The sequence below is a fragment of the Neodiprion virginianus genome, chromosome 4 (genome assembly GCF_021901495.1).
Source record: "Neodiprion virginianus isolate iyNeoVirg1 chromosome 4, iyNeoVirg1.1, whole genome shotgun sequence".
Classification (NCBI taxonomy): domain Eukaryota; kingdom Metazoa; phylum Arthropoda; class Insecta; order Hymenoptera; family Diprionidae; genus Neodiprion; species Neodiprion virginianus.
Window position 1 is genome coordinate 3,201,500 of NC_060880.1, and position 56,708 is coordinate 3,258,207.

At 43.3% G+C, this 56,708-nt stretch overlaps 1 protein-coding gene across 3 annotated transcripts; it reads left to right on the forward strand.

Moving 5' to 3' along the window:
• The first annotated feature begins 3,308 nt into the window (after positions 1–3,308).
• On the forward strand, positions 3,309–56,413 carry LOC124302545 (uncharacterized). 3 transcript variants are annotated; one of them, XM_046758818.1, is made up of 8 exons: positions 3,309–3,384; positions 20,559–20,719; positions 24,042–24,208; positions 52,535–53,475; positions 53,866–54,068; positions 54,812–55,089; positions 55,424–55,487; positions 55,576–56,413. In XM_046758818.1, exons 3-8 carry the CDS (start codon positions 24,206–24,208, stop codon positions 55,941–55,943), a joined length of 1,857 nt encoding a protein of 618 aa, XP_046614774.1. In that variant the 5' UTR covers positions 3,309–3,384; positions 20,559–20,719; positions 24,042–24,205; the 3' UTR covers positions 55,944–56,413. The 3 variants fall into 3 exon arrangements, with proteins under 3 accessions (XP_046614774.1, XP_046614775.1, XP_046614773.1); XM_046758819.1 differs by lacking the exon at positions 24,042–24,208; XM_046758817.1 differs by lacking the exons at positions 3,309–3,384; positions 20,559–20,719; positions 24,042–24,208 and adding an exon at positions 51,883–51,970.
• Positions 56,414–56,708: the final 295 nt, after the last annotated feature.

Genomic DNA, 56,708 nt, shown 5'->3' on the forward strand with positions numbered 1-56,708 from the left:
CCCTCCTTTCTTCGCCTCTCCCCGGATACTCACCTCTTCTATTTTATCCCCCGCTCTTCGTCCCCGTTCCCTTCTTCGCATATACAGTTCCCTCAACTTTTCCAAAACGGGTAAAACGGACTTTCGCCACTCGCCGTGCGCAGGAGAAGCTACTTCCATATCCCCCCTCTCAATTCTCGCGGCGCTTTCCTCCGACACCCGCCACCTGCATTCGCGCGTCTCGCGAAAAGGCGACAGTTCCACATACCTACCGATAGTTTTCCTTATTTTCCATATTGTCAGACACGCTCCATTTACCCCTGCAACTTACCGTCGACGTATATACACGTATGCTCTCGATCGCTTTCAACGTCAGGCGACTGCTTTTTACACGATCTGTATATTCTACAAAGTCTACAGACACGTATAATACTTTCTACGAAAGTTTCATCCAGCTTCACTTGCATATTTTTCACTACTACGGAATTATAACCGAGATAAGCTTTTTCTAGTTTTAAAATCCTTCAACTTTCATCGATTTAATTTGCGGTACGATAGATTTTTTTTTTTTATTTCAAATCAATCCATTTATTCTTTCACATCTGAAATTTTACAAGAACGGATTTTCAATATCGGTAGAATAAAGGGCAGAACCGATTGAATTACGAGAGTGTCTCGACAATGGGTGTGCAGGAGAGTAGCGATTAGCGCGAGGGGTGTGACAGAGAGATGGGAGGGGGAGGAGTGAAGAAAGGAAGACAGCAACTGTAAGGGGGGCGTCCGTTTCAGCCGTCATATTTCCTCCCTTACAATGGGATCCTAAAGCGTTCAATCAACGATTTTACAAGTGAAAATTATATTCAAAATCGAAGAAACGGGGATCCCGGGGGATGCATCAGGGGAGACGTCGTTTAAGGTCGGCTAATCCATCACACAGCTCTTTGGTTGTGGCTCTGGCGAATTTACACACCACCGGTGAAAGAGGAGCGTTTAGGACACATCCATTGTCGAGAAGGGAGTTTGTTCGCGAAGCGACGGGATGATATTTACAGGCGCGACAAAAATATCTCCTCTCCGAGGAGGTGAGGAGGAAGGAGAGAAAAGAGAAGAAAAAAAAAAAAAAAAATTGAGAAATTGTAAAGAAAAGAGTGGGAAAACGGTGTAAAGATAGAAAATTTGTAAAAATCTAATACACCGATATTATTTCGTTTCATTCAAGCTTACCGACACATATATACGTTTGACATGTTTGAAATTTTCTTCACGCCCGCGGGATTAACTGCGATTTATAAAGTACCGTACCGCCGACATAAAGGACCCATTGACGTACCTTCAATGCGATTACAGTCCCATCGTTCGCTTCGCTGCCGTTAAAACTCCTGCGGATTTGCGGAATTCGTATATTATTCTTGAAATTATTATTTTTTTTTTGGTTATCCTCTCTTTTTCTTTTTTTTTTTTTTTTATCGAGAATACCGAATATGCGTCTGTAAGGTTTAAACAGAAACTCTATTTATCTCTTCACATCTGTGAATATTTTATTTTTCCACGAAAGGAATGAGAACCACATTAATTTTTTTTCCTTATTCTATTTTTGGGTCGCGGCGTTTTTCGAGCTCGTCCATTTGCCTGTAAAATTTAAAAAAAATTTTTTTCACTTTCAGTTTCGCACCCTAGTGAAAAAGTAAATTTGACACATAGTTAACAAGTCCGAAAATACGAGATTGTTTGCGTTGGAAATAAACGAGCATAAATGGAGAACGCCCCGGGAATTGGTGAAATTTGTCAGCTGACTCGGCAGCTGTGTTTCAGGATTCTACGGCTCTGTATATATGTGTGTACGTACGCGCCTGTATAACGTATATAAAGCAGTAATTGTAATAATTTACCGATTGTGTCGAGGTATAATAGAATAAACCCCCGCCGAAGTGGGAGGGGCAGCTAAACCTACCTTACTCCGCATCCCTGGCTCATACAAACTCCACCTCACGTACGATTCTACCGGGTGATCACGCTCGGCAAACCAAAATTACCGATTCACCGTCTAGATTTTTATACGCCCGCACGAATCGCTCATCCTCGCGGTGTAAGAGAAAAAAAAAAAAAAGAAAAAAAGAAATACATTAAAAAAAAAAAAAAATTTCATTTCGCTTTCCGCGAAGCAAATCAATTCCGTTTGAATGTAAATTTTTTATATCTATAGGTATTAGAGAAATGTCGTTGATTTGCCACAGAAAGAAAGAAGTTTGATTTTATTAGATTTAAATTCGTAGGAATTATGCGCGGCGAATTGATAAATATGTAAACAAAAAATAAAAAGAAAACTACTGCCGAACACACTAAATCAAGGTATAGTTATTAATTCAACTGTTGGAAATCGGATTGTGAATTATAGATACATCGATGACTGGAATATTCTTTGAAATAATGAGGATTCAATCGAGATACCTATATAATATGATTGTAAATTATTGCGAATCGCAATCGAATTACGTATCAAGAATTAATTGTACGCGAAATTGTTGTAATTCGTTAACATTGTACATTGGCTTGTAGTTTGTCGTGTGCTTTCATTAATTTCGATTAAACCAAGTGAATTTTAATGATTTCTCATAGTTCTACGATCCTAAAATTGATACAAATTCCAAAGAACGGTTGAAAATCACCAAAAAACAGAGGAAAAATTGGTCACTGACCCAAAATCAACACGACAAGGTGAAAACGAATAAAAAGTACTCAATATCAATGCAGATGCATTGGAGCAATCATTTGTTTGATTTTCAAGCGAATCACTGTCTCTCCAGCAATGCATTAAGAATTATTAAATCGATAATCTTTTTCCGATTAATCGAGTATAATCGACTTTTTTTCAAAATCGTTTTTGTTTTTTTACTCCCATGAACGATGCAATACGAACGATGTCTTGCATACTGATACACCTATTCGATTTAATAAGTGAAAGGCGAATGAATATTGTCACCCGAAATTGAAAAATATTTTGAAAGAAACTCGAAATTATCAAAAATCTATTCCGCCATTAGGACTGTGTACTAAAATTTACGAAATTTTCGTTTCAAACACACCGTTTCAGAAAATACGAAATAATGGATTGATCGATTAATTTTTCACCGATTCAATCAAGTCATGTTCGATTATTTGCGTCAACTCAATTAATCGATGCATTTATTATTTTCAGCTCAATGGGCATCGCTGCAACGCGTAGAACTGAAATTTAAAAAATCGGTGCGGCCCGTGGCTGATTTATAGCGATCACCCGGTATGCGGAGGCATAAATTCGGGAGTCGAAGGGCGGGAGGGTGAAGGTGGGACATGTCACTGCTACAGGGGGTGCAGACTGCATCACATCGGCACGGGGGGTGCGCGTCTATATTCTTCCATTGTGCCGTGACTATCGATCTTTAATCTATAACACGGGGCGAGACTGTATAGAGAGTTGTGTTGTAGATTTTACTCGTGACAGAGCAACACTCCGGTACATACAGCCGATTCCATTCTACGACACTCTCACGCTCTCTCTCCCTCCCTCTCTCTCTTTAATTCACCATTCCCGCGGTTCTCCATTCGCTGAGCAAACTTTCGCGAAATCAATTCCCCAGACGCGACAAAAGTGCGAATTGATATCGTGCGATGAAAATTTGTCGAAATATTTGCCCAAACTATCAATAATTCACAGTGGAGTGAAAATTAATTTCATGCCGATTGCAGTGACTGATTTTTCCCACACTTTGAACACCGGTATTCGATGTTTACCCGCCAAGTAAACGATCGTTGCTTTATCAAATTTTCACACGTGCAATATTATAACGATCAGTGATCCGTCTACGCCGTTTGTACATCTGCATAGATGAACGATAATCAGGGATTAAATATAATTATTTCGGTATTAACGATTAGGCGGGTCAGTGCGAGGATCGATTATCGACGATAATTGGATTAATTACGCTATATTTTCCGCGCTGCAATCACCGGTCCAGATTACTGTTTACGAATATATAACAACAACAACAACAACAACAGTAACGACAGTTTTGCAATAAGGATGGTGCTTACTTATTTTTAAATACATATAATCTATCCTCGTTATAAAACTATATTTATTTTGATTGGGTCAGGTCTATTTTTTGTGTCACAGCTGCTACAAGTAAAATTGAATGCTTATCGTTTTGATTTACCTTTTTTGATTCAGGGTATTTTATTTACTGCAAATACCAGTTGATTGGTTACAATAAATGACAAAACACCCTGAATCAAGGAAGATAAGTCGAAACGGTAGACATTAAATTTTACCGTAACACAAAAATCTGTAACACAAAAACTAAACCTGATCGAATCAAAAAAAAATATACTTCTAGAATGAAGGTAGATTATAGATATTTAAAAATTAGTAAGCACCTTCCTTGTTAGAAAATTTAGTTGACCAGATAACTGTAACATTACGTATAACGTAATTGTTGTTAATAAAAACAGTATTTTTAAAGAAACTAAACAAATCAAATTAGAATAAAACTGCTCGTATGTAAAATATTCGAATATCAATTCCATCACACTGAACGTCGTTCCTACCATAATCGGTGAAAAGTTTTCACGTTTCACACAAAACGTGAATTTTTGTCAACCGATGTAATTTCGCCAATAATAATGCAGGGTGACCGGCAATATTGCTGAAAACCGAAACGAGTCGCTGACCAGCTTTTACGCAGGGTCTTCGGCTCATCGAAGATTGATTCCTGAGGTGGCCGCGGTTCGGAGGTAAGCCGAAACTCGAGGGCGATTTTGGGTCCAAGTGCACGGGGATGTGAGGCGTCTATCAATATTCAAATATGCTAAACCGAGGGCTGACCTACAGCCTTTACATTCATGCGAGGGTAAAACACCCTCTACTCACTTCGGGGGCTCTCGCGTGTTTCTTTATCTTCGTTCGTTCTTTATTTTTCCTTTTTTTTTTTTCCGAGCTTTCGCAAAAATTCCAACCTATGGAAGACTGTCCGCAGAAACGAAGAGGTAAAACTATAGTCAATTTCATCGGATGGATTTTTGGAATCCGGCCAATAGTAACGGCTCTGCGTATAACTCTGTTTTTTACTTTTTTAGTTCTCTCTCTCTCTCTATTCTCTGGGTTGTTTTCTTCGGCTGCGCAGGTTTCTCCCCGGTAAATAACGATCCGAAAAATATTTATGCCCGGTGTTTCACCCGGCCCACAGTTTTAGGTGGGTGTTAATTTAGATTTGTTCTTCGTCGCTACGAATTGCCTTTCCGTGTTAGGACAAGGGTCTCGTTGTTGCTCACGATCAGCCCCCCATGCAACAAACATACGTGTATACGTGTAAGGTTAATTAATTCGTACAGGGGGCCAATGTCCGGTCCAGTCGACCGCACGATCTATTACGATTAGCTAAATAGAACGGGTTAATGTTTGCCTTGGAATAACAAAACAAAGCCGGTCGGTATACCTGCAGGAACAACCTACAGGCCGGAGGCTCGATTCGGGATTATAATTTCGCCGGCTATCTCGACCTGCACTCGATACGTAAACCGAATTTCATTTCCGGTGTTATCTGCATCTGACGGCTCTTTGCGCCCCCGAGTAGTCAGGTTATATCGGGCCGAATTTAAACTCTGATTGACATACTCGAGTGGTCGACAAATTTATATGATATAAATAGCGTAAGACTGTGCATTAGGGTGGTTCATTTTTTAAACTGTTTTTTTCTTTTTTTTTTTCAACGTCACACTCGAAAATTTGTGTCGAATGCTGACAAAAATAAATTGCCTTAAAACCTGGAGGAGGTAGGAGAATATTTAGAGGTCGCTATCAATTATTTTTATATTTTTTATTCATTTTTATGTATACACTTTTCGAACTTGTATGTATATTAGTTTATATTTATTTTTTTGTATCGTGGTCCACTTAATCATTGCTCATAAACCTCTAGATATTTTACTACGTTTTCCAAGTTTCGCGATAAGTATTTTTTTTTTTCTAGTATTTGATACAAATTTTACGAGTGGCAGTTTAAAAAAAAAAAAAACAATTCAAAAACAACCCTTCCTCCTGTGCATATTTTCACCGCATTGTGTCTAGGAATTTGAGACTCCTCGCTGTGCTAACCTCGAGTATTTTCGAAAGCTTCCAAGTGTCGACGGAGCTCTTTTCCCAGGGGTGGACAATGACTGCTGGCCCTGATTATTCATGGGATGGGTTTGGCGTTGGCGATCCGAGGCGAAGGCACGGTGCCCGAGGACAATCGGCTGCGGGAGTCGTGACGGATCGACTACCTGGCGAGGTGTCGTAACTGGACGTTCGCCAAGCCAGCCATAATACCGGGACTGGATTGGACCTCCTGTGGAGAGTCTAGTCGCCCCGAGGTGGCTACCAGTGCATAGATGGTATCGTCGCCATCAGGTCTAAAGCCTACCGATTAGAGCCGCATCAACAACTCTGGGTCGTTTTAGGTGTGTATGTTTGAAAAATTTGCCCCGACATTCAGCGATTGTGAATGTATCTTCGGCATTCTCTTCACCGGATGCCAGTAAGCTTGTGACAATAGAAAGACAGGATTCATTATCGTCTGTTGATAGCGAATGATCGGGGTCGAATTCAGTTTGATGAAAAAATTTTACGTCCTCATCGAGATATTACAAGAAATCTACTTAAGGGGTAGTTTTCAACCCTGAAACGGCCGAGTTGGCAGATGATTAAAACACATGTATGATGTTTTATCATGTACTACAACGTATCAGAGAATGAGGAATATTGTTGAGGTACATTTGGGGCACTTTTCTTGGAAGTGGAAGTGCTTCGGACGCATGAGGAACATCAGAAACGGACAATGATGACTGAGATATTTCTTTCTCGGGTAACAGAAGCAAGGCCCCAAGGTTATTACCGGTTCCGAAGAAGCAATTCCTGACACGAATGATCGAACGCTCAAGTTCCAGGACGTGGTGCGGAAGAGTAAAGAAAGTAAGTCGAAGGACTCAACGAAGTGAAATGACGAGTGAGACCTCCCATAGCCAGTGTTGTGGTCCAGAAAGTAATCTGGTCGGAAGAAATTAGTATCGTAGATTAACACCGTCGGAAATTGAACTCGCACCGGGACATTATACGCTCAGTCATGAACTGGTGGGTACATTAAGTCTGTATTGAAGAGTCGGCGGAAGGTGTGGTCGTTGAAATTGGATTTAAAAAAACGTCGTGAGATACCGTCCAAGCCGGCGAGTTGGCTCGTAGACAAGCCGGGGAATCCGAGTCTCTGTCACTCTTGGTTCTGCGGAGACCGATCCCGAAGAAGGGGGATCAGCACGGACCGTGAAACCATTCCAGATCGCTGGGCCCGATATCGCCGGGATCGGTGAACAATGCGGGGTCCAGCTCAGTGTCCCAGTCATGCGGAGTTGCAGGCGCAGCGGTTAGATTTTCGCAAATCCCTGTTTGCGTTTTTCTCCTCTCTACTTTTTCCTTTTTTTTTCTTTTTGGCTTTCTTTTCTCTTCATCATTTTTTGTGTCCCTCTGCTTACTTTTTGTCCCTCTTGTCAACGGTTGCGTGTGCAACGTTTCGCATTCGCTGCGTCTGTGTATACCTCTAATGCTCGAGTCGCTAATCCCTGTTTACATAAACCGGCATATGTCACAACTGTTTACGCTCCTATTTTTCGATCCGATCTCGGCTTGCGGGACACACGGGGAACTCGGGAACTCGGGAACTCGGGAATGGGATCCCTCCGGCTAGCTGATGCTGCTGCCTCCCTCGACCTCCTTTGTACTCTTAAAGAGACGTCGCTTCGTGTCACTCCTGTCACGGTCGAGTGGATCCGATCCGCACACCGACCCCTGGCTCTTCTCCCCTTTACACGACACACTCGTTCCTGCTCCTGGGCTTCCTCCTCATCGCCGCGGGCTTTCCAACTCCTCTCAATCTTTACCGGTATATACCCATTCGAACGTCTTCCGTGATCGTAGACGAATACAAATGCCTCGCTACTTTATTTTCATTTATATATTTTTTTTCCCTTCTTCTATCATTTTGGCTCCTTTATTTTTCATTTCTCCCGTTTCTTAAATCTCTTCTTTGTACAATATATACATTTTACGAAACGTAATTCGTCGTTCAGCTCGAAAGTGTTTCCTACACGTAGTTTCTTCTATTTCTAACCACACCGTGAAAATTTCAGCGTTCCGAACAACATCCGCACGGTTGGAAACATGTTTTACTTGTCCCAAAATGTCTCCAAAAATATTTCTCCCAATTCAACCGTAATACCGGTTAATGTTGCGCGTTTACTGGAAAAATGTGTTCATTTTTTGACATGTTGCTAACAGGTTTTACAATTGATACAACAACAAAAATAATGTTGATTCAACGAACCTGAAATATTGAAATCCTAAACGTAATAACTGTTGCAACGTGAGACCTGACATTTATAAAATGTTAATTTTATATTATTATCTTGTTGATAATAACACGGAATTCTTACTCTTTGCCATTCCACTTGGATTACATTTTGATTCTGTATGAATCTTCTGCTGAAAGTAACTCCTTACAACCGTTGGATTTTATTATTTTAATCATGTTTCATGTAAAGTTAACATATTTTTGCTTTTCAATTTGCACGTTCATAAAATATCGTACGACACTGTTGAACGGGTTGAAATAAAATTGATAAACGCTGCAGTTTTGCACATTCTCTCGACGTATTTCTGCTCGTTAAAATCCGGCTAATTCAGTAAAGTATCCTATTCCATCGCAGCTCCGCGATTGATCTTACAGCAGGTAAGAGGGCGCAGGTAACTTGAGGGTTCCAGAATGTTTAGAAAGTGGTGAAAAAAGAGAAACGAGTCGGAGATTTCAGTCTCTAAGAAACGAGCGAAACTGGAGTAGCTATTTCATACATTGCGAGCGAAGTTCATTCGCTGCGAAGATGCCAAACTGTATATGTACATACATCGTATGCGTCCCTGTATATACGTGTCCGTGTGTTACGTATGTGTGTACATGTATATACTCATTCGCCCGCCTTTAATACTTGCGGTATTCCCACAGCGAGTGTAAATACCAATACAGGAAAGAGGAAAGATAACGCCGCCTCGACTACTACGCTTGCTAGCTACCCCGGCGGCCGCAAAGCACTAACTTATTATACGGAATATTATCTCTCCTTAATAAGACTCTTCCCTCCTTTGCCTCGGCCATAGACGTTGCCTTTGCCTTTGCCTTTGCATTTGCCTTCTGCCGAAACCAACGACAGTGTCTTTCCGCACTTTCGCATTTGCTTCGCCGGAACTCGAAAGTACTGCTTATTTTTCTTGATTAACTCGAGTTGCTGGAGATTGTCTCCTCGGCGAAGAAAAGCTGGCGGTAAGAAACAACGGTGAGGTGGCGGGGCGGGGAGGGGGGGAAGAAGAATAAGAAAAAGGGAAGAGGTAAACTAAATAAATAACCGAGTTCTTGGTCGTAGTCGTAGTAGCCACGCAGTGCTAGTTTTCTATTTTGTCATGCCAAAGCTCGCGGCTAGCTGTATAAGCTACTTGCACAGGCTTCACGCAACCCTGAATCACCCGGTTCTTTCAGAGTTTCTGCGGCTTCCCGTGGCGTGCTTTATTCTCTTCCTTTTCCCCTTCTCGGCTGCAATTTTTTTTTTTTTTTTCTTATCCTACTCCTCTCTATTCTTCGCCAGATTGATGTTACTAGATTTATGAATACTCTTTCCGCATCCGGTTTCTCGACACGTCGCGGATCCGGACAGCGGCGCGTGCTTGCGTCTCTATATCTATAAGCTGCGGATCCTTGGACCGAGGCAGGATCGATCTTTCTCTTCTCGTGCATTTTTTTTTTTTTTTTCTTCGTTTTTTTCTTTCTTCTCTACACCAGCGGAAAAATTTCACCCTGCGAAATTTATCCGCGAATCGGGGAATCGGGTGGGAATAATTCAGGGAAATTAAAAAAAGAGCACAACGGGTAATGTAATCAGCCGTTGCCCCTCCGTCAGCTTTGAATTCGGTACGAACACTGCGAGAACCCCTTAAAACCCGAAACCCTCTTCCTCCCATATTTATTGCTCCAAGGGCAAGGGGCGTAATTAAAAAACGAAAGGGATACCCTGGCACGTGCAGAACCGAGTTTGAATTCAAATTCAGCCCGAATCGAGCCTCCGTCGATTCTGGCCGACTCCCAACGAGTCGAACAACCGTTATCTCCGAACCTTTGTTGTCATCTAAAGGAGTTTTTTTTTCCCCCATTTCGAAACCGTGACTCAAAATTTAGCGCCAATAAAAATGAGCGCAGAGCTTGTGACTGATGGATAAATTTATTGAGGGGACAAGTATCGGTTTCTTTCTTTTCGAATACTGTAAATTCTCGCGGTCTTAAGTGATTCATCGTTAATGTTTACTGTTTAAACATGACAAAATTCACATTTCACGTAATTATGTAGTACATAGGTAACAACGCATAGGTTTATTTCACAAACGAATCAGTTCAGGGTGAGAGTTAAAATGCTTTTCATTTTCAACCGACATTAAGTTAGGTACAAAATAACGACATAGTTTCTTCAAATTTTTCCCAAAGTGCAGTAAAGAAACGATATTTTCCGTACTAATTTTATTATCTAGAAATTAACATACTTGAGTGGAAACGACGTGTTTTCTGAAAAGTACAGTGTTTTTTCTTTTTTTTTTTTTAGTCAGATTGGGTTGACGGTTCACGAATTAATAATGTAAAATGTTGTTTTTAACGTTCAAACAGTAGACATTGACGTATCAATATTTCAAAACATCAAGTATTTCTAAGTACTCGAGTAGTAAATCGAAGTTTGCGTCGCATAATGATTTGTTTGCGTAACATCCAGGTAAACTTGATTAAAAAATCGACCAGGCTTTCGTTCTTGGCCGGGTGTCGGCACCCTAAAGTTCGTCGAACCTGGAAGGATAAGATTTCCGACTGAAATTTGCTGGAGAGTTCGCTCATACCCGTCGCTGTAGGAATAAATCTTGGAGATGGAATTAGAGCCGTTTTCAGGATCGTATTAACTGAAGTTTAATGAATAGCCAAGGTTTCAGATTTACATAATCGAATACGCGCCCTCCTCCCCCCCTCCACGTTCGTTCATCTCTGGAGGTCGAAACCAAGGGTTCGAGTCTCTGATAGGTTCGAATGCCCGCGTACCTGATCCTCGTTTCGCATCTTCGTCGTCGACGTCGTCGTCGTTGGCGTTCGAGTTGCCTGGTTATATTTACAAGGGTGCCCGAAGCGGTTCTTCCGCCCGGTTTCACCCAGCGTAATCCCCATTAAACTGTTTGTTGAATCATATTGAATTACCCGCCTTTGACCTTTGTGCAGCAGCCTCCCTCAAGGCCGGCTCGCCGTCTTTCGAATTGGATTAATTCTTTCCAATTTTATTACGCGATATCTATCTCTTCGGCTGAGCTCCTCTTCTTATTCTCAGACAGCCCGGTGCGCAGCTCCCTCTCCCTCTATCTCTTTCTCGCTTTTTCCATGACGCGTAGGTACATACCTACCCTCTCTTTATCTCACCGAAGTGGTGGTGACATTTTACCTCGCAATACCTGCTCGGAGCGCCCACAATGCATGGAAACCGTCCATGCGAATCGTACAAATACAGTTCCTTCTCCCTTTTCTTCGTCTACGTTTTTCTTTTTCCCCCTTTTTTTCTCCCTGTTCCGTCCACCCGACAAAAATTAGTACCGCATTGCTGCGTCTTCTTAACCGTGACGCGATTCTACGACGATGGAAGAACCGTCGGCTAGGTAACCCGCAGGGCGAAACAGCCCCCGGCCAACGGTTCACAATGGTCCCAAAAACTCCGGGTGAATGAATCCATGGCCGGCAGCTATCTGTGACGAATAATTTTTACGCTAATTTTCATTCCGGATTCTCGCGAGCAGCTCGTCGTTTTCTATTATACGAAACGCCAGATGTCAACGCGAGCTTAACCCCCAGAGCTATGACGCGTTTTCTCATTGTCTGGCTCTGGGGAAATTCAGCTCTGCAGTCTCAACCGGTCGTCCAATATTACCGGTGGTGATGCGGCAATGTCGTCAAATCGTCCAAACCCAATGCCTCGATCGTGAAGAACCTCGACAGTCTCGTACAGTATCATGAAATCATAAAAATCTAATGTGAAACAAACAAATCTTTTCCATTCTCCGGCAATGCAGTGTTACTGGGTAGAGCGCGTAGTTTTCGATGAGCGACTACCTGAACCCATTCTACGCTTAGCCAAGGCATTGTTTGACTGTTTTAGGGTTCGTACACGTCGATAATGAACTTACGTGCTACTACTCCCATTGCAGGAAATGATAATAGAAGAAAGGAATCGGTTTTAAAGGAGGTACACGATTTAAGTGGTATAGTTGGCTTATTGTTAAAGATCAAATAATTGAATTATGACAGTGGTTGATGCAAAGGAGTCGGCTTGGACAGGGATGCAGAGATAGAATGAGAACTGACTCGTGAGAAAGCTAGGATGTTTTCGAACTTACAAGAGTAAGAGAGGAAGGACGAGAAAGCAGTAGTTTGGCAGTCACAGTAGAAACACCCAGATTCGCACGATGGACACGGAAAACCGCCGAAAACCTTGTCAAAGATATGAAAATAAATAAAAAAAACCTTGAGAGAACGAAGGAGAGGATGCAGGGTGTAAAGTGACTATAATTGAGTGTCGGAATGGAATATAAGGTCTGGAGGACGTAACAACAGCGTTTTTCTCAACCTCAACTCGAGGCTCGTTACTTTTGGAAAACTCACCAGCTGGAGTTTTGCCACGAACCGGATGATAAGAGCCGGCCTCGGTAATCTCATCGAGTTAACACTACACGGCATTTATCTAGGTATGTGCCGTCACGGCGCGCATAGATCGAATTGTAATCTCCGAGAATGACGCGTTGTGGAACGTCGGTGTACGTGGTCTGCGCTCTCGCTTCATCGATCCGAATTCTCAGGGCGCCATACCGCGCGAGGCTTCATCATCGTTCCGCAAACCGAGGCTGGATAGTATGCGGAAAAGTAAACGGATCTCAAATTGTCCATGCCAAGTGTGATCGAAGCGATATCCGTTTCTGACGAAGAAGGTATCCCAGGTTGATCTCTTCAATTTCGTTTCTTTTATAATATGTTATAGTAGAGTAAAAACTAAGCGACACATATTTTTTTTTTTTTTAATCACGTACTCTTGAATACTTTGCGGAGGATCAACCATCTTCCAAAGTAAGGCATGTCAAGAGGCGATTTGGCAGTGAAATGTACTGGTCATAAAAGAATTCGGGAAAGATTGAAGAAGGTGAGAAATGGTGGCAGCAGCTTGGACATTGAATTCTCGTGTTAAAAAGTTCCAGAAATGGTGAAGACGTTTCGAAGTCGAAGTAGCAAAAGACAATTCAACCCAGCTCGGTATAATCCAAGGAACTAGACGACGATAGCGCTCAGAATCTATCGGAGTCAATAACGATGTCATTGAAATTGGAAAGACATTGGGAGCCGACTTCAGTTTATAGTAGCACCTGAACACCTACGCAGAGTCCAACGTCGAGCAAAACCGATTACTTCGATGAATTTCTCATGGGGAAAGCGTTGTGAAGTGGCATAGCTACTAATACATCGAGTGGAGTGCGATTATTTTTTTCGGGTCAAAGCAGAGGGGAAAAACGAAACTAAACTTGCGCCTTTCGAATACGAGGACTCCTCTCTATATTTCATCACTCCACGGCTCAACCTTAGCCTGCAGCTCATAAGCCATCCGTGGAATCGGCTCTGACGAAGCGCGGAAGGGACGCCTGCAGGCCTCTTTGGACTTAGGCTCTATGCTCGATTCCCGCGGGGTGGTGAACGGGGATTCTACCACTTTGCAGCTCAGTCTTCGTTGAATATTTGATTGCGACCGCGGAATCCGGGATGCTGGCCGGGTTTCCATCAGCCGCCGCGTCTTAATTCTGCCCCGGCTTGCCGGTCCGCTTATGCATTTTGCCCGCAGGACTTCATCCGCAAGCTCATCTGCGCGATCCACGAAACTCTCCATAGGTCCAATTGGTACCTACCAAAAGATGAAAATCCGATTCAGAGAAGATATCGATGCTCGGATTCCAGCGCTGATACTAGGAGAGGTATGATGCTTGTCTGCCTCTGATAGAGTCCCGGATTACGATCCGCCGACAATTAGCCAACTCCCTAAGCCGGTTAACTGGATTACTATCCGATACTCACGTGCGACGGAGTTTTGAACAAAATTCGTCGTTAGGGCGATTCACTTATTAGCATCGAGGAAATAAAATCGACGTTTCCTCTGATACGTCATCTAAATTGGGTGTCACTATTCGATTGCGTTTAATCTGGCAAGCTGTTGGAAGAATTTGCCGTTGAAACGCATGGCAATTATCGCTGATTAACCATCCTTGTGCTTCCGGTATCATTCGATACGTTGAAATTGCGCCTAAGTGTTGCCGTTTTCCCCAGGGCCGAACCCGCCCAGATCATTGGATCGGAAACCTCCGGCTGCTGGGTTCGGTCTGGATTAACCCGACGCTTTCCTTGATAAATAGAAGCTAATCCTTGATCTCGCGTTGTGGTTCGACGTGAAACCTGAGGTCAAGGTCATCCGAAAGCTGACTCAAAGGTGAAGCCCTGTCGACTTAGCGTTTTCGAAAAACTGTAGTCACGGAGTTGAGTTAAAAAATTGACGTCTCACTCTACTTAGAATAATGTTGAACACGAAAGGGTTCAAAGAGGAAGGAAACAGCAGTCAAGCCGTGAACGAGCAATTCAATTATGATCTCCGAGGACGAAACGACGCCCGTTTTCTGCTCGATTTGGGGAAAGACACCGACCAAAGTGCCATGCTGAGGCCATTAAGCAGCAGGACATGAGAAGCTGGCGACTATATGAGCTTCCGTAATTAAAGGTCGCTTAACGGGAGGTCCGATGCAGCCCACCTGTGACAACAGTGATTACAAGACCACCGACTTTAGGGAGTAAAGGAGGAGGGGTGAAAATGGTGGAAGGGCTGGAGACGAGTCAGTGGCAGCGTTGGCGGGTGGGTGTTGAGCGGTAAAAGGAAAACGCCAAAGTCTCGAACCGTTTAATCAATCTCTCCCATCTTCTTCACACCTCTCCCTTTTCCTCGACTCAGGGTATAGTAGGAGACTGACTGGAAGGTAACTCAGGCGCAGGAAGCAACCGGAAAAGAATGGGCTCGTGTATCTCACCCCATTTCGCCTCGTCTCGTACCCGTAGTTTGTATAGTTTCATTCAGCGAAGAAGGGCTACTGTTATGGCGTCCCGGGAGAAGAGACGGGAAGAGGCTTTCACGATAGATAATGGGATGTTTTATGCTAGGTGCGCGATACCGCGTTGACGTCGACGTCGACGGCGTCGTCTATGCCCGTGCAGAAGAGAGTCTGAGCACAAAAAGGAGCGAGGGACGTGCGCTTGATAAATATTCAGCCCCGTCATTCGACCGGCGAAAGAACCTCCGCTCCCGCCTCTCTTCTTACTCACGGTATACGATTGGCTCTTCCAGTCGAACTACCCGACTATTGCGCGAGCTATGATGACCCCCGTCACCTCCTCTCTAAACTTTTCTGCATCCAAAATTCAACGGTTGGATAATGCAGCTCTGGAGAACGAGTGCTCGCCAAACATTCCGTCACTCTTGCTTCCCGGATATACCTATACATCCCCGTTATACACGAAGCCAAGATTTTCACCCTTTTCACAAAGCGGCGATTGCCTTCCAGTATTGACTTTCGCTATTCCACTGCCATACTTTTTATTCCACATTTTATTTTCCATGCTCTGGACAGTTCAAGGAATATATGATGCGACGAACGATGAATATGTCAAAGCGATGTCCATGATCTTAGATAACGCCAAATTTCGGGACAAGATTTTGGCTTCTGATAACGCTAAGGGTTTCCACTTGTTATGGAAAGTGAAATTTCAAAAGCGTGGATGATTTACGTATTCGTGGTCGTCCTACTTGGTGTATTTCCCACGTGTTGTATCTCTCTATCGTCGCGTTGGCAAGGATTTTCAAGAGTTACATTCCAGGGAGAATAAGAGAGAGAGAGAGAGAGAGATGGAGAGAGTCGACGCGAGGGGGGATTAATATTCAAAAACTGATCGTTTTTTTTTTTCAGACCATTATAGCTGCAGCATCCGCTTGGACAGCCATTCGACGGAACAGAATAACAACAAATTCTGCATGACCTCTGTAGATTCTAAGCAAGGCGGTAAAGTTCTATGGTATTCTTGTAACATCTTCACCTCTCGAGGAAAGCCGAGCAGCTCGTTTAGTTCGTAAGAGGAGTAATCGTTCAGTTCGCATTGGAGTTTTTCGCCGTTCTCCTATTTCCACCCGGAATCCTCGATATATTTCTCGGTTCAACACTTCTTGCAAGAGTGCAAAGCGCTGAGTTGCATGTCTGCCGGTAAGGAGGTAGAGAAAGGAGCTTCTGCGTTGGTTCGAACGAGGGTGTTCTCTAATGGCCGCCACATCATCACTATACATCACACAACCGGCATGTCTCGTTTGAAAAACATCTCGGTCTGAGGGTGCAGCCGAACGTTAAAATCTACCTCTTTTCATTCCACCCCGCTAGTCTCCGCCATTTGAATATAAGTCCCTATAGCGAACTGCAGCTGCATGGCATGAGCTTCGTCCACTGTAGGCTGCTCTGCTATCTCGCCACAAGTCTCTGACCGCTCTGTACCGGCGACCCTTTTGACACTCGACTCCTGGTCCATGGCACGAGCAACTGCATCGCCGTCGACGTGCTAACGACTGATCAGTGCTCCGGATAAACCCTGTTAGCCGTCTACGCGCTCGTAAGAGGCACCACACGTCCAGCAGTAGGCCGACACCCCGATGGACCGCCGATCGAATCTACGTCCGAACCACTTTTAACCGAAGAGATACGTTCCGGAGGCGCTTGTTCAATGAAAACCCGATACACGCCCCCTCGTTTGCTTTCCATGATAATCTACTGACCCTCCGGGTCATTTGTGCCGGGACATTGGTGCGCTCTGTACGTTCTCCACGGTAGAGGCCAGCTAATTATTGTCACGAGGTTATTCATACTTGAATGATGATACGGGCCCTGTAATACTTCTTTCATCGCGGTGCCAGATCATGGACATGAATGAGGTGCCGATGAGCTGCGTTCCACGAATTTTTCATCGTCCGGAATTTTACTGTCACAGCTGAAGCGTTCACTGACAAACGGAACCTGACAGAAATAACGCAACGTATTTTCCCTCGACGTCGTGCTTGAAAAGCCGGTCCGAGGCTCTGGATGTAATATGGTATGTCATTTGCCGTATAACGGCCCCGAGGAGTCCTTTGGATCCGTTTCTATTGAATGGTAATCTCGGCCTCGGGACTGGGAGACCGGGGTCCTCCACCTTGTAGCCGGCGATAGGTGCGTCGAGGCGTGTGTTTATTTACACGAGACAAACACCGGCTGACGTAACAGCGTGTAATTAATCTGGTACGACGGTGAAAGCCCGGCACGCCCTTGCCCTTCCCTCCCCCCTCCCCATCATTTGAGGAACGCCGTTGAATACAATACGTATAAATCGTACTCATGAATTTTGAAAGGCTGCAATTTTAGAATTCAATCCTCATTATTTTCTCTCTCTCTCTTTCTCTGTCTCTCTCTCTCTCTCTCTCTCTCTGTCCGTTTCAGTCCTTCTCTCATTCGGGCTTCGGAATGAGCAGTGAATATGCACTGCACCTTCGTAAATACATACCATGTTTGCGGTTATATTGATTTGTGGCAACGGTTATGTCTCCTCCAGCGGATAAACGTACCTGGTATATCGATGCATAACGCAACGTGGCTTTATGCCAGTCCTATATTGCACGAGGGAACTATTTATATGTAAACTCCAACGTTTTCGGGAATCCGATCTTTCCTGCCGAGATACGAATTGCGATTTATTGACGAATTATTGCAGTACTTGGGGTTATATGCACGCAAGGCACGTGGATCTTCTCACTTCTTTGCAAAGAAATTATTATACATCTTTGAAACAATTGCTGCACATTTCACTGAAATTCTTAAAAAATCTGGGGTTTCAATGGAGAAGCAGAATGAGAACGAGAAATAACAAAAATAATAATAATAATAATACTTCAAACCAGATGTGAAAAATATATCTGGTAGCTTGCTGGTAGATTCAATGTATTTTGTTTTTTGTTCATACTATTATAATATCATTTCTTTGCCACCGTCCTACTTTTTCTTCGGCTACTTATCTAAAGCATGCAGTTCAAACAGAGTTGAAAACCGTTTTACTCCGCGACTGGAGACAGGGGTGGTGGCTCAATTTGCTCGTAGTCTCTTACTCGAGTAAAAACCATCCATTGCATCCTGTCAAACGGCAAATGTAACCGCTTGCATTACCACTAGGGTAACATTAAACTGACGCGTCGTTTGATTCCGTCAGCCAGTTTCCGATGCGTGGCTCTCTCCCTTCAAGCTTTCATCTAAATATATACAATAAGCATGTAACCGTGGGCATGTTTGCCACGCCGCCCAGGATGTGGATCACGTAAAGTCGAGCAGAAGCCCCCGGCTCGGTTTCCCGGTATGCAGACTCGCGGTTACTATCAGGCTCATTCCGACTAGTTAGGGTTACCGGATAGAGCAGCTAGTTCGCAGAGCCGTAGATAACGGAACAGTTTTCTGAACCAAATCGGCATTCTGGACCAAAATGGACCATGAAAATGTTTACGGTCTACCATCAGCTTGAGGTTCATATGCAATATGTTTTTTTTAAACCAAGACGTTGAAGTACTGCACGGTTCTGTCCATAACCCCAACCATCAACTGGTCTCTAGTTCGGTGGATTTTTATGACCAAGTTGTTCGTTTCACGGCCCCTGGTTTTCTGCATCTTGAAAATGGGAAGGACCTCTGAGTGGGGGGACAGATTTGGAGCTCCTGCGTATAGCCGCGTATACTTTATACGAGGTATACCCAACGGGGTGAGCTTGGGATCCGGGAGCACATGGCTTCACACAGTTGCAGGGCTACGTACGGAGACTCCATCTATCATCTTGATCTCGTCCCGGCTTTGGGCGACCCCGATACGTCATTTTCAAAATCTCGACACGTCGAGCAAGCCCGGGATTCTTCGAACCTGGATAAAACCTGTGCGGCAATGAGATATGGACTGCGATGCATCTTGAATTCCCATTGATTAAGAGCCCGGCCAAATACCTCGGCCAATTTCTTATGTGTATATATATGTATATGTATATATATTAATACGCAACGGCCGATCTCTTCGATTTGATTTCTTTTATAATATGTTATAGAAGACTGAGCGACACGTATTTTTTTTATCTGCAAATCAACACTTTTAGGGAGGTGAAACCACCTTCCACAGTAAGGTATATCAAGGGGCGATTGGGGCAGTTATTTTTTTAACTGAAATTAAGTACATTTTTTATATCGTTATGAGAAAACTTTTTCAATTGGACTAGTTAATAAATATAATGTTTTTGTTGGTGAAACTGGCAAATCGCTCTTTGACAGGCCTGACTTTGGAGGGTGGTTTAATCCCTTGAAGTGTTTAATATCAGATGAAAAAAAATACGTGTCACTTAGTTTTTAGTCTACTATAACATATGGCAAAAAAAATCAAATTGCAGAGATCGACCCGGGATATCTTCCTTGTGAGCCGCTCACGCACCTAGCCTGGCTCAAAGGGGTGACAAGAGGCGTTTGACGATAAAAAATCGAACCTCCAAACTCGCGGGCATGAGAAAAAGCCGATAGGCGATCTTCATTAACTCAGAGACGGCTGCAGGTCACAGAGGCGAAAAAGAGATAGAGAGAAAGGGAGACGAAGCTGAGCTGGGTCTTCGAGACGGAAACCCGTACTTAAACCGTTGCTGGATATGTTTGTTTTACATATGTTCGCCCGCCTGGCGTTGGTTGTATGTAATTACTCGGCGGACAGGTTACAGGGAAAAATGCTGGTTATATTTCGTTGTGTGGGTAGGATTACATATTCGAACGAATACCGAGGCATGAATCTTCGATGAGCTGGAAACACCGCGGTTGTGCCTCTTGCAGTGTACCTTCTCCTCCCATTCGATATACAACCCATATCTTTTCAAAGTATCAACGCTCCGACGGTAGAACCACTCTTCCGCTGAATCAGAGCTCGGAGCTCCATCAGGAGTAAATAATATTGAAGGGAATGTTGTTTCCACTATCAATCCACTCCTGCAGAGCCTGTGAAACGGCCCAAGAGCATTTTGGTACTTGGGTAGTCACTCGTTCAGAAAGTAGTGGTCAGAATCATTCTAACATAAACGAGCAGACGTAAATTGAAAAAATTCAACTTCCGCCCAGAAGAACGAATTTTAACAAAGCAACTCGATTGCTATGAAGCTTAATTTATTGTACCGTTCGAAATGTCAGTATAACTCGCAATTATGTGGTTTTATCTACACATACGATTTCAGCATCAGCAAGTTCTTTTGCTGTGGACTTTTCCTACATGGAACTGAAATAGTTTTCTGTTTTTTTTTCAGAGCAATGCTGAGCAGACACGATCGGTTCCTGTAACGATGTGAAGACGTCAGTATAACACAACGATCTTCCTGGCCGGCGGGATTGCGGTGAAGTTATTGATTCAGCGCACTGGATTTCGGGTCGCAATGAGTGGAGCAGGAGCAGCAGACGACTGAACAAGGTATCCACTCGTAACACGTAGGTGTAGTCTAAGTACAAGAGCTAGGAGAGATGATAGTCACTGCGGAGTGTTCGGTCCGGAGCCGTGGGCCCTGTAATCATACTTAGAGGCCGCTTCACCGTGTATCGAGTTGGCCGTCGTGGTAGTCGGACGGACAGTATCGAAGCTTCGAACAAGTATCAGGTAGAAGTAATTGAAGGGCGGATCAGTACGGGCAGGTAGAACTAGGAAATGTCTTGATCCCCGCGAGGTTTCTGAGAACGAGCGGATCGAGTGCAGTCGTAAAAACGGAGAATCGGGCGTCTGATGGGCATCTCTGAAAGGAACAGTGTCGCGGTACTCGGAAGGTGAAATTGGTTCTTCATTGTCATTGCCGCGCAGATTCGAAGCACGCGATGCAAGCCAGAGAAACACGTTGCTGAAAGAATCGCGAACTCCGTCTGGAGCCCAACGTCATATCTGGAACATCTTTTAAGGGTGGAATGGAGTCCATTCCACGGAAAAGGGATATCGATAACGGATCGAGTCTCGAATTCTCAGTTCCTCTGTCCGGGTCGTCTTCCTCGAGCGGAACTTAGCCGATCGTGATGCGGGACAGCCGGCAAAGAGAACCTACCCTGGTCTCGGTGATGGTTTGGGGAAATTGGAAATGTGGCTGAAGCGAGTTGAGAGATAAAAAAGATGGAGAATTCGGCGGGGCCGCGGCGAGGAAAAAGTTAAATTAAATACTCCGGGCGAGCCACGCCGCGCAGACACCAACACCACCACCGCCCGGGGCAGCGCGGTGAGCCCGATCGGGCTTTTCACTGGATTTTTCAATTTCCTCCGGAGAATCCCAAAGCCCTTGGAGCTCAGCCGACGGTGTCGCCGACGGTGTTCATCCGGTGCGATGGTAGACACTCCGTCAGCGGAGTGTCTAGGTCCTTTTTGGTTAATCGTCTGAAAGATTTTCCACCTCGTACGTTTCCCGGGATGCAAGGTACGCGAGTCGAACCCTCGTTCCCGGCGACGAGGAAGAGGATCCCAAAACGAGCCCACGGATGCACCGCGGCCGTATTGATTCGGCCGTAAGATGCGAAGATTCGCCGCTCCGTGGCCTGGTTGATCCATATCCAGCACCCCGCACTCCGCCAAAAAGCTTGTCCCTGACAATCATTGTTTCTAAAGCACTTTGCGCCACTTTGGAAGGCGTTGCCGCCTACCCAGCTGAGTTTTGGCCTGAACTCCGGTCTCTGGGAGGCGAAAGGATCCTGCAGCATACCAGGACTTGTGTGAAAAGGGGGTGTGAAGGATCTTCGATGGGCTGTGGCAGGTTGTCAAAACTCTCGAATACTCTCAGGCTCTCAACCACGTGCCACCTCCCCTGCAACCCCGCTGGCTTTATTTTATGGATGGAAGGAAAAATTCGCTATCCGCATCACCTCACGGCCCGTAATCCATGCAGGTATCTTTTTTTTCTCTTTTTTCCCCTCTGATACCCCGAGTGACTGACAGCACTCCCGCTCCTTTGACACCTGCGCTAGAAGTTCCATTTCACGCAGCGATGGTCCTCTCGCTTCTGGCTCACAGAGATCCGAACCTCAATACTTTTACACTTGGGCTTAGAACAGGGTCGCTTCAAAAGGATATTGAGTCTGAGCCAACTTTGACTGTTGTGAAAAAACAAAAACAAAAAACAAACTAGTAGATTCTTTGACCAAAAACGCTATGACCAGTCGATGACACCTGAATTAAAATGACTTTTCGAGCATACAAATTATACGAAGTTTCCGGTCTTCGGTTGTACAGATTGAAAACTTTCTTCTCAACATGAATGCAGAGTTGGTTGTAAATTGAAGGTGAAAGCACGACGTGTTGCAGATAGGAACAGCATTCCGCTCCTCTGTCTTGGCTCGATTTGGATTTCCCGATTCTCGGAGCAGAGTGTCGACGCCCTGCCGCGATAAGATAAGGCCGGTAATGGTAGAAGGAATCAAGGTTTCCAGTCGACCTGCCAGCATAAAAAATGCTTCATCGTTCATAGTCCGGCTGCTTTCTCGAGTTGAACAATTGAAAAATTCGTTCATTTGATGTTCGCAGAGGCGCGTCCGGAGTAGCCCGGATTCTTTGATCTAATGCCAGCTCAAATACGGAAAGCTCGCTGCGAAGGCGATTGCAGAGTCCTGCAGCATCAGCGTTTATCACTCCCCCCGTTCTCTAGTTTTATTCTCATAGCGCCCGGCTCCTCGCTCCCTTTGAACTCACCAGATATGATAATTGCCCCTGACAGACCCGCTCGACCTCGGAATCCGTCGCCCTCATGCCCTCGGCCCTGTTTATCGCCCCTTCTCCTCCTCGCTCGACTATCTATTTCTGTCGTTTTATTTACGAGATCGTCCCGGTCTCGGTATGTATACGCCGATTTTCAAGCCCCGACTACCCTGCACGGATGAGGCTAATTGCGGCAAAACCGGGAATGAAACGAAGCCAATCCAAGCGACGCGGAAAGCACCACTACAAGACTCAACGCACGGAACCTAATTATTTCTTTCAAACAACGTTATTCGATCGAGCGCCGAGCAGCCCACTCGTGACTTTCGTTCTTTCCATTGCTCTCGACTACGTTTCACGCTCCGATATTCCAGCGGATTAAAATTATCCCCTGCACATCCGCACTCTTCATTATACTCCGCGTAGCTACGGCAATTTCGAGATTCGCTTACAGTTTGCACAATCCGAAGAGGCAGAATAACACAATGTGTATTTTAACCTTCGTTTTTTATTCATCCCCACTTCTTCTCCGAGTGAGCCAGTTCGCATCGGATGATGAATTCGAGCCGCACGGTGCTGATAAATTGCTCGAGTCGACAGCTCCGGGTCTTATACGTATATGCAACAGTTTACCCGTGATCCCAGTCAACTGCAGGCTGCTGCTCTCGGATAAATGGCAGGGAATTGGAAAAAACAGCTCTTTTTACCCGTAGAGTTGGAGGACGGTAGTCGCCGGTGCAATTTCCCTATAGAAATCGTCGAAACAGTCGGCAAGTTTCTACTCCAAAGTCGAAGACGCGGAGGGTGGAGAAGGAGTCGAGTTGTGGGGCAGAAGAGAGTCGAGGCGAGGCGAAAGTTGGTGAAATTAATGAGGGGAAGATAATCACGGCTGAATCTCAAACAAAGAGTTGATTAAGTTGAGACAGAAGAACCGGAGCTCAAGGGTCGCCGGTTCGCCCGGTTTTCTCGACTGCTGCTGCAGCTTCGCAGTGGCTGATATTAAAATTATTAATGAATTGCGAGGAGTCCTCGCCCGTTCCGCCAAGGGAGATGAATTTCGGTTTATTTTCAGGAGCTAAATCCGCGCCCGTCTCGTCCTCGGATTACATTCGTGGAAAAAAGAAGATATCTGAGAAAAGGAATGAAAGGGAGAAAAAGAAGAGAGAAAAAGAAAAAAGAAAAGTGAGCGGTACTCGGTGCAAAAACACACCACGCGTTTCAAAAGGAACGGGTTTAATGGTACAGATTTCATTTCACTTACAAAGCAAAGCTTACCGTCTCTCGCTTCCAGCCCGCGCTTGTATTTATTCGAACCCGTTCATTTGAGGCGCGGGCCAGGCGTGCGGTATGCGGTGAAAATGATCGCTCCGCAAGGCCCGCGGGATGCCGGGAGGGAACGGGCCCAAACTCACCTGCCTTGTAATGACTCTATCAGAGGACCGCCCCTCCTTGTTCCCCTTTCTTGGGCAGCACCTGCTCCCGTCAGAACTCCCAGGTTTGGTTCAAACCGCTGGGACTGCAGTCTTTTCGGGCCCGACACGGCCGTGTTGTAATAAGCCTCGTACATCATCACAATCGCGGTTCCATCTCTCGGACGGTTGCTACGTGGCTCTCAAAAATAACCAGAGACAATAGAACGGCCCGAAACCTGATAAAAATCTAAGGGGTGTAAGTGGTCAGGCTTTCTGACAACAGAAACTCGACTAACGTTCTCCCCCCTTGTTAACCAGAGATTTTTTAACGATATTCCGTTTCGGACAGCCATGCTCTGGAAACAAGAAGCTATCAACTGCCCGATGAATTGCAGTCCGGAAATCTGCCTCTGGTTTGGAGGATGTAATTTATTTTACTATGCGTATTAGGGTGGTCCTCATTTAGGGTGTTGACGAATTTTTACCGCCCCACCCCTAAATCAACTCAAATTGCCTCATTTTTTCAGATTATTACCTCAGCTCTAAGATAGTCCGCTTTGTGTTCGAAATTTTTTATGGAAACAACACGGGAAAAACTTTATTTCTCAATATATATTTTACTCTAAAAGTAATAATGTTCCAAAACATCTGTAACTGCAAGGTTTTAGTGGCTTTTAGTGCTATTATTTGGAAAAAATTCACATCACATCAGTCAATCTGGACACCCTCGAAATCTGACTTTTATTTATTTAGCCTAGTATGACGATGTGAATTTTTTTTCAGATACTAACACTAAAACCTTGCAGTTACAGGTCTTCTGGAACGTTATTACTTTTACAATAAAACATATATTGAGAAAAAAAGTTTTCCCTACGTTATTTCCATAAGATACTTTGATCGCAATGCGGATTTTCTTAGAGTTGAGGTAAAAATCTAAAAAAATTAGGCAATTGTTTTTGAATTATTTGACGTAGGTTTAAAAGGAGGGGAGGGAGGGCCAAAAATTCGTCAACGCCCTAATCTGTATACTTAAAGTTCCCACTGGAGTTTTTCAAACCATTCAGAAATCCCGAGTTTAGAACCGTGGTCCGTTTTTTCTCACAAGAAGGTTGCAGAACTTGATCATTTCGGAACTCCAAAAGAGTTGCGTAAATTTTCTGAAGAACACGTTTTTCCACCTCTCCTTCTCCCCCTCCCCCGAATTCGTTCCTTTTCACTGCTTTGTCCTTTTTGCCACTTCGCTAGTTTCAAATTTCCCCTACCTCCGGGAACTCCAGTCCTGTCACATTATTTCCTATTTTCTGCTCGATTTCTCCCTTGTTTAATAACCCGCACCCTTCCCCCTTCTCCTTAAATACCACGAAGCAAAGTGTGTGTAAGGCGTGTGTTGAAAGATCTCGTGTGACGAAAGGTGACCTTAGTTCGCCTGTGGAATTTCGAGACATCATGAAAAGGCCTAGCTTTCTTTATCGAGGTTTTTCAGTACCTTCCGGATTTTTTTTTCTGCTCATCATGACAGAAATTACCACCACCACCTTTCTCCAAAGACTTTAAAAAGACTTTACCGACCGTTTTGTTCAACCGGTTCGAAAATCCGGCACCTTGCGGTTATATAGCGATTGAGGTATGCCTGTGTGTGTATTATAATTATGACAGTATTATAAGATCAAGAAAATTGATGGCTTCACCTGCTAAAAAAAATGAAGCAACAAAATTGTGCCGCCTTCCGCTCCTCACTTTTGGATCGTTCTTTTTTTTTTTAACTTTCCTCCCTTTCCTCGCCCTCACATTCACCGATCTCGTGTCGGTTCTTTGGACCACGCGGCCACCGTACAATGTGAGTCCTTTGTCCCTTTACCGAATTATCATTCGTCCGATGAGCACGAGAGTATAAGCCTCGGAGGGGTAACAAAAAGTGAGGGAAAAAAATTTGGTGTACATTTTTTTTCTTTCCCTTTCAGTTTTTGCTTTGAAAAAAAAAAAAATGAAGATAAGCCACCTCGCCGGCAGCCGTGGTTCATCCTTTGCCATACAGTCTTGAGGCAGGCAAACGACACGGCTAATTTGGTCAGAACGATAAAAAATACGCTCTAGGGTGGCCGGCTTCCTTTCTCTCTTTTCCTTCCTTGTCTTTGTCGGTCCCTTTTTCCATTCTGTAAATTGGCCGTGAGTAATAAAGTAATTATCGCCAAGACGTCTCTATGAGACTTGTTGAACACCAGTCAGACCGCACACTGATCAACCGCTGGTCGAAATCCTGGACCTGAATTTCGGAGAAGCGAAAATTTTGCCATGCAATTAAGGCCAGGCAATTTGCTGGCAAAACCGCAAGCTTGTATATTTGGAATTTAGATACGCCAATTACTTCCCATATTCGCTGTATCGACTGATCAAAATCTGTATTTGGGTATCTAGGTCTGTAAATTGGTGGAACAATGTCGCGGTCTTGGGTTTGAACCGCTTTGAGATCAACACTGACAATCCAAAGTGACTATTAAATTAAATATTTAATCTCCGAGTTCTTTTGGACAGGAAATTCCTAAACGGACGGACCTTTTAACAACTCCGCCAATAGAAGGTAAGATCAGTACCGAAACTAAAAGACCTAGAGGTGTGATAAACAAGGCCAAGAACCAACGATGCAGGTACGTATGGAGTGGCGTGGAATCGAAGATCGCGAAAGTCGAACAACCTTCTGCAGACCCTGTTAGCAGTCTGACAAATGCTTCGGCCAACAACCGACTCGTCCTTTCGATCCGGAGTGTTAGATTGGCTCAATAACACCTAACGAGCTGCCATATAAGTCCAGGACTATGGTTCTGTTCCTTCTCGTTGTTATACTACTGTTTATTAAGATTGTTTTGGGGGTTGTCTGATGATTTTTTTTTTATTTCACAAAACAGAGTTCCGTTCCAGATCGTTTGACTCGCGGAGAACGGATTTGTGTAACAACTCCCCAAAGGATACAATCCGGAATTGATGTACCTCAACTGCATCGAGAAGGAGAGAAAGATAGAGAGAGTCAGTCTTTGTTGCACAGAGTTGAGTGTTCTCAGTGTCTCGAATTGCGGTTTTGAAAGGGAGTTAGAGGCGAGATGTAAACCGTGAACTGTAAATTTCTACCAACTGTGATGTAACTAGACGCGGTACGCGGATGATCGGGACGGTAAGGGAAAGAGCGGTGTATTCGACGCTGGTAATTGCGTCAAAGCGTGGGATAAGTAATTATAAGTACGCGCTGCAAGGTTGGCGCTAACGACGCCATGGAGGAGGGCTGATGTTATTATCAGAATTCCAAGACTCGGTCCCTCGTCGTTTAAATACATTACGCAACTCGCCCGCGGTGCAAAAAGGTTTTCGTCAAAAGGAACTGGAAATTCTATTCCGTCGTGGTTGGTTGCGGGGAGGTGGATGGATAAAGTAAAAGAAGCGAGACACTGCTGCGAGCCGTACCGTGTCTACGTAAGAGATATATTAAAATTCAAACACTCGAGTGCAACTCGAGGTTTCTTGGAGCTCGGAGCTCTCTGAGCTGCATTAAAGAAAGTGCTAATGAGTGTAATTTGCGCCAGAGATTATACTACATCTCTTTCAATTTTTTGTCAAACGAATCGCCGATCCCACTAACGCTTAGAACTCAGCTAGCTAGTCTCGATTTCACCAAATGGCCAATCCTCCAGGCGAATCCTACGCCTATTATCACTCTGGCATAAAAAGAAGTGAAAGAAGATGAGGGAGAGAAGAAAAGGGATATCGGAGGTGTCGTAACCTTCGATGTAATAGAATACCTACACCTCTCCGAACTACACTCGAGGACTCGTTTGTCGAGCCTAACGACCACCTTTACATCGTACTCCCTCATCTTCTTCCGATCCTAAAACACCAAGGGCAAATTCCACGATGTTTTATACCGCTCTATCCCGTGACGTAGGTTCACCATGGATGCCTATCCTATCCACTTCACGGTGTCAGGCAAATTCACGGAAGACGCAAAGCCGGTATCGCGGTCGTCGAGCACCTGAGGCCACATGAGATGTTCTGAGACAATCTTTCGCAACGGCATGTTGAATCTTTTATCAATTTGTCAAAGAAAGTCAACAATCTGATACTCACGTATGAGATGTGTCTACTGATCTTCGAAGGTATAATACTGGATGTTCGTTACAGCTGGTAACATTAATGCGGATAGGAATAAGCCGGGTCCATTACCGAGAGCTCCAGAGGCGGATGGAGTGGCAGGACCACGAGGCAAAAAACGAAGAAAGCGAAGCGACTAACTCGAGTTAGAAAATGCGGCGCAGCTGCCAACGACCTAATTGACTTATTCCACGGAGAGACAATTGCTTCGTGCAGTGTTGATGGAAAGCAACGATCCTTGTCGCGTTATAATCTCCTTTTCTTTACTTCGTTATTTTTCTTTCTTTCATTCTTTCTTCAGACAACCGGTCATTTCGGTCTGCCAGTGTGCGCAAGTGGACCGGTGGTTCGTATTCTCGGGATTGATTCCGCCTTTGACGACGACTCGGTGTAATTCTACGGAGCAGTCGAGTCTTCATGTGGTAACTTTGGGGAAACTTGGATGACGCCACTCTCTAGCTCTACGTTCGGGGTTGGAAAAGCCTGACGGCGTTGTAATTAAAGAGCTCCCTCATCCCGCCACGTCTCGAACGGTGTGCATACACACACGTGGCAGATGGTGACAGTGATTACTGCAGTTTCCGCATAAACGACGTGTTTCACGGGTTACACAAGTCTCTGAACCAGCTTCCAGCCACTACCTGCACCTCCTCATGCTCAAGCTCAAACTCGCGACGAATAGTGTGCGGTGGACAGAACCGGCGGTGTGTGTATTATATGGAGCAATTACTTTAATCGCAGCCCGGCTCCCAGACGTCTTGATGAACTCATCATCAGCCCGTTCTTGTCTTCAGCTGCATGCTAGAGGAATTGAAAAGCACGAATCATACCGACGAGAAGTTCGAGGCTGAGTCGCTGCAGCTGTGAGCAGGAAATTTTCCGGGAAAACTTCGGCCCATCGAATCTTGTACAGACTTGGTGCGGAGCTTCGGTGAAAGCTCGTGTGTGCATCACGCGGCCGGAATGGTCGAGAGTGAGTAATTATACCCCGTAGTGAGAAAAAAACAGATGAGAGCCAAAAATGGAAATGAACTGGATCGTGATTACTAGTGCCAGTGGGCAGAGGTGTGGGGTGAAACACCTGCTTGATCGAGGGCTGCGGTTGATGGTAATTAGTCGATAGATCAAGCGTCTGTGAAGAGCTGCAGGACGACGATATAATAAAGGCAGGCTTGTGCCGGGGACTAAAATTCATAGCAAGTAGTTTCAGATGAGGAAAATTGTACATTCGAGGTGCTGGCTGATCAAGATCGACCCGGCAATAAATCGTCAATTATTAGATCAACCGACGCGATCGGCGATCGGCTGTATTGAGTAATTAAAAAATCCATACACGCCAGGCACGCGGACGCCTCCTACAAGCAGGGAAAAGACGTCGACGAGGACTAACGAGCCCCGACGAACGAGAACCGCCTTTGAATCGTCGATCGCCTGCGGCCGGTTGGACCGACCCGGCGCTTCTAATTTCGAGTTTAAGATACACCTCGTGCAGTCGCGCGGTATTAAGTCATTACAGCCGGGGCCTGGCCTAATGATACCCTTGCCCGAGAGACGGTCCGACTAACCAAGGCCCGTCCATCAGACCGTCCCTGGCGTGTCTCGAAAGCGCGGGTTCTCATCCGCGTCGAACCCCGTATAATTTTACGGTGAAAGCCCGCTAAACCAGAGAACTACAGAGCGGTGACTGCAGCTGCGCGTCCTGATCCAGTACGAGATAAAGTCGTCCGAAGATCCTGGCACCGCGCTGGTGGTCCAGCGATTGATCGGCGCCGATACTGACAATCGATAACGTCACTTCGCTTCGCGGATTACCATACGTCGATAACAGAAGCAACCCTCGTTGTCACCCGGCCTCGTCTGTCAAAAATCATTGTGAATTTACTAAACATTTACTGTATAATAGCGTTGTCAAATTACAAAATCAGTTTGTAAATTTGCGAATTTAGTTTCGTGATGTAAATTACCGTATACTTGCCTTAAATTCACGATAAAAATGTTTCTTTTACTCAAATTTATAAGAAAAACACAAAGAAGTAATTTGAATTTACTAAATCGTGTATTAAATTTGATACAGTGTAAGAAGTTCCATAAAGAAATTTTTAACAATGGTACGACGCCCGATGATGGAAAAGAGAGGGGTTACAAAGCTGTTTCGCCAGATGATCGATGCATCGAAACTTCCGGAATCATTAACATAGGTATGTCAATTTACTGATCCCGTTGAAATCCACCGTTAGATCGTCACAGCGCCGTTTCAGTTCGAGTGCAACGTGAAATTCGATATCCTGGTCGAAGATTGCATCGGATTATCGGCTTCGAATCGGCCACCGGTGGCCAGATTCCAACCGACGACGGACTGGTAGTTCGGTTTCGCGTTATCGCCGGCTGATCGATCAGACGTGATAATTCATCCGTGATAAAGATACGCGATCGACAGTTTTCCAAAGTACAACGACAGATCGAAACTGATCAATCAGACAGCAGACAGACACCTTGGAAATCGCAACACTGATCTGCATGGGATGTGCCGCGGGAAGACTGAAAATAAGTGAAATATCGAAATTAAATACGAGATACGTAGAAATGATCTATGAATCAATACAAAATGGAATCTTCACTGGTAGGCGAGTTGAAATTTGTACAAAGTAAGTTGACTTTCTTTCTGGTTACTATCCGTCTCACTTGAGCGCTATTGTAAAATAGTGTTTCGTGTAAATGACGCAGTAAACAATGTCCCGAGGAGAATACAAACTGCGGTTCGAAACGTTGACACAAAAAATTATGTTTTTTTTCTGAAAATCCAAATTTCCAAGATTCTTTTCACATACACGTTGAATATGAGACTCTGAGCATAATAATCGAAGTATCATTTTAGTGAAACTGATTCGGCGAGCGATCAATGCTTGCATTTCGGGTGAGCGAAAAAACGTCGAAAAATACTTAATGTTGCAGCGTGGATTCGGTAGGGGAAGCTTTTGATCGCGAAAGGCATTAACGCCGGTGGGCCGCAACTCTTCCGGCGTTATGAGGCCAGCCGGGGGAACCCCTGGGTCGTCATTTTCACTCGAGCCGACGTAATTGCATGCTGCTGCCGGCGGTAACATCGTCGTCCGTTGGGATAACGCAGTTACCTCGTTGTTTCTGTCAGCCTATCGCCGCCTGTGTGTCGGTACACGCCTACACGCCCATATATGTGTATAACTGACAGTATAGCGTGTGCACACATATATATGTGTATATATATATATATATATATATATATATATATATTATATATGTATGTTTCGAACAATAATTACTGATCGGATAAGATTTCATTAAGCCAAGCTCAAAATTATACCGGGTTACGGGATGAGATTATGCAAATTATTACGAGATTGGCACTGCGTCGGCTGTTGCAGAGTATAACAAACCAGTATTTACCCTACTTCCATTCTAAGTCTCGCGTATCTCATTACCCAATCATCGGATAATTAATCTCAGAGTTGAAAGGAAAATTGAACAAAATAGTTCCGAAACGGGACGAAGTTTGTCATTCATGAGTTTCGTTTTCAATCTTTACAGTTTAATCTCCGTAATATTTATCTCTTTGCTTGTTTTTATTGACAGGAATAATCTTCAACACCTCAGCTGTTACACCGATGAATTTATAAGCATCCGAATTTCCCTTCTCTTCTCCAATCTTTAACTTCGGAAAATATGCCGGGATCCGCGAATCGTGGAGAGAAAAATTTGAAACACACAGCAGTGCATTAATATCGGGCACTGACAACAGCAAGAATACGTCTATCCGGAAATACGATTTTTCTCCTTATCTCCGGGCTCTATAAGTTCTCTGCCGTCGAGTCTGCCATCTCGGTGCGGAGCTGCGGAGCGTAGAATCTGGATTTTACAGTCTAAAATCCGACGCACTGCAAGCCAGAAATGGGAACAAATTTCATCAGCATCAATCCCGAAGCCAGACGTCATATCGGCCGAGAGTTTTCCGTCAATTTAATCGAACAATACGTATCAGAAGGGGGACCAGAGTGACTGACAACTGTACGCAGTTTTAATAGACGGTACATCACATTCGTTTTATCTCCGTCGGCTAAACTCCCGACCGATAGAAGGAAAACTTCCATAACAATTTCGTATTTTCTTGTTTCATGAAAATCGGCCCAGCGCCGCGAAACCGGAATCACAAATTATTTATAATCACAGCGATGTTGCCGATTGAGCGTTGCTGTTGTTATTCTATTTTTTTATTTTCACTCGTTTGGCTTCCATTCTGCTAACACTTTGCATCGCGTGTGGCTAGTTTTTGACCTGCTGATTCACCCATCAACGCTACACTACAGCCATATTTCAGGAGCAAACGACTCGATGGATTGGGACTAATAGCCCTCGTCACGATGATGATGATAGATATAATGTGCCGAAGGTAATTTGCCACTCTATCCCTGTGGGAAAAACAGACGAACAACATCGCTGATCGATCTTCGTGTGGAAAAGTCTATTTTTGAACAATATATACCTCAATCAGTCTCGCCAATGAAACTCATCAGAGTTCATTCCATTACGAAAAATTGTCTGATCGAACAGAATCTCAAATTAAGATGTCAGGCATTTTCTTGATCTGCAATTCCAAACCAATAGATACAGTTAAAGATGTCACAGATGTTCAGTCTAGTAAAAAAATAACATTCAGAATTGAAGGATTGAGAATCAGTGATCCGAAATCAACAACTGATCTGAATTTCGATAAGTTTTATCAAAGAACCATTCGGTTGGTATAAAAAAAAAAAGAAACGATAAACACTAATATGGATCGATACAGTTGAGTGAATGATAATCTATCGACAGATTATATCGTCAAGCACCTGTTTTATAATGCCAAATTCTTATAGCTCGTCCAATTACAATGAATGATACCTCAATTTATTCGTAAGTCAAATCCGCACAAATCACCTGATAAGACAAAGACAGAGCATCAGTTTATCGTGTAATGTAACCACCTACATTTGTTTTATATACATTATATTTATAGATACATTGAAGAGTTCAATAAACATTCAATGTTTAGGTAATTTTTAGACAGTTCAATTGCAAACGAAACGATCTCTGATTAACGAAAACTGGACGAATGATATTGAGCAAGAAGAAAAACGTCATCAAAATGTTCCTAAAATCCGTAAATTGATTTTTTAATCATCTTTTTGTTTTCACATTAATGATATGGGAAATACCATTGACCCAATTGAACCTGATTAGCCTCAGTCTCTTCGATACGAAAATGGTTTGAATCGAATCATAGACCCGATGCATCCTCAAAGTGGTCGAAACAAGTAGAATTAAGTGCAGACGAGATTGTCAGCGTCGCTAAATCGCAGCATTCGGTGCGAAAGAGGTTTCATCCCTTGTTCAAGTGCTCATTTGCCTAGTCAAAGGCGACTCCCTTCGGTTCATTTCACGGCCTCCCTGGAGGAGTTGTCAGGGCACGTCCCGGTTCCCAGAATACGCTGACGTTTCGGCCTAGGGTGTTGACGGTGCGGCGAAGCGGAGAAGGGGCGCATCGACGGATAAAGCGTTTCCCGCGCCACTTGCCCACCCTTGTCTTAACCACCACCCGGTGAGACCTGAGAGTAATACCGTGTCGTCGCATCCCTTTCACCGTGGGGATGAATTAAACGTGGTAAACAGGACGCGGCGCCTCGGTACAGAGAGTATACCTTCTCCTTTCCGTTTCCGCGCGTCTAGTCTTACCGCCTCACGACACCTCGACTAGATAATGCAGGTCCTCGGCGTCTTCCTCGAGTCCCGATTCTCCCTACCTACAGCTAGACCGGAAACAGCGACTCCCTCCGTTTCTCCGTCTCTCTCTCTCGTAATACCAACAATATGTTATACCAGAAGTAATCCGCGCCCCCTCAAGCCTCTTGATTTAATCCTCCTGTTTTTGCGGTAAATTCCGGCAGGCTATGCGAAAGCTAATCCTGCAGGCACAGATTTATAATGCGGATGTTCGCCGAGCGCCGCCGCGGCGCCACCGAGTGTCACCCTGAACGCTATATACCGAGTACGATTCCCGTTTCGTTAAGGGCGGGATAGAGCTTGGACGGTTCAACATCGTACTTATTTTTAGGAGTTTTTTTTTTTTTTATAGAAAATGAAAACAATTAGAGCGCTTTGAGTTTGACGGCTTTATGTTTTAATTATAAAACATTCATGAAGCTATAAATAATAAAGCCCTCAAACTCAAAGTGCTGTAATTGTGTTTATTTTCTATAAGAAAAAAAAATGTGTTTTTCAATTCAAACACGCCGAATAATCTTTTTATTTGTCTTTCAGATCACCATGTAATTCTTACCCGAAAAGACTGATTGTTTTTAGTTCTGTGCAGCGGGGTGTTAACGTGTGTTTAAGGGCTGACCAGGAACCCGACGAAAGTCGGCCGTAGGCAGAGGACGCTGTTACAACAACCTCTAATTTCCTCTCCCTCCGTTTCAACTCCTCCCCAAAGCCCAGTTTCCCATTATCCCTCGGGCCATTCGAAACTCTCACTTCGTCGCCCTTTTTCTCGTTGCTCATCCCCTGCAGCCGGTTACGGGTGGAAACAAATCAGAGACTTTTTTTTATTGCATCTACTGATGGGAACCCGTCTCGGCACGATGCTACGAATCTGTACGAACTATCCGGTCTAGTGATACACTTTTTACGTAGCCGATAAGCCGGCCTGGGATTCCCGGGAAAAAGTTTGACCATTCGCGACGCGTGACCAATGGGAATTCGTTTTGGAGAATTGTTTTCCAAGTAATACACTCGTTCAAATTTAGATTGTCGTTTGACCAATTGAAGCTCACATAATTTCAGTAGGTGAGAAAAATTTGCACTTAGAGGTGGCGGAAGGTCGGTAAAACGATCACTGTTCGCCTAACAATCAGACGCGATAATGACTGTGAACCTCAGCCAAAAATCGGAGCTGAGTCAACCGTACATCGACAAGTTTCCTCGGAAACGTCAATGTCAAGACAACATCAGAACAAAATTAGATGTCATACGGAACTCGACATAGTGAATGTAATAGGGTTTCATAAAATATAGTAATTATTGAAATTTTAAAGTTCCGCTTAACTATTCGTTGATAACTACAAGTCAATTTACACTCAACTGCTAAGCTATGGTCAAGAATTGTCTCCAAATACGTCCTCTTCATCAGTGTCTAGGAATTGTTTGGTCTCATTTCAGGCCCAAATCCTGTAAAATCAAGTCAACTTCTACATTATTGACTATCAATTGACAACCCAGCAGACATCTGTGAACGCGTGGGTTGCCATGTAGTCAAGAATCGGCTCCAAATACTCCCTCTTTATCAGTGTCCGGAAATTGGTTGACTTCATTTTAAGCCTAAACCTTGTAAAATCAAGACGTGCCCGGTTTCCGAACCGAGCTGCTTCCGGGGCGCATGCATCAGGCAGAACCGTCAACTTCTGATGGACCATAAAAGTAGATGTAAAATGTCTTCATGAATTCCTAGCTGGAAGCGGGGAAGTAATACCGGCAGGGTAGGTAATACGGCTCTGTTTGGGTCGGCGTGGCTGCAGCGACCGGCACGTGGCATAAAGTTTACGATGATGAGAGCCGACGTCCCGGGTTCGAGGAGGAGGATGAACCAGCGCTGCAAGCGCAGGACTGCAAGGCCTCCCGGGATTAATACGCCTCGAGTTATCATCACCGCTCATCAAATTATCCCCGGATATCGCACGCTTTACCCTCCTCCTGTAACAGCTCTCCTCAACTCGGGAATTTCTTTTCGCGTACCTACTCTCCGACCGCGGAAAAACCGGGCCGGATATGTGTGCAGTTCAGGCACCTGCGCCTCTCGACTCTTACGTACCTGTACCCACTTTGCCGGAATTACTTGAAGCGTTGAACGGATCTCACTCGATTTCAAACCCCTCTCCAGAGCCTCGCCGGATGCAAAGCGCCGAATTTGCAACACAATCACGCCCCGACATCCCTCGATTAGCCCCTTCAACAGAGGGGTCTTTGCCTCCTCGTTGATACCAGAATGTGCTATTCACCCTTACGCGCTGTTCAATCCTCCTCCTCCTCCTCCTCCTCCTCCTACTCCTCCTCCACCTCCTTTTCTCCTCTCGCCCTCGTGAATCAGACATGGTTTTTTCACCAGCGATTATACTAAACGTTCAAATTTGGTAATACCACAATTGGATTGACTGAATAACACAACTCTGTCGTTTTACGTGAGAAGTCCAAGTCTAGATTCCGATCACAACGTTGGCTTGAGTCGCAGGAGGTTGTATTGAGAATACGGCCTGAGGAAGAATCAATCCACCGACTCAATGGGATCTAGAAGATGAATTTGGATGTCCGTTGGCGCCGGGCACGTTTCAAAGGAGCTGTGCTAATCACATTGAGTGGCGTGGCCGTAGGGTGTACATATATATCGGAGGTCGAACACGTCGAGACAAAGGAGGCACGACCGTTGACGAGGGGCAGGAATTGAGGGAGCTGAAAAATAGCATCTCCTTGTGAGAGGGATGGAAAAAGAAAGAGTGAGGTAGGGGGGGGAGGGAGGGGGGGAGAAAATCTTCCAGAGATCGGCGCTCCGTGTATAATCACATTAGTGGCTCCATTAACCGGCGACTAGCACCAAAATTTGCCGCACGTTCGATCGCCCGCGGCCGAACTGCTGCAGAGAGACGCGAAATGAGAATCGAAAGACCATTCATCCGTCCTTCTAACCAAAAGCTCCTCTAGGGGTCTTGCCAATTACTTCATTCAGTATCCGCGTCTCTTAATTCATTCCCGCCCAATTTCAGCTCATGCGACGCGTGGCTGCTGCGGAGTTTTTAAGTTCCTTGAATTCCAAATGTGATAAGAATCCGGGGATGTGTGTAAGAAGAGCTTGTGGAAGAGGTATGAACGGATTGATGAGAAACATAAAAAAAAAAAAATAAGAAAGAAAACTGATGGTATTTCAAGGGGTGAATTTTTACTCTAATATAACAAGTCTCAGTGAATTGTAGTCCAAATTTTACGGCAGCTTCTCTCTTGGGGTAAAATTTTTCCATCCATCCTGTGTAACGTCCCGATGCCGCCATCGTTCGCGGAGTGAATTATGAAATATCGAGAGGCGGATCGCCGAGGAATACCTACACACTTACAGAGGTACGGAAATTGTTGTGAATTCAAAGTCGAGTTGATGTCGTTGTATATTGATTATCCGTTTAACCGGCCAGCACTGCAATGCACCATTTTGGTAGGCCGGTACAGCATAACGTTGTATACCCAACATCAGCTTCGCCGGCTAAACGGCTAACCACCCGGTTGCATTCCGTGAATTATTCGGCGATGCGTTTTCCACGCCGCAAGTCAAGTCTGCGAAACCTCGATCATACAGCTTTCGCTGATTACGAGTTGAGGTTTGTTCCTCACACCACGGCGATCAATCACCTAAGGGAGTTTCCATAAATTACGTATGGAAACGATATTTTTCCGTTCCACGGTACATTATATCCAACATATTTCCAACAACAACCCTTACGTCAAATTTTCTATATCTTAGCTTGCGTTATCCAAATTTGTTCAGATTCATTTCTATCGCGTAACAGGGACGCTGATTGATTGGTGCTCAACGTCATTGTCGCGAACAAGATTTCCGGTAATTTTTTTGACGCTTTTTCTCTCTGCCCAACTTTTTATCCGGACTGTGGGTCCGGTTCATCCTTAATATTGAAGGTAGGGATAGTGTTCCGGTTCGTTCTCGTGCGCGGCGCGATGCCGATCGTAAAACGAAGCTACCATTCGTTCGTTCGTTCGTTCATTCGTCCGTTCGACCGATTGATTACATGAATTATAGATGCGCCCCATTTCTCTCGATAGTATAGCCCCTCGTTTGAAACGCCGTCCGCCTTTCGACCCTGCACAGGTACCTCACCCACACACAACACGCGTATTATACGTCCTTTCCACGTCGTTAACGCGTCCCAGGAAGAATTAAGCTCCCACGTTTACTGCCCCCCGTCTTATTCCCGTAAATACCGAGGAGTTGCCGCTTCGTGCTCAACCATTGTTCCAGGCTCGACTCTCGAACTTTTGTGTGCTTGCGCTCAATCGATTCTTCAGAGTTCCCTTTTGCCGTTTGCCAATCCCTCTCGAACAAAGGTACCTACGTTTTAATTCAGTAGATAATTGTGTAAATTTTCTTTCTCTTTCACGCAAAAATTACACGCGTTTGTCCCTTAAGATCGCGTACAGAGATAAACGATATTCATGTAATTAAAGTGGTTAAGGGGGGTGGAGGTACAGTTTGGACGATTTAAAATCATACCTATTTTTAGGATTTTTTTTTTAAGGAATTGAAAACACTTATAAATAGAATAATTTGAGTTTGAAGATTTGATTTGACCTAAAGCAACCTGAAAATAAGTAGAAACTTCCGTGAAACTTTTGATTTGAAAAATGCCGTTCACATTTCTACTCACGCAAACAAACGGAAGTGAAGAAAAGCTTCGAACAAAGTTAGTAAAACAAAATTTTGCTAATTTCCCACCCTCTATTCCACTCTTCACTAATTCTAATCCATTCCATTATTATCCATCACTACTCGAAGTAAGCTTCGTTTTTTTCCCGCGAGTGGAGCTTTGATCTTTCATGTCTGACGAAAGAAATGAGCTTGAACAAAAAAAAAAATAAAAAGGAAAGAAAAAATCGAAATCTCACTGCACGGGGCAATCAAACTATAAAAGATAATATCCGCGCCAGTTAATGATTTGAATAATAATGATATTAACCGCTCGCAGGTGCAAGGTACAAGTTCAGACGACTCAAGTGCCCGACTCGTGCACAACGAACGAGCTTTTCACCCCCGCCCGAGTCTCGGCGAGCGTTGCACCCTGCAGACGGTGCAGCAGGAGAAGCGGCAGCAGGGAGTAATGGGTGCTTTCTCGTTAAAAATGCACGCGTCGCGAAGCCCTCTCTTGCCTCAACGTCGGCACACGTTGTCGTCGTGCGGTTGCCTTCTAAGCTCGAACCCCGAGGGATCGATGACGACGCGAAAAGGTGAGAAACTTTCCCATTTCGCACAAGACGCGTCGCGCAACGATTCCGTTTTCGCAAATTATAGGTATACAATTAAGGGTGGTCCATAAATAGGTCATTTTTGAATTTCGACCGGCGTGCCCCGCAAATCGGCTTCAAATTATTCAAAAATAATTCCCTCTTTTTTCTTATCCTGATTCTAATCCGTGCCCCAAAGGGGATGGATTCCATTCAACCCCTTCAGAGGCACATTAAACCTACCCAATGGATTTGCATGAAATTTGGTACAGGGTTTTTTTTGGTCACTGATTACGAATCGGGACTTGAAATTTAAAAATTCAAAACGACGGATCCAATATGGTGGCCCAAAAACCCAAAAGTGACTTGATATTGCTGTATTGAATCCACCATTTTGAATTTTGTAATTTCGAGTTCAGATTCGTAATCAGCGACCCAAGAAAACCAACAATACCAAATTTCATCCAAATTCGTTCGACAGATTTGATGTTCTCCTGAAAAGGTTGAATGGAATCCACCCTCTTTGGAGGTTAAGTTAAGAGTTGAGATAAAAATCTGAAAAAATGTGGAAATTATTTTCAAACTTTATGAAGCCGATTTTGGGGGTGAGCTGGTCAAAATCCAATAATGACTTTTTTGAGGTCCACCCTAGCTATACGTATAATGCATTGCGCAGACACAGACAAATGAATCATAGCTTAATGTAAATTATAATAAGAACCGATGGTCGTCTTTGCAGATGTTTGATTCGAAACGACGAACGGCAGCGGTTTTCGCAAGCCTTGGAAAAAGCTCCGGACCCCACGAGCTTCCTGCACGTCGCGATATATCAGTCTGGGGAAAACCGGAACCGGAAACCGTCAATCATAGGACTAAGTTACCGCCACCACGGCCAACTCACCCCCTTTTCACCCCTCCGGAAAAGAGCCCCTCGTATCGCGCCGTATGCAGCGAAGTATATAACGTACCTACGTATAAACTAGTTTGCGAACCCCGTTCCATATACCGACCGGGCTTAAAATATGCTCGCCAACCCAAACCCATCGATTTATGCTTTTTCATCGTTTTATTCGATTTTCCTTCGCTGTGCTGTTTACTTACCTTTTTACAATTTTTTATTTCTTATCTAAAACCCGGCCCATAAATAACTGACCACCTGTCCGACCTTCTAATACCGCGGACCTCGTACATCTTTTACTTTCCCTCGCCTCTGCGTATATATACATGCAGTAAATACATGAAGTATTGCCAAGGGTTGACCGTAATCGCATGGGTATATTTTTTCAGGGCCGGGGTTCGACTCTCGAAAGTTTTTACCTCTGCATTTCTTTTTTATACTCTTTTTATTATTGTTATTATTATTATTACTTCAATAATTCAATCACTTCATTCCAATGTTTCGTGCACAGTTCACAGTAATGTTAATAGTATTTTATAGAAATTCGACACAGTGGGGGAGGGGGGGATGAACAGCTACAAAATCCTTGCTACTGTTATTTATTTATTCATTTGTTTATTTGATCAGTTGTTTTTTGTGTTTTTTTTTACAGTATTTTATACAAATACCGCTATATCTTTGCACAACTTAAGCCTTTACGGACTGTGGCACTGTTACATTCTCGCTAAATTCGGTGAGTTTGCTCTGAGCAGACTGCTGAGCGGAGTTGAAAGTGTTCTGCATCGTTTCCTTGGCCGTTTCGATAACGCGAGTCGCCTTCTCCTGCATCTGATCAATCGCACCTTGAACTTTCTCTTTAAACGTGTCGTATATCTCTCGCATCTGGTCCATAGACTGCGGTGCTGGTTTTGCCGAGACCTGAAGACGCGCGTAAAAATAAAAAATTAGTCTACCACTGGATTTTTTTGTCTTTTGAAAACCGATTGCGCAGCTGGAATGACCTTCCAGCTTTGAAACAAGCGGCTTTTGACTTAACATGAGCCAGCCTTCGAACTTCCCGTTCTCACACTGTAGGTTTCACGTTTATAGAGAAAAAAAAAAGATTAATATTCGATTCGAATTTTGAATTACAAATCAAGATTCGTGGTCAACGATTTTAAAGCTCTGGCATACTATTTGAACACCGTTACAAATTTTAGAAATCTGACCTTGGATTCGATATCGGTGACTCGAAAAACCTTCGCTTACTAATTTCTACAACAATCGGAATATTTTTAGATTTTTTTTTCTACCGACTTCAGATCGGCGATCAGCCATCCAACAAACCGACGAGTACCAATCTTCATCAAAATTCAAACGTTTTTAGTTTCTTTTCACGCGTCTTACCTCAAGTAGGAAACACGCGGCCAGGCAAACCACGATCAGGGACAATTTCATGACGCCTCAGGTGTCGGAACAAGAAAGGTATGATAAACGAACTACACAGTAGATCGATGAAGTCAGGCGTGTGTGAAAAGGTCCAAAGCGCAACAATTGTAGCACGGATAAAAATTGTCTTGCAAAAACGAGAGCTGGGTAACGACTGAGCGTTGATGTCGAACCGCGATTCTATTTATCTATCCTATTTTCTATTATGTCTATATGTTCCTGTGTACCTGTATACCTTCCTGACCGGATGTGGGAACTGTTATTAACTCGCGATAAGCACTCATCAAACAATCCGCTCTTCGTGCAAACCGACGATCGTTTCAAGCCGATACCCACAACACATTCACCAACTTTTGCCTGCAGTATTCAATACAACTTCGCACATCCTGCCCTTCAACGTTTTTCAAATGGCAAACACCTCGACTAGCTTTGTTAACTTCCATTGTGCCGCAAACGTATGACGTTTGTTCCCGGAATGAAATTCGTCAAGGTGTTTGTTTATCGTTTGTTTCTTCATTTTGCAATTAATTTTTTTTTTTTTACCGAACTTCCGTCATCTATTACAGATAAAATATCGACTCGTTTTTAATAAATTTCTCTGCTACATCGGCGGAAATGATAATACAAATGTGTAAACAGTTTTCTAGGTGGTAATAAATCGATATCTATCTTTCGATCGAGGAGTGTCGTGTCGTGCCGATGTCTGTTTACAAGGTCTGCAAACAATGGATGACCAGCGTTATGTTTTCTTGCAACACCGTTCGTGGACGATCGCGAGACTTTGTCGCAGTGAAAAGGAAATTCAGGGCACTGGTAACCGGAACGAGATAACTTTGGTGGCGACAGGAAAGTGCACGACTAATCTGGCCCGATGTGTATTATGTGGAAAAAGTAATGAGCTAACGAACCTGAAGCTTGAAGGGATTTAGTGCGTCGCGTCGAGCTGCCGCAATTAATACCGGGGGAGGGATTCGAGTCGGTATATTTCAACGTCAACGAAAATACATCAGTGGCAAAACACGGAATTAATATTAACGGCTGCGGGGCCCAGGATGAAGATGACGCATTGGCGATGCGGTGACACCGGCATCCGGTAACGCCGAAGGTCCCTTCAAAGTCCCCGTTTTTATTCCTGGATCGGGCTTTGTGCACCACTGGAACAGGGTACTTAGCAGTGGTTAAGTTCCTGTCGCCGAAACCTCTTCTTCTTCTTCTTCTTCTTATTCCTTAACGTGATGCAAGCCTCGGCCAACATCCGTTCGTCCGTGACTCGAAGAGCACTCGGGGTAATTTGACACGAGTTTCAACATGACGTCTCAATCCTCTAAATCACCCTTCCGAATCTCGAGTGGTTGACTTTGATACTACTTTGATGGACCAGATGCAGGCGATCTTGGGATCCGATCAATTGGAGCAGGCGTGAAATGTTCCGAAAGAGCAAAATTCTGGATTTTTTGGTGGCGAAATTTGAAGTACAGCAATAAAACTTTGACGAAACATCAAAAAACACACGTCAAAAAAGAAAACCAAGATTTCGTAAATTCAAGTTATAATTTGAAACTTTGATCTTTCGTCAAAGTTTCATTTCTTTAACTTCAACTTTCGGAGCCCTTTCGGAACTTTTCAAATTTGGAACTTCAACCATACCCCGATCAACTACAACCTGTATAAATTGCGACGGATTTGACAAACTTGCGGGTAGGTCTTCTTCATCCTTTCTTCGTCACTTTTATCACCATCGTTCAGTCGACGAACTTTGCGCCAGGATCTACAGATTGACGAATGCGTTTATGTCTGTTTCGATTCGTCCCGTCGTCAATCCCGTCGATTAAACTAATAATTTTGACTCGCTGAGTTACAGTTCCCGCCTCTCGCGATACTAGAGATCTATGGAGCCCGCTGGTATGACGTCTAGGGGTCGAGAGTTTCGGGCGAGAAAAATCGTTGTGTACACTCGTGAATCAATATATCGCAGCCCCTTATTTGTGCGGCGATACCGGGATCCCGTACAATGAGAAAAATTTCATTTGTTATGTCGTTAAAAAGAACTGTTTGAATATTGTTGGGATTACGAAAAACGAGCTAAGCCTAACCATTTTGCGCTATCGTCGATCCTTTTTTGGTTATTGCAACGCAAAATCAGTTTGTGAGGTTTACTCTACTTTGTTAGTTAAACAAGGCTTTAACGTCAATTTATTCTTGCGCGTGCATTAAATTTTCGCAACAGTTGCGAGAAGATAGCAACAGTGATCGTAATGAGAAAGAACAGTAACGGATACTAGACTTTCTGGTAACAGATACAAAACTACTTTTCACTTTATACCCAGAACCATATATTTCATTTGTGGTAAAAAATGAAAATAGTTAAGGAGCGGTAACCGGAACTAAAAAGTTCTCTCATTGTCAGTGTAGTCCCGAATCGACCCAACTTCCGGCCGACTTCACGCCGCAGGCGAGCTTAGATCGTTCAATAGAAATCCGGCGAGATCAGACTCGCGGCTAATCGGAAACCAAGGATTGCTCCAAGTCTGTAGTCAATTTTCGCAGCCTTCACACCGCGTAGGTTCATTAGCGTCAAATTTCCCGGACGGTTGGTCAAACTCGTGGTATCGACAACGTAAAAAGGTCCACCATCCAGATCGGAGTCTGGAATCCGGAGCGCGAGAGCCATGCGAGCCTCAATTTTCCATCGCATCGATCATCCCCGTCGGTTTATGCCTCTGCAGGTTGATGGCCTGCGCCTTCTCGTCCCGGTGCATTAACGTATTTTGCGCATTGTTCCCCGGATCCATCCAACTCCCTTTTCGCGCATCGATCACTTTGCCAGACCGACCTGCCGTAGGCCCTCCAGCCATGCTTCTCCGGGGCCGCCGGAACAATTATGGCTTATGTATATATACCGTGCAATCGGTGAACCGCAATCCATTCAAAGCCGGTAATATGCACGCTGACTTATAGCATGTGGTGATGGTTTCTCATCGACGCGTCGGTCTCAATAAAAAAAAAACCATATTCTCAAATTTTGTTTTTCATATCATAAAAGAATCGTTTTATGAAAGCTTTCGGCATATGAAACAACAATATTTAAACGGTATTTTATGAAACGTTGATCCAAAGTTTTTGAAAATTCAGCCGTTGAGAACTGGTTTTCGGAAAAACACGTATCCTCGCGTTGGTTGGTCGGGATAACTCACGAATTTTTGTCAGAATTGTATTCTAAAAAAGTAAAGTATTCGTTGAAATCTCCACCGTGTATCGCCTTGTAAAATAAGTTGTGATCTATGTAAAAAAAAAAAAAATTTTTTTTAAACCCTTCTAGAATGTTGACTTCCGGAATCGAGTAAAAAAATTATACTATACAATAATCCGCACGGTAAAAAAAAAAGAATACGAGCAATTTTAACAGCGACCATTTTTCACCATGTAATTTCTCTTTTTCCTTATTCCTATTCTTATTTTCTTTCTTTTCTTTTTCGCAAAGGGGCTAAAACCTCGTTAAACCAGAAGCGGGTGTTTCGATGCGCTGCAAAGATCCAGTTCCCACTTTCGGGTTGTAGGTACCCACCGTCGCCGGTTCGGAAGTACGTGAGAAAATTTTCAACACAACCGGCGGGCGTGTGTATTTCCTTGGATTTTTCTCTTTCCTTTTTTCCTTCTTATTCGGGAGAGGGAATTTTCTTTCCTTTTTTTTTTTTTGGTTTTTTTTTGTTTTTCGTTTTTTTTTTTCTTCTTTTTTTTTTCACCCCTCCACGCTGCAATCCTTAGTCAAAGTCTCGGCTAGGCTGGAGGATGCAGGACGGGTGGGTGATATCTTGTGTTCACTACGCCCTCATGTATACGAAACTACCCTCCACGCATGTCACCCCGACCACCACCAAGCACCACCACCACCACCACCTCGCAGTTCACTCTTCACCCGTGGCAGAAAGTGCGTCACGTTCCTGGCTCGCTTCTTGGTTCCACTTTTCATCTTTTCTTCTCGGGGTGGATTTTTTTACTTTATATTTATTTTTTCTTTATTATCATTTTTTATTTTTTCTTCTTCTCTTGTTCTTCTCTCGTTTCTTCCTTCACTATCTTTCTCTGTATTCTTATTCCTTTTCCTCTATGCTCGCTCCTCCCTCGTTTCCTCGTACGCGAGAGTAAATCTCTCGAAAAGGTATTCATCCGGAGTGACGACATATCCCAGTCCACGGATTATCCCGCAATCCGCATATTCCGCAACCAAAATGTATAGTTCTGAGTATTCGTTTCTTTTCTTTCTTCCTTTCTTTCTTTCTTTCTTTCTTTCTTTACCTTGGCGTTGTACTTTTTTTTTTCTCTCGCATCGTTTCGTCACAACGAACAATAATCACGAGATCGTAAAAATTTTGCAATATACTTGCGAAAATAGGTTTTCAACCGTGTAACGAGATACAGTTTGACACGATCGTGAAAACCATTCATTCTTCACAAATCAATATACGAAAAGTAAAACTCCACGTTGCGCGAATAAATTCGAAACCTGTCAAACCTGAGCTTTTTCGAATTGAAAAAATGAAAATTAATACAGCCGATGAAATGCGAATGAGAATTAGAAAAAAAAAAAAAAAGAAACCAAAAGCGATCCTCACTTATATGTATATGTTCTATGTATTATATATATACATCATTCGGAGGGAAAAAAGAAAATTGTTCCCTGTCGTTGGCGGGGATAAGTGAGAAAAAAAAAAAATGCCGGACGTACAAAAGAAGGAGAGGGAAGGTGGTGAGAAAAAAAAAAAAGAAAGTAAAACAGCGAAACGGACAATGAACGAGCGACGTAATATGAACGGGGTGGGCTACAAGCTGGCGCTAATTACAAGGGTGTTTGTATTAATGCGAACGTTAGCATTCCGTTGTCACGTCGAGGTGTATGCGTATATATACACAAGCGGATGTGCCTTAAGCGTGTCGGACAGAACCAGGTGGAGCAAACGACTCACGCACGATCCCATTTTTTCCTTGAAAAAGCCGCACGAGCCCTCTATGTATGTATGGGGAATTCCATCCGAACCCAACCTGCGTCTGACCCTCACAATTTTTGATTTCGTTGAAAATTTTTTTCTGCAATTCTCCCAGCTCTGAAACAGAAACATGAGTTTTATCGCTTTTTTTTATTTCACTCGTTAATTATTTATGTATATTGAGAGTGATTTTGTAAAAGGACCCTTTTTATAATTGTCAGAAAATTCTCAAAAACTGTACTTTCATTTCCGAACATTTCAAGAGCTGGCCCATGATGAACCGATCTATTTTTCTATGTTTATTTTTTTTTTTATTTTTTTTTTTATCGCACTAATTTGTTTGATCAACGAAGGCATTGTTTAAACGTGCTAAAAAAAAATATAGAAACAAGAATTTGGTCCATCGTGCGCCTGATCTTGACATATTTGAAAAGAAGATGAGAGTTTTTGAGAATTTTGAAAAAAGTCCTTTTCGAAATCGCTTTCAATATTTCTAAATAATTAACTAGTTGAATAAAAAATCTGGAAATATTCGGGATAATGTTTCAGACTTAGGAAAGTTGCGGAAAAAATTTTCAACAAAATCAAAAAATGGTGAGGGTCAGACGCTGGATGGTTTTGCATGGAATTCCCCGTACAAGTTCCGGGTTCTATGTACACCTATACACATACAGATATACACGCGGTGTGATTAAAACTTTTCCTAATCTTATAAAAACGAAGTTACGCAGGTAGAAGATTGCGTATCTGGTATTTCTTAAATACGAGGAAAACGGAACGAGAGAAATTAGACAGAAAGAAACAAGAAAGAGAAAGATGAGAGGAAAGCAAGAAAATAAACTAAAAAGAAAGAGAAGGTAATAATAAAAAAAAGCATATCTCGCGCTAAAACGCGAATGGAGGAAAATCTCTTTGATACAAAACAAATAATAATAATAATAATAATAAAATGGTGTTTAAAAAAAATGAATATCAAGAAAACTCTTGGCAAAGAACGTACGTCGCGGCGTAACTTTCTGCGGAGGAAATATGTTGCGTGAGTAGGAAGGAGAAAAGAAATTTATACGTCGTCAGCGTTTTATGTGTATATATATATATATATATGGGGCATTCCATGACACCTCGATCCAGATTCTACGTCGTTGTCTCAGATTGACTTTATAATTTTTTGTATGGAAGCACATGACGAAAAACGCAAATTTTTTTCAGAATTTTTCTCACCCGCGTAACAGAAGTATGATTTAAAAACTTGGAAAAAAGCCCACTTTCTAAGATTGGAAAAAATTCAAAAAAAATCTTATAAAATGAAACGAAATTTTTTGACACCCATTAGAAGATGGAGGTTTCCTATATATATAGAATAAATATTTTTCAGCCCGTATTATAATTTATAGTTTTTTCGTTCACTCTTATGTCAAAAATACAATACAATAATAATTTTTTTTTCCCTTCAATTTATTTTTCGAACTTATGAAGCTGTTATATTTTGTAAGATTTTTTTTTTAAATATCTACAGATTTTAGAAAGTAGGTTTTTTTTTGTAATTTTTTATATTACACTTCAGATACGCTGAGTCGAAAAATTCTGAAAAAAATTGCAATCGCGTTTTTCGCCGTCTACTTTCATATGAAATATTAAAAAGCCGATCCGAGACATCGACGTAGAATCTCGATCGAGACGTCATGGAATGTGCCCCATAAGCGGTGTAACCGGAGCGTCGTAACGTGATGTGAGTAATTTTTTAAGAAATTTCCCAGCCTCTTTTCTCTCGTATGTACTTGTGTGGAATTTCTTTTTTTACCTTGTAGCTGCATATATATAATACGTATATGGGTGTATATATATATAAGGATATAACATTCGCGTTTACAGTTTCGGCGAAACTACCGAACTTGGGTAATCTCCTAGTTTTACGAGGTCGCGGGTCGTGGTGGTTATCATCCCCGGACGGCTTACATAATTTCCTCCCGGTGAAATGAATTTAACATGCGCCGAGTTTTTGCGTAATTTTAGAAATTCAGCCGTGACCGGATTTTCCTTCCGGCGCAAATTGCTAACCGGCCAATAGAGTCTGCAGACGGAAGTTTCGCAATTTATTTTCAGGCTTTTTTTCCAACCGGACGAAATACGCAAAGAGGGGGGGGGGGGATGAAAACACCTGTAGATCAGAGGCGAGAATACGCGAAACGCCTTTGAAATAATAGTTTTCAACCGGCGTGTCGTGGGAGAATTTTATTATCGCCGAAGGAATAAAGGCCGCCGGAATCCGGATCGAACTGCACTTTCCGCAAGCTTCCTTTTCTAGGTTACGCAAACATAGCTACACGATATAAGACGGGCGGCAATCCACTTCGAGAAGGAAAGCTCGAGCACCGTTCGATACGCAGCTAACCAAGGAATGCAGGCAGCGTCTATCCGTGCCAACGGTCGAATAATAAATAATATCGCATGTAAATGCAAATTGGCAGTTGAAGATATTTACGATAATGGAAAAATCTAATCACCCTACCGCTTTCCTATATCTCAATTTATCCAGTCTAGTCTCCTGATCGTCGAACTTTGTAAACAACGTAGAAATTTATCAATCCTTTCAAATTTCGTTCCTTCTAAAGAAGATTTTCATCGGTTTTTATTTTTTTTTTTTTTTTTTTTTTTTTAAATCTGTTTTTCGTTTATATCGTCTCGCTTGAAAAATTCGCTGATTAAAATCGATGCCAAATTCAATCGATTCTTTCTCCTTCGCGTCCATCTCGTCATCGGGTGAAAATTTTCACCAAGTAAGTGAGAAACTGTTAGAATCCGTTTACTCGACGTCAATGCATTTACGGGTACCAAATTTATATCGCGTTCTCTCATGAAACTCGACGGTTTCAACTCCTCGGGCTTACAATTAGAAACAATGCGCGCTTAGTAGTTATAGTAAATTCAGGGCGTGAATTTCAACTGTGCATACTATGGCCTTTATTTCTCTATCTTCTTCACACCTTTCGATAATCCGTGTTGCCAAAAAATATTTTTTTCAAATTCGTGACACTAGAGTGATTCCAATTTTTCACTATGAAAATTAGATAAAATCGAGGCAAATTTTCTCCAAGTGAGAAAAAAGACGTCGGTTGGATTGAGACAAGTTCAGAGACGGAATTTAAGGAGCGAAAGAGGCTAGAGAGAGAGATAGAGCGAGAGAGAGAAGAGGGGGGAAAAATGATTTGCCGTAGTTTTCGCGGTGGAAAATCGCAGCCGAGCGGATGGTTGCGGCATTGTTTTGCGCGAAGTATGTTTTTAACGAGGAAACTTTTGGGAAATAAATTTAGCGAATGGTTGGTGGCGGGTTTCCCAGCTTGAACGTAATCTCGAAAACTTACTACACAGTCCAAAGAGTTTACTATTTTATTCCCGCGGCGCTCACAACGACACACCGCCACACCGTGCATTCTAGTATATTTACAACGCTACACGCGGAGCGGGAAACTTTTCCAGTTTCGTTCGCTCGTTGATTCGCAACTAATAATCCCGAGGTAGGTTTGTGTACGATGTACATTTCTCTCGGAACTCGCTCCATCGGATTATAATAACGTACAATAATGTTACTACCGTTGCGTAAGACTCGATACTCGCCCCTGATTCGTTGTTTCATCGTTCCGATACTTTCAGCGCAGCTGTAACGAAAAGAGAGTTAATTTGCTCGTATTTAGATCCATTTTTTTAGTTGAATAGAGTCGAGGAACTGAGGCGTAAAAGGTTTTACTGTTTTATTTTTCAAATTCCCCCACGGAAATTTCAATTCCTGTTTACCCGGTGATACACACTAGCGATATGTTTGTACTTTTTTAGCGAAAGGTAATTTAGCTGTGCGGTTGTTGCAGAGTTTCAACGTTTCAACGTAATTTTTATTATTGGACAAATGCGCTCTATTCAGAGATTAATTTATACTCGCGAAGCGAGCGAGTTGCTGCAGTTTTTGCAAGGATATCATACGTCTTGATATTTCCGATACTCTGCTCCTCGATAACTTCCATTTGCCATTTCAGCATTTATTTTTGCCCCAGTTTCAAATACCAGAACTCCGTTGAGTACATATAATGTAAGTTTCAAGTCGTAGCAAAACAACGGCGATTGATATTTCCGTATCACTTACTCAAAGGCGTGTCGATATTCTTGGATATTATATTATTAATTTTAAACCTTTAACGACCAAGCCTCTTTCCCGTTGAAAAAAATCTTACGTCTCAATCAAAATGTTTGAAAAATTACACTTTTTAAAAAGAGTTTTTCTATTTTTATGCCCAAGTAAAAAGTTTTTCAAATGAAATTATTCAGTGAAAACTTTCTTCAGAGTTCGTTAATATATTTCAAATTATTTCAGGATTCAAATATTTTTAATAATAGCAGTTAATTATTCGTCTTGTATCTGCCACTTTGAACCTTAAAGGGATCATTTTGAAATCTGTCATTTCATCGAATTCACTTTTCGAAGTTGTTTGTTTATTCATTAATTTATTTATTCATTCTCGTATGACGAGATAGGTATTCGGCTCAATCCCGCTTCCCGACTACCAATTCCGATCGCTGTGAGCGGAAGCAATAATTTTGAATCGCATCTCGCCGAGGGTGATAAAAATTCCATGTACGAACTTGCCGGGAGTTTAAAGTGGCATGGAAGTCACGTTTGACCGTCATAGATCCGTGATAAATTTTCAAAGATCCGACGTTTTCTGAATTATCGAGCCACGCTCGCTGCTTTTTCAGTGTCTCAATAAACCAATTCGTCAATCTTTAAACTGGATCGTATCGTCCAAGTGCGGAGTGACGATCAAGGGTTGAAAAAGAAATCCTACGATCGAAACTCCGGCTCACTCTCTGCCGGAATCAAAGATCCTGACTGATCCGATGAAAATGTGGATTCCCAGAGTGTCTTGACGCGTTCATTATCACCGAAGATACCGTCCTTAACCCGGTTCTGGTATCTAATCGAGAATTGGGAGGGGCCGGTTCGGTAGTTGCCAGTACTGATTGTAGTTTTCACCGAGAGTGTCAAGCGGCCCAGAGAGATTAAAGGCGCGGAATATTTGCCAGGATGCAGGTAGGTGTTGGATAAAAAAATTTCGCGAAAAATCCTCCGACAAAAGTCTGCGCAGACGAATAGAAATCGTCCAATTTATCCGGACAATCTAAATTCGAAGAAATTTTTATAACTGCTTGTTGAACGGTTTCGGGTGAATTTTTTTTTTTTTTTTTTTTTCGTCTGACTATGTAAAATCAGTCAGCGGAAAGTTTCGATCCGGCAAATAATTCAACAGTTGTCCAGGTTCGTTTCGGAATTACGTGATGCTTGTCAGGCTAGTACAAACTGCCCAATTATCGCATGAATATTACGTAAGGTTCGTTGTACCTGTTCATAGATAACCCGAGAAACTACGTGAGCTGAAACGAATTATTTATCGCTCATTGTTCGAACGGGAATAGTTCGGTTGTAGGTTTGAATCGGATATTTCGTCAAGCTCAGGCTACGTACAGAAATTTATCCGTAATAAGTTTGCAAGTTTCTGCCGGAATGTTATAAGGATAATTTGACATCACTTCATAACATATGAAGTCGCGAACTTTCTAAAACAGGAGAACACTTAACGAGATTCATGCTTCACAGAAGTTGCTGCTGGTCCTGGTGGTCCTGATCTCTAGAGTGTCAGGGTCCTCTAAGATGGATGATCATGCCTTAAACCTTACCTCAGTATCCGCGAAGACGTTACCAGCGGTGGAGAACGCTATGAAAGTTAACGAGGGGAGATTAAAGATCGATAATGAGATCAGAAAGAAGTGCGAACCGCAGCCGGACTATCGAGCTTACATAGAGTGCCTTCTGCAGGAGACAAAGCGGAAAAAACGACAGTGCGGTCCGACTTTGTGCGGAGGTTATCAGACGTGTTATGGGAGCAGTTGCATGCCGACTAATCAGCAACAGCAGTCAAACTGTCCGGGAACAGGATGCGCGCAAAACGGACAGCCAACCTGCTCAGGATTTGGCTGCGTCTTCTTCGGGCACAAGTGCCAAGGAAACGGGTGCATCCAGATCGGTGAAACCTGCTACGGAATCGGCTGTGCTCCTCCTCAGATTGTCCAGATCGGTACTCCTAGTCAGGTCAAAGAAGGCGCGGAAAACGACGGGAATCAGCCTGCAACTAATAACAGACCCGTGGGACAGAATCACGAACTTTTGAATGACAGTGCAGAGGTTCCAAATGTACAACCGGAGAACGCTGACGTGACTGCTCTCCGCAAGGAGATCGCGGAAATTAGAGATCAACTGAGGTCCGTTAAGGAGCAGAACGACAGGCTGATCGAGATCACCGAAAAGGCGACGACGCTTATACTGTCTGGTAACGAGGAGCGGGAGAGGGACAGGGACAGGGAATTCGACGAACCGATGTTGGCGCACAACTTGACCACCAGTATCGACATCAGCAATTACGTAAACAACACGAACGTCATTAACGTGCCTTCCCAACTTTCGAAGAACGGTGATAATTATCATCGGGAGCGAAGTGAGCCCGACAAAACCGTTCCTGGCTTCAACTCCAACCCATCACAGTGAGTGTATTCATCACGTTCACCAAGTCATTGACACCTAAGGTTCTAGTCGTTGTCATTTTGGCCAGCTCAACTATCGAGTCTGGAGTATATCAAGTACTAATCATCCAGCAAATGACAATGCTCAATTCATCGATCGCAAAGTCAGGGTCGATGTCAATGTCAATGTTCGTTAACACCTAAGGTTCTAGTCATTGTCATTTTAGTTAGCTCATGTATTGAGTCTGTAGTATGTCAAGTACTAATCATCCAGCAAATGACAATGCTCAATTCATCGATCGCAAAGTCAGCGTCTACGTAGAATGTATTGTGATATTGTATGAGTGATGGTCTTACGGACAGTGCTTCAACAAAGATTAACGTTAATTATGACCTCACGATGAACTCTAGGCTTCAGGGTACCACTGGAAATTCTGCAACCGAAACCAAGTCACACTGCTGTGTCGTCGTGCGGCCTAAGACGTGTCGCACCATTTGGCAGCCTCCATACGTCGTCTGCGGACAGAAGAAGCATCGGACTTGCGGATCGCATTGCTATGGTAAACAAGTCGTTCATAGTCAGGTGCGGCCGGAGTGCGTCAGGAATGCTACTGGTGAGTGTGTAATTCGTAATTTTTTCAAAACTACCGGAGACAGAGCATAAGGATCATTTTGTAGGTCAAAAAAATCTTGGACGAAAATTACACTGGAATTAGAAATTCAACATTTTTACCGAAGTCAATCTACGAGTTACAATAATATATTTGTAAATAATATATATATATAATAAGAAGATTACAATATTGAACTTAACTGCATCACCTCGTTATATCAACTAGCATCAGAGAAATGACGCTATTTTATTCTCTTTCTTTGCGGAAATATTCATAGTTATATACCTATGTCCTCATAATTATACAAAAAGGCTCATTTTATCCGTGAACTGAATACTTCACAAGTGGTTGGAGTTTAATTTTGGATATGTCCTGCTGAATAACAAGTTTATCATCAGTTATTTATAAGGATTTTACAAAACGTATTTTTTTCACCAACTTAATAGAAGCTTGATTAAAATTCTGTCTTTGGACAATAATTTGTAGAAAAATGTATTTCTCATCATAATCGAAGGAACTATCTAATTTCGCTGATAGTGATAACACAGTAATTAGGTGTTTTATGAATGAAATTCATTACGCAAAATTTGACTTTTTTTTGTTCACAGGGATCTTTTTATCCATGTTTGTCCTGTTCAGCCTTGTCAGTTTCACTTTTTGAACCCTTATCCCGTCGTACGTCCCAATTGCCTCTTTTAATTCTGCACTTCTTGCCCTTAAGTTTGATTTTTCGCTTTTCACAGAAAACTGCGTCAGCTATCATCCCGCTCCCTACGTACCAACTTACCCAGTGTATCCAGCCACCGGTTTTTACCCTCCGACCCCGACGTACTATCCGGTTGTTGGAGCTGCTCAGTATTATCCAGTCTACGCACCGGCACCGATGCCAATTTATGCCCCGGTCTCAGGGCCAATTTACGAACAGCCAACATCGATGCTGTATCCTTCGCAAACGGGGTCCTGGAACCTCGGCGAGGACTCCGATTACGCGGATGAGTGCGAAGACTGCGAAACACCGGAGGTAATTTAAACCTTGCCGAAAGTGTAATTCACCGAAAAGCTTTACAGCAAAAGTGATTACCGTACAATCATGACACATTTACTTCCGACTTGTCGTCATTCCTCAGAGGAACTTGGAAATCGATCAATCGTAATCTCTTTCGGGGCGGGGTTGAAATTCCGAGAGCGCCAAATTCCGAATTTTTTTCAAGATTGACTTCTGGACTTTAAGTTTCTCCACCAAATAATTTGGAATTGGGCGCTTTCGGAACTTTTCTAATTCAGAACTTCAACCCTGCCCCATCTCTTTCATAATTATCATCGATTAACCGATCATCCACATCACTTTTCCCCAGGGTCAAGTTATAACCGAAGAATGCCCGGACGGAACTGCCGAATGTAACCCAGTTGTGAAAAAGGGTGAGCGAATCCGTTACGGCCTAGGGTCAACCTGACCTCAAAAATCCTGAGGGACCTGGGATTTATCTTACGGTTAATGAATTTTCAGGTCAGGAAGACGATCGGAACAACTTCGAGGATAGCCTGTCAGTTTCGCAACCAGGACGCGGCGACACGACTTTCGGAAACTCCGTCGAGAAGAGGAAACCCGAAGATCTGAAAACGCTGCCAGAAGAATCTGGGTTTGATCCGTTGGCCCAGCTTCACCAGGTGGGGAAGGAGGCTCAGGCCATCAAGCGATCGGAGGATCAGCTGACCACCTCTTTGGGGATGCTGGAAGAAGCCGTGGAGCTGAAAAGGCTCGAGGAAAAGGATAAAGCGGCGCGGAACGCAGACGGGGGAAAATCTGAACCCAAGAGCGAAAGCCAAGCCAGAGAAGAAACGCAGCCACCTTTTGCCACGATTAATTCCAATTGAAACCGTTTAGTGAATACACATAATTAGCCAAAAATCATCGTCGAGACTGGGATTCGTGATCTGACGAATTTGCTCTTGATTAATTCCAGTCTTTAACGCATTGAGAAAAATTTAGGTTTTTTCGTTTTTTTTTTTTTTAGATTTGCACTCAAAAATTTTATAATAACGACCATTTAAATGAAATAAGTTGTCGGGACATTGAATTCTTTCGTTTCGTTTGCCACGGGCTTAAGTCACATAAGGCATTAAAATCGTATCTATAACCACGATTGCAAAAAATATAATTTTACGAACGAGGATAAACGAAAAGAACCACAGCTATAAATTTTTCTCGATGCATCATTCTTCATCTCCCCGATGATCTTACACCGACGTTGTACGATTCATGTGGATCGCCAGGGGTTCGTTATATATCGACCATTTCCGGTCTCGTTGACGCCGGAAATTGAACCGAGAAATCCGCGCGGAGACGAAAAAAAAAACAACATATCTACATCAATTAGAAAAAGAATGTATAATCGTGTTTTCTGGTATTTTTCCTTTTCATTTTATAATAAACGCTGATCCCAATTTGCATCTCTTTTCACGGTTTGTTGTGCACGTTTTTAGCCGACCGGTGACCGGAAGTAACCGCGTTCACCCGCCGTTACGACTTTACGAGCAACGTATATCAGGCGTATTTGACATTGGCATTGAATGGAAGAAGGGAGAAGAGGAAGAAGAATGAATCGAAAAAATTAAATAAAAAAAATAAATAAATAAAAA

What these genes read in the sequence shown, in the direction of transcription:
- LOC124302545 (XM_046758817.1), top strand. An exon ending in AAGACTGCGAAACACCGGAG is followed by an intron (nt 55,090 to 55,423) that starts GTAATTTAAACC and finishes ACTTTTCCCCAG; the next exon opens with GGTCAAGTTATAACCGAAGA. An exon ending in TAACCCAGTTGTGAAAAAGG is followed by an intron (nt 55,488 to 55,575) that starts GTGAGCGAATCC and finishes ATGAATTTTCAG; the next exon opens with GTCAGGAAGACGATCGGAAC.